Source organism: Oncorhynchus masou, chromosome 16, assembly GCF_036934945.1.
Source record: "Oncorhynchus masou masou isolate Uvic2021 chromosome 16, UVic_Omas_1.1, whole genome shotgun sequence".
Classification (NCBI taxonomy): Eukaryota; Metazoa; Chordata; class Actinopteri; order Salmoniformes; family Salmonidae; genus Oncorhynchus; species Oncorhynchus masou.
Genome location: NC_088227.1, coordinates 275,671 through 347,759, shown reverse-complemented (window position 1 = coordinate 347,759; position 72,089 = coordinate 275,671). Strand labels below are relative to the sequence as shown.

At 44.7% G+C, this 72,089-nt stretch overlaps 2 protein-coding genes across 2 annotated transcripts; both read right to left on the bottom strand.

Annotated features, from left to right (window-relative positions):
* Positions 1–15,307: 15,307 nt before the first annotated feature.
* On the bottom strand, positions 15,308–27,337 carry LOC135557337 (zinc finger protein 180-like). The gene is made up of 2 exons (XM_064990518.1): positions 26,719–27,337; positions 15,308–20,358 (listed from the first exon to the last, which is right to left on the bottom strand). The coding sequence occupies exons 1-2, from the start codon at positions 27,107–27,109 to the stop codon at positions 19,466–19,468; spliced, it is 1,284 nt and encodes a 427-aa protein (XP_064846590.1). The 5' UTR covers positions 27,110–27,337; the 3' UTR covers positions 15,308–19,465.
* Positions 27,338–44,775: 17,438 nt separating this feature from the next.
* Positions 44,776–70,617, bottom strand: LOC135557344 (zinc finger protein 239-like). The gene is made up of 2 exons (XM_064990531.1): positions 69,460–70,617; positions 44,776–47,189 (listed from the first exon to the last, which is right to left on the bottom strand). The coding sequence occupies exons 1-2, from the start codon at positions 69,650–69,652 to the stop codon at positions 46,363–46,365; spliced, it is 1,020 nt and encodes a 339-aa protein (XP_064846603.1). The 5' UTR covers positions 69,653–70,617; the 3' UTR covers positions 44,776–46,362.
* Between the last annotated feature and the right edge of the window lie 1,472 nt (positions 70,618–72,089).

Below are 72,089 nucleotides of genomic sequence, written 5' to 3'. Positions count from 1 at the left end.
CAAGGGCTGTATCTGTTCTTGGTTCTGCATTTTTTGAACGGAGCATGCTTATCTAAAATGGTGAGGAAGTTACTTTTAAAGAATGACCAGGCTCCTCAACTGACGGGATGAGGTCAATGTCCTTCCAGGATACCCGGGCCAGGTCGATTAGGAAGGCCTGCTCACAGAAGTGTTTTAGGGAGCGTTTGACAGTGATGAGGGGTGGTCGTTTGACTGCGGCTCCGTAGCGGATACAGGCAATGAGGCAGTGATCGCTGAGATCCTGGTTGAAGACAGCGGAGGTGTATCTGGAGGGCCAGTTGGTCAGGATGACGTCTATGAGGGTGCCCTTGTTTACAGAGTTAGGGTTGTACCTGGTGGGTTCCTTGATGATTTGTGTGAGATTGAGGGCATCTAGCTTAGATTGTAGGACTGCCGGGGTGTTAAGCATATCCCAGTTTAGGTCACCTAAAAGAACAAACTCTGAAGCTAGATGGGGGGGCGATCAATTCACAAATGGTGTCCAGGGCACAGCTGGGAGCTGAGGGGGGTCGGTAGCAGGCGGCAACATTGAGAGACTTATTTCTGGAGAGAGTAATTTTCAAAATTAGTAGTTCGAACTGTTTGGGTATGGACCTGGAAAGTATGACATTACTTTGCAGGCTTTCTCTGCAGTAGACTGCAACTCCTCCCCCTTTGGCAGTTCTATCTTGACGGAAGATGTTATAGTTGGGTATGGAAATCTCAGAATTTTTGGTGGCCTTCCTGAGCCAGGACTCAGACACGGCAAGGACATCAGGGTTAGCAGAGTGTGTTAAAGCAGTGAGTAAAACAAACTTAGGGAGGAGGCTTCTGATGTTGACATGCATGAAACCAAGGCTTTTTCGATCACAGAAGTCAACAAATGAGGGTGCCTGGGGACATGCAGGGCCTGGGTTTACCTCCACATCACCCGCGGAACAGAGAAGGAGTAGTATGAGGGTGCGGCTAAAGGCTATCAAAACTGGTCGCCTAGAGCATTGGGGACAGAGAATAAGAGGAGCAGGTTTCTGGGCATGGTAGAATATATTCAGGGCATAATGCGCCGACAGGGGTATGGTGGGGTGCGGGTACAGCGGAGGTAAGCCCAGGCACTGGGTGATGATGAGAGAGGTTGTATCTCTGGACATGCTAGTTGTAATGGGTGAGGTCACCGCATCTACACTTCGGTCCGCAGGTAGTATAACTTTTCATTACATTTTCATTACATTTCATTATAGTACAACGGTTTGATTTGTCTAATCTTAGCAATTTCTTCTTAGCTAGCTACATAGCCGTCTTTGTATCAAAGATAATTGCGTAATTATCGTATTTCGTCATCCTAACGTAGTCTACACTGCTATCTGCCCAGCAGCTAGCTAACATCCACCGTCTACTAGCACTGTAGAAACTATTACACTCAACTGAACGACTCGATTAGTGTAGTGTTAGCTAGCTACATAGTTGTCTTTGCTGTCTTCGTATCCAAGATAATTGTGTAGTTTAGAGTGTGTAGACTTAGAGTGATTATCTTAATTAAACCGAGGTTAGCTAGCCAGCTATTTGTCATCCTTAACGTAGGAGATACTGCTAGCTAGCTAGCCAACAGCTAGCCAACGTCTACCGAATTGAACTTCAACAACCCGGTCAACATTCCGCTTCGCTCCACAGGTAGTATCACATTTTCATTTCACTTCATTACAGTACAACGGTTTGATTTGTTTGATCGTAGCTAGCTAGCTACATAGCCGTCTTTGTATCTAAGACAATTGTGTAGTCTAGAGCGATTTTCTAGGTTAGCTAGCCAGCTATTGTCGTTCTTTTAACGTACGTAACGTAATCAACACTGCTAGCTAGCCAGCTAGCCCCCGAATAGCAGCACTGTAGAAACTATTACACTCGACGGAACGACTTGATTAGTGTAGTGTCAACAACGCAGCCACTGCCAGCTAGCCTACAAAGTCAACAACGCAGCCACTGCCAGCTAGCCTACTCCAGCAGTACTGTATCATTTCAATCATTTTAGTCAATAAGATTCTTGCTACGTAAGCTTAACTTTCTGAACATTCGAGACGTGTAGTCCACTTGTCATTCCAATCTCCTTTGCATTAGCGTAGCCTCTTCTGTACCCTGTCAACTATGTGTCTATCTATCCCTGTTCTCTCCTCTCTGCACAGACCATACAAACGCTCCACACCGCGTGGCCGCGGCCACCCTAATCTGGTGGTCCCAGCGCGCACGACCCACGTGGAGTTCCTGGTCTCCGGTAGCCTCTGGAACTGCCGATCTGCGGCCAACAAGGCAGAGTTCATCTCAGCCTATGCCTCCCTCCAGTCCCTCGACTTCCTGGCACTGACGGAAACATGGATCACCACAGATAACACTGCTACTCCTACTGCTCTCTCTTCGTCCGCCCACGTGTTCTCGCACACCCCGAGAGCTTCTGGTCAGCGGGGTGGTGGCACCGGGATCCTCATCTCTCCCAAGTGGTCATTCTCTCTCTCTCCCCTTACCCATCTATCTATCGCCTCCTTTGAATTCCATGCTGTCACAGTTACCAGCCCTTTCAAGCTTAACATCCTTATCATTTATCGCCCTCCAGGTTCCCTCGGAGAGTTCATCAATGAGCTTGATGCCTTGATAAGCTCCTTTCCTGAGGACGCCTCACCTCTCACAGTCCTGGGCGACTTTAACCTCCCCACGTCTACCTTTGACTCATTCCTCTCTGCCTCCTTCTTTCCACTCCTCTCCTCTTTTGACCTCACCCTCTCACCTTCCCCCCCTACTCACAAGGCAGGCAATACGCTCGACCTCATCTTTACTAGATGCTGTTCTTCCACTAACCTCATTGCAACTCCCCTCCAAGTCTCCGACCACTACCTTGTATCCTTTTCCCTCTCGCTCTCATCCAACACTTCCCACACTGCCCCTACTCGGATGGTATCGCGCCGTCCCAACCTTCGCTCTCTCTCCCCCGCTACTCTCTCCTCTTCCATCCTATCATCTCTTCCCTCTGCTCATACCTTCTCCAACCTTTCTCCTGATTCTGCCTCCTCAACCCTCCTCTCTTCCCTTTCTGCATCCTTTGACTCTCTATGTCCCCTATCCTCCAGGCCGGCTCGGTCCTCCCTCCCGCTCCGTGGCTCGATGACTCATTGCGAGCTCACAGAACAGAGCTCCGGGCAGCCGAGCGGAAATGGAGGAAAACTCGCCTCCCTGCGGACCTGGCATCCTTTCACTCCCTCCTCTCTACATTTTCCTCCTCTGTCTCTGCTGCTAAAGCCACTTTCTACTACTCTAAATTCCAAGCATCTGCCTCTAACCCTAGGAAGCTCTTTGCCACCTTCTCCTCCCTCCTGAATCCTCCTCCCCCTCCCCCCCTCCTCCCTCTCTGCAGATGACTTCGTCAACCATTTTGAAAAGAAGGTCGACGACATCCGATCCTCGTTTGCTAAGTCAAACGACACCGCTGGTTCTGCTCACACTGCCCTACCCTGTGCTCTGACCTCTTTCTCCCCTCTCTCTCCAGATGAAATCTCGCTTCTTGTGACGGCCGGCCGCCCAACAACCTGCCCGCTTGACCCTATCCCCTCCTCTCTTCTCCAGACCATTTCCGGAGACATTCTCCCTTACCTCACCTCGCTCATCAACTCATCCCTGACCGCTGGCTACGTCCCTTCCGTCTTCAAGAGAGCGAGAGTTGCACCCCTTCTGAAAAAACCTACTCTCGATCCCTCCGATGTCAACAACTACAGACCAGTATCCCTTCTTTCTTTTCTCTCCAAAACTCTTGAACGTGCCGTCCTTGGCCAGCTCTCCCGCTATCTCTCTCAGAATGACCTTCTTGATCCAAATCAGTCAGGTTTCAAGACTAGTCATTCAACTGAGACTGCTCTTCTCTGTATCACGGAGGCGCTCCGCACTGCTAAAGCTAACTCTCTCTCCTCTGCTCTCATCCTTCTAGACCTATCGGCTGCCTTCGATACTGTGAACCATCAGATCCTCCTCTCCACCCTCTCCGAGTTGGGCATCTCCGGCCCGGCCCACGCTTGGATTGCGTCCTACCTGACAGGTCGCTCCTACCAGGTGGCGTGGCGAGAATCTGTCTCCTCGCCACGCGCTCTCACCACTGGTGTCCCCCAGGGCTCTGTTCTAGGCCCTCTCCTATTCTCGCTATACACCAAGTCACTTGGCTCTGTAATAACCTCACATGGTCTCTCCTATCATTGCTATGCAGACAACACACAATTAATCTTCTCCTTTCCCCCTTCTGATGACCAGGTGGCGAATCGCATCTCTGCATGTCTGGCAGACATATCAGTGTGGATGACGGATCACCACCTCAAGCTGAACCTCGGCAAGACGGAGCTGCTCTTCCTCCCGGGGAAGGACTGCCCGTTCCATGATCTCGCCATCACGGTTGACAACTCCATTGTGTCCTCCTCCCAGAGCACTAAGAACCTTGGTGTGATCCTGGACAACACACTGTCGTTCTCAACCAACATCATGGCGGTGGCCCGTTCCTGTAGGTTCATGCTCTACAACATCCGCAGAGTACGACCCTGCCTCACACAGGAAGCGGCGCAGGTCCTAATCCAGGCACTTGTCATCTCCCGTCTGGATTACTGCAACTCGCTGTTGGCTGGGCTCCCTGCCTGTGCCATTAAACCCCTACAACTCATCCAGAACGCCGCAGCCCGTCTGGTGTTCAACCTTCCCAAGTTCTCTCACGTCACCCCGCTCCTCCGCTCTCTCCACTGGCTTCCAGTTGAAGCTCGCATCCGCTACAAGACCATGGTGCTTGCCTACGGAGCTGTGAGGGGAACGGCACCGCAGTACCTCCAGGCTCTGATCAGGCCCTACACCCAAGCAAGGGCACTGCGTTCATCCACCTCTGGCCTGCTCGCCTCCCTACCATTGAGGAAGTACAGTTCCCGCTCAGCCCAGTCAAAACTGTTCGCTGCTCTGGCCCCCCAATGGTGGAACAAACTCCCTCACGACGCTAGGACAGCGGAGTCAATCACCACCTTCCGGAGACACCTGAAACCCCACCTCTTCAAGGAATACCTAGGATAGGATAAGTAATCCTTCTCACCACCCCCCTTACTGATTTAGATGCACTATTCTAAAGTGGCTGTTCCACTGGATGTCAGAAGGTGAATTCACCAATTTGTAAGTCGCTCTGGATAAGAGCGTCTGCTAAATGACTTAAATGTAAAATGTAAATGTAACATATACTTCAGCTAGAAAACTCCATGTTTAGCAATGCAAGTCATTCTTTAACCATCCGCCTCCCGCATAGCCTGCTGGGAAACGTAGTCTAAATGTTATTAACACATAACACATCTTTCCATTAAAAGAAAACTACTTTTCTATGTAACTTCACGTCACATCACATCTGTTTACTCAACCTGCATAACATGCAATTTTCAATAACACATTTCTTTCCCCAAATTTCTTTCCTTAAAAATAAAATTGTTTTTCAACTACATATAGTCTGTCCAACAATACTCTATTGTGGCTCTATTTCTTTTCACAATAACAAAACATTCAGTCCAGGTTCCCCTTTTTAGATTTTTTTTAAGTAATTCTCCATAAGCCTTTCAGGGGATCTGACAGTCCTTTTTGGTCATTCTGCTGAAGTGCTTCCTGAAACAGTTGGACAGCGTTCATTGTCAGTCAGGGTGTTCTGACTGACTTGTCAATTTCTAAAGGCATTTGACGCTTCAGCAGTATCCTCCTGATGATCCTCAGTCCCTTGAGTGAATGGCTGATGCCTTAGATCCACTCTGTTTCGTCTCAGGCGTTTCAGTAGTCTCTGATCCATGCTCCGCTTGGGATCTCGTGGGATCACGGTGCAACTTCTCTCTGCACACACCCTTGCTGCATCCAGGTTCCTGTAGTGATGTCTCGGTGTCGTACATGATCTCCAGGTTTCAGTTCAGGTAAGTGTCTTGCACTTTTGTTGTGTCGCTGTTTTCGTTTGTCTTTCTGTTTTTCCTTTGCGAGTGACTTTTTGAGCAAGTCCTCATGGATGGGTAGGTTGGTTCTGATGCGACGTCCCATCAACATTTGTGCAGGTGAAAGTCCGTTCTGCAGCGGTGCGCTGCGGTAGATCAGATTTTTTAGGAAATTCTCCTTTCCACCATGTGCCTTTTTCATCAGACCTTTGACAATTTTGTAGTAGGGTCTGTTGGGTACTGGATGATGCATTAGCGGCTCTGCTTGCTGCTTTGGCCTGTAGGTCATCTTGGCCAGTACATTACTTCTCGTGCTCGTCGTTTGCATTTTCTCTCACCCAAGTGGCCCTCGTGTATTTTCTGTAGCATTTCTTTGCATAGTGTCATGGGAATGACAATCTTGTTGCCTTTGAACACTATGTCATCCACAACGGTGAGCTCTGTTCTGCACATCCAGTAATCCTATATTATCCTTGTTTTTCTGGCCATCCTGTCAGTGTAGTTTCTATCAACTCTGTCATTGTTTGGTCAGCTGCGGTCTCTCTTTTGATCTGCTCCATTCTCTCAGAAGACACAGGAAGTGAAGCTACAATCATGTCAACATAGGCCTGAATCTCAGTGTTGTTCTGTGTGTCGAAGCTCTCCTTCTTGTCGACTGCTCGAGAAAGAGTGTCGGCGGCGAACATGAACTTTCCGGGGCTATAGATCATCTTCAAATCATACTTTTGCAGTCTGATCAATATTCTCTGGATTCTCATTGGACAATCATTCAGTGGCTTCGACATAATTGACACCAATGGTTTGTGGTCGGTTTCTACTTCGAAGTCTCGTCCGTAGACGTATTGGTGAAATCTTTCGCAAGCGTATGTGTTTGCCAGTAGTTCTTTATCTATTTGTGTCTCTGCGCCTGTCAAGGCTCTGGACGCATAAGCGACGGGTTGCCATGTGTCATCATGCTGTTGCAGAACAACTGCTCCCAGGCCAAACTGTGACGCGTCTGCAGAAACCCTTGTGCTCTTCTCTGGATCATAGAATCTGAGCACGGGCTCTTCTGTGATTGTCTTTAGGTTTTTGCATCCGTTTTCCTGTACATGGGACCATTCCCATATCTATTTCAGTTCCAGAAGACATCTGAGTGGAGTGGACTGTGCTGACAGTTGAGGTATGAACTTTGCAAGGTAGGTGATCATGACCATGAAGCGACTCACATCGTCCTTGTTCTTCGGGCGCTCCATGTTGTTGATGGCTGATGTTTCCCTTGAGTTTACCGAGTCTGTCGGTACATTTTTGTGATGACGTCCGAGTTCCTCTTTGAGGAAGTGCAAATGGGATTTTTCTGCATGCATGTACAACTGGAGTAATGTCATCAGTACATATGTTTTATTCTCCTGGTAAACATCCAATCCAAGACCCTCAAACACATCATCATACTCAGCCAGTATTGATTCTTGGTCATTTTCAGTCTGTGATGTCACTACATAAGCTCAATTTGTTGAAAAGAGTGTTTCACGTGCAATGATTCCTAGAATAGGCTGTACACTCTTTTCCACAATCAGCAGCTGTGCTCTGAACTGTTTTCCTTTATGCTGTAAAGTTACTATGCAGCTACCTTTAACCTCTTGAATCTATAGGGGTGCTATTTCATTATTGGATAAAAAACGTGCCCGTTTTAAGCGCAATATTTTGTCGCAAAAAGATGCTCGACTATGCATATAATTGACAGCTTTGGAAAGAAAACACTGACGTTTCCAAAACTGCAAAAGATATTATCTGTGAGTGCCCCAGAACTGATGCTACAGGCGAAACCAAGATGAAACTTCAAACAGGAAATGAGCAGGATTTTTGAGGCTCTGTTTTTCATTGTCTCCTTATATGGCTGTGAATGAGCAAGGAATGAGCCTGTCCGATCTATCGTTTCCCCAAGGTGTCTGCAGCATTGTGACGTATTTGTAGGCATATCATTGGAAGATTGACCATAAGAGACTACATTTGCCAGGTGTCCGCCCGGTGTCCTCCGTCGAAATTGGTGCGTCATCTTCAGCTGCAAGTATTTTTCCATGGGATTCAGAGGAGAAAGTAGACTTCCACGAACGATATATCAATGAAGAGATATGTGAAAAACACCTTGAGGATTGATCCTAAACAGCGTTTGCCGTGTTTCAGTCAATATTATGGAGTTAATTTGGAAAAAAGTTTCCCGTTTTGATGACTGAATTTGTTTTTTTTTTGGTAGCCAAATGTGATGTACAAAATGGAGCAATTTCTCCTACACAAAGAATCTTTCAGGAAAAACTGAACATTTGCTATGTAACTGTGAGTCTCCTCATTGAAAACATCCAAAGTTCTTCAAAAGGTAAATTATTTTATTTGAATGCTTTTCTGGTTTTTGTGAAAATGTTGCCCGCTAAATGCTACGCTAGCTATCAATACTCTTACACAAATGCTTGTTTTGCTATGGTTCAAAAGCATATTTTGAAAATCTGAGATGACAGTGTTGTTAAGAAAAGGCTAAGCTTGAGAGATAGCATATTTATTTCATTTCATTTGCGATTTTCATAAATAGTTAACGTTGCGTTATGCTAATGAGCTTGAGGCTATAACTGGATACAGGTTTTTTTCATAGCCAAACGTGAACAAAACGGAGCGATTTGTCCTACACAAATAATATTTTTTGAAAAACTGAACATTTGCTATGTAACTGAGAGTCTCCTCATTGAAAACATCTGAAGTTCTTCAAAGGTAAATGATTTTATTTGAATGCTTTTCTTGTTTTTGTGAAAATGTTGCTGGCTGAATTCTAGGCTTATAGCTATGCTAGCTATCAATACTCTTACACAAATGCTTGTTTAGCTATGGTTGAAAAGCATATTTTGAAAATCTGAGACGACAGTGTTGTTAACAAAATTCTAAGCTTGAGAGCAAATATATTTATTTCATTTCATTTGCGATTTTCATGAATAGTTAACCCTGCATTATGCTAATGAGCTTGAGGCTATAAATAGGATCCCGGATCCGGGATTGCTCGACGCAAGAAGTTACCTGGTACGTTCTCCCCAGTATAACCAGTAACCTTGATTACAGGGTTAACTGTGCTCCAGTATCAATGTAAAGATGTTCTTCTGTTGAAGGAGGAGTGGACCAAAATGCAGCGTGGTGGTTACTCATGTTTATTGATGAAAATAAACTAGACATGAAATAACTGAAATGTACAAAACAGACGGAAACGTGAAAAAACTACCCTGCTAAATAAAACGGGACAGAGGGGCAGCTCGGGACAGAAGGGCTCCTCAGACTCCGGCAGCGGCGCCGGGCAGGCGGGAGACTCCGGCAGCGGCGCCGGGCAGGCGGGAGACTCCAGCAGGAGCGGAGAGGAGGAAGGCTATGGCAGATCCTGGTTGACTGGCGGATCTGGGAGAGTCTGGCTGACTGGCGGATCTGGGAGAGTCTGGCTGACTGGCGGATCTGGGAGAGTCTGGCTGACTGGCGGATCTGGGAGAGTCTGGCTGACTGGCGGATCTGGGAGAGTCTGGCTGACTGGCGGATCTGGGAGAGTCTGGCTGACTGGCGGATCTGGGAGAGTCTGGCTGTCTGGCGGATCTGGGAGAACCTGGCTGTCTGGCGGATCTGGGAGAGTCTGGCTGACTGGCGGATCTGGAAGAACCTGGCTGACTGGCGGATCTGGAAGAACCTGGCTGACTGGCGGATCTGGAAGAGTCTGGCTGACTGGCGGATCTGGAAGAGTCTGGCTGACTGGCGGATCTGGAAGAGTCTGGCGGACCTGGAAGAGTCTGGCGGATCTGGAAGAGTCTGGCTGATTGGCGGATCTGGAAGAGTCTGGCTGACTGGCGGATCCTGGCAGACTGACGGCTCTGGCTGCTCCATGCTGACTGGCAGCTCTGGCTGCTTCTTGCAGACTGGCGGCTCTGGCTGCTCCATGCAGACTGGCAGCTCCTTGCAGACTGGCAGCTCTGGCAGCTCCTTGCAGACTGGCAGCTCTGGCAGCTCCTTGCAGACTGGCAGCTCCTTGCAGACTGGCAGCTCCTTGCAGCCTGGCAGCTCCTTGCAGCCTGGCAGCTCCTTGCAGACTGACAGCTCCGGCTGCGCTAAACAGGCAGGAGACTCCGGCAACGCTGTAGAGGCGGAAGGCTCTGGCAGCGCTAAACAGGCGGGAGACTCCAGCAGCGCAGGAAGGCTCCGGCAGCGCTGGAGAGGCGAGGCGCACTGTAGACCTGATGCGTGGTGCTGGCACTGGTGGTACTGGGCCGAGGACACGCACAGGAAGCCTGGTGTGGGGAGCTGCCATCAGAGGGCTGGTGTGTGGAGGTGGCACGGGATGGGCTATACCGTGAAGGCGTACTGGAGATCTTGAGAGCAGTGCTGGCACAGGACATGCAAGGCTAGGGAGGTGCACAGGAGGCCTGGTGCGTGAGGCTGGCACCAACTTCACCAGCCGACTAGCACGCACCTCAGGAAGAGTATGGAGCGCTGACCCAGGTGCCATCAAATCCCCAACACGCTCCGTCGGCTGAATTCCATATTTAAAGCACCAACAAAGCAACTCCCTCATTACTCTCTCCTCCAATTTCCCCATTAACTCCTTCACAGTCTCTGTTTCGCTCACCTCCAACACCGGCTCTGGTTCTGGTCTCCTCCTTGGCTCCTCACGATAAACAGGGAAAGTGGGCTCAGGTCTGACTCCTGACTCTGCCACACTCTCCCTGAGCCCTCCCCCCAATAATTTTTTTGGGGCTGACTCTCGGGCTTCCATCCGCTTCGCCATGCTGCCTCCTCATTCCGGCGCCTCTCCCCTTTTCCGCCTCCAGTTCTTCCTTGGGACGGCGATATTCTCCAGGCTGAGCCCAGGGTCCTTCTCCGTCTAATTCGTCCTCCCATGTCCATTCCTTCTTTTGTTGCTCCTGCTGTTGCTTTTGACTGTTACCACGCCGCTTGGTCCTGTTGTGGTGGGTGATTCTGTAACGATGTTCTTCTGTTGAAGGAGGAGCGGACCAAAATGCTGCGTGGTGGTTACTCATGTTTATTGATGAAAATAGACTAGACATGAAATAACTGAAATGTACAAAACAGACGGAAACGTGAAAAAACTATACAGCCTATCTGGTGAATATAAACACAGAGACAGGAACAATCACCCACGAAACACTCAAAGAATATGGCTGCCTAAATATGGTTCTCAATCAGAGACAATGATAATCACCTGACTCTGATTGAGAACCGCCTCAGGCAGCCATAGACTATGCTAGACACCCCACAAAACCCCAAGACAAAAACACACCACAATAACCCATGTCACACCCTGGTCTGACCAAATAAATGAAGATAAACATAATATATTTCGACCAGGGCGTGACAATCAAGCTTGAATGGTATTATAGTTTCATTCACAGTCAATGGCACAATCCATTCAGCATTTACTGCATTGCATATTTCCACAGAATCAACAAATAATTATTCCATCTCCTCGACTGTGTGAACCTTTTTCTTTGTAGCCTCAGCTTTGCAGCATTTTGAGAAAATATTATCTTTCCCACAGTTGTTACATGATTTGCCATATGCAGGGCATTTTTTTAGCTTGTGGATAAATCCACATTTTCCACATGTAGTGTTTTGATTTCTCTCTTTTGTTTGTTTTTGTTTTGTAAGGCGTTGTGTGTATTGCTCCTCTCTTTTTATTGCATACACTGACGTCTCATCCCTGCACAGCTCTTTAGCTTGTGCTCTGGTGGTTTCAGCTGCTCGACACATATTCACTGCTTTATCCAAAGTTAAATATTGCTCAAACAGCAATCTCTCCTAGAGTCCATTATCAAGGATGCCACAGACTATCCTGTCTTTCACTAGTGAGTCTTTCAGATATTCAAATTCACACGTTTTGCTCAGTGTGTTCAGCTCAGTCAAATACTGGTCACAACTGACTCCTTGTTTCTGATCATGAGAGAAAAACTTGTATCTCTCAAACGTGACGTTCTGGCTTGGTACAAAGTACTCCTCAAATTTTCCCATTAGCACAGTCAATGTCATGTTTGCCTCGTCTTGCTGAAAGCTATTGTAAATGTCCAATGCATCCTCTCCAATAACATGCAGAAAAATGGACGCTTTCAATTTGTCATCATCTCCACCTGCACCACTGGCTGCTAGGTAGATATTGAATCTCTGCTTGAAACGTTTCCAATTGTCTGCTAAATTACCTGTTAACTGCATAGGAGTAGGAGGACAAAGCCTATCCATGACGGAGAACAGGAACAGTGTCAATTTCTCTTACTTCAGTATGTTACTCATCAGCTTCCTCGTCAACAGATTCCAATGCAGCCTCGCTCTCGCTGCTGCGGCTCGTTGTCTTCGCTCTTGCAAACTAGCATCTTCGACTACTCACGTCACTTGACTTGTGGCAGAATGTTCTATTTTCGTCACGGAAATTTGCAGAGTTACTCCTTTTCTCTGTCTCGTCATAGCGACTACCAATCTGACACCATGTTATGTTTGTTCCTTATATAATGACAAACAGGGGCGTAGGTTTAACTACTTTTAATGAACATATACTTCAGCTAGAAAACTCCATGTTTAGCCATGCAAGGCAGTCTTTAACCATCTCCCGCGCCCACATAGCCTGCTGAGTAACGTAGTCTAAATGTTATTAACACATAACAACACTAACAAAGTTAGTTAACGAAGCTAACGTTAGTTAGTTTGTTCTCACAATAGTGAGAACTGCTCTAGATTGGAAACTTACGTTAATGAGTGTAAAGCCATGCTGGATTTATGGAAACGATATACAATATATGGGAAATAATATAGTTCAGGAAACAACCCAAACCTAGTTCTGCCTAGTTAGGACATAACGTTAGCTAGTTAGCTAACGGTACTGTACTGTAGCTCCTACAACACCTACGGTCAAACCGTGTCTAATATTTACGCTAATTAGCTATAGTAACGTTATGGAAGCTATTCACAGAAAACCATCATTGTCTTCGTTATTCATTATTAGTATGTTATATTATTATATAAATTATTTCGATATATATTCAGAGCCAAACATCAACCCAACTTACCTTTTTAACTGTTGTCGCATCCAAGTTGCCACCGGAGTTTTCAGTTGTAATTGCGAAGTTCCAGGAAGAAGTCCAGCAACAACGGAGGTTCCTCGATGACCCCACCTTCTAACAAGTTCTTTGAAAAAACCTTTGGGCTGTTTTTCATTGACAAGAACCCTACGGTTCTTAGGGGATCTGAGAACAACTCCAGTTGAACCCTTCATTTTTAGAGTGTAGTCGGCTCTATTTACTCTCAGATTCAAATATGCTGATTAGCATCAACAATCAAGTCAGCTGCTGCTGCTCCAATACTGTATGAGGTGAGAAGTTGAACTGCGCAGTCAGTCATTCATTCTGTAGTATGAGTCTGGGCTAACATTGTTACTTCACATTCTGGTGAAAATTGTAAACCATAAGGAGAGACTTTTCTTCAAACAATCAACCTTTTTAATAAGAATTGCAATAATGTTGCTGGCCGAGAGCTCGATGACACACGGAGTTCAGAAGCCTTATATAGTCAAACTATCTTGTGCATATAGAAAACACGTGATCTTGGTGTGTGGAGAACAAGACAGACTAACTGTGAATTGGTAATTTCGTTCTGTAGCAACAGCCAGTTATTCTAGTCTTCTAGTGAGGTATCAAAACAACAGGAAATCACTCTGCACAGTTCCTCTGAAGTAGATCAACGGTTCCCGAATTGGGGCAAGCAAGCGCCTTTGGCCTGTCTGCCCAGAGGATGCGTCTAGAGCTTGTCTGGAGATAAGTCAGATCTCGGCTGAACTGTGTGATGTAGTAGGGAGTTGTAGTTTCCAACAGGACAATATGCGACATAGTTTGTCATATAAAACATAATGAACTACAATGACCATAATCCATTGCGTGCCCACCTGTCTTGTTTCTGTTTATTTTACACCTGCTATGTAAAAGAGAGAAGAATGACCCCAACCGTAACCATTTTAAATGTCAACTTCAATGGGCTCGGGATGTCCCAAGGATATATCTCTTCCTGAAAATACATGATCTAAGTGATTGATAGTTGGTATTCAGCAGTCATAAAGCCTAATTTACTTTAATGAACTACTAAAATAGTGATTTTGTCAGACAGCATAGACAGCAGCTCTACACTTTATTGACTGACTGATCCATTCATCCTTCCTCAGCCTTCCTCTCCTCTGAAGACCCAGTGAGGGTGAAGCTCAGTCAGAGCTGTTGAGGGACTGGTTAGGAAGAACACTTCTACAGCCAGAGAGGTGAGAGGTCACATGGTTTAGATGGTAAATATTTATGTTCGCTTAGCGGTTCATCATGTCAGCAAAAGGGATTATGTTCCAATATCTATGTTCATTTACATTAGTACAAATTGTCCACTGATAGTGGTGTCATTTCTCAACCCTTTTAGCTGCATGAAAGTTAATTTCCCCTCAGGCACACACATTTGTTCTTTCCCGAGCCACTACCTGTTTAGCCCGCTATCATCCAGAAGTCGAGGTCAGGACAGGTGCATCAAAGCTGGGACCGAGAGACAGAAGCTGTTTTTCAATCTCAAGGCCATCAGACTGTTAAATGGCCATCACTAACACAGAGAGGCTGCTGCCTACATACAGACTTGAAATCATTGGCCACTTTAAGGAAGGGAACACGAGTCCCTTTAATAATGTTTACATATCTGGCATTACTCATCTCATATGTCTATACTGTATTCTATCCTATTCTACTGTATCTGTCTATGCCGCTCTGACATTGCTCATCCATATATTTATATATTCTTATTCCATTACTTAGATTTGTATGTATTAGGTATTTGTTATGAAATGGTTAGATATTACTGCACTGTTGGAGCTAGGAACACAAGCATTTCGCTACACCCGCAATAACATTTAATTTATTATGAAGATCACTTGTGTAAAATGTACTTTTTTCCACTCATCTTTTGACATTGCTTATGCATGTTCAGACTGTGTCAAAGGCCCATCCTGGTAGATCTGAACCTAATGCAGTTTGGCGTGATCAGATGACAGAAGGTGCCAGGTGAAACCGAGGCTATTGATGCTCCATATCCATTACATTGAATGTTTTATATAATATAACTAAATGTGTTGCAGGGGCAGTTAAGAAATGGAACAGCAAGGCCAAAGAACATGACATAATCAGAGCTGTGGGAGACCACCTCAAGCCCCTGGTAGAGCCGGGGGTGGTGTTTACCACTTCAGCAGGCTTGAAAAGTGGGATTGATACTGTTTTTCATACTAAAATGGACCAAGAGTCGATTGATCGTTAATTGGATTAATTTGTTTTGCAAAATGTTCAAATCAAACTTTATTTATACAGCACATTTCAGACATGGATGCAACAACGGCTTCACAGGAAAAAACAATGAAAGAGAAATATTTAGTACACAAACAAGAGGATAAAAACAGAATAACAACTGAAAGACTAAAGAGCATTTTAAGGAAATGCCATTGATTAAAATATTAAAAATATGATGCTAAATCCAACCCAAAATATAACTTGTTTTTTAGGAAAGGCTCTGAAAGACACTACGAGACCCACTAAATCTTCCCAAGAAGAGGCAAACAAAAGAAAAACCCACACCAAACTTACAGACAGAAAGTAAACCAAAAAGGTGGAGCAACTAAAGGTGATGACTCTCCACATCTATCAAGACAACTGGAGCACTGGGCCAGACACTCTTAAATATAACCTGGACCAACTCAGGTGAAACACCTTCCCACTAACGAGATGGACAAGCCAGCACAGGTGTAACACATACTGACTAACGAGGTGACACCAGTCAGTGCATCCGACGTGCTAACAAGCTATACGTGCTAAAGTCCTACCTCAAAACATAAATGGAAAAACCAAAGCCTGTAACACCTTAAGAGAACAAATATATCCCATATTTTTCTTGGACAAATTTGCTCACCTCCTACAGAAAACAACATTTCACATTATAATCAACTACAATGCTTCACCAATATAAACATGGTGTCTACTGGCTGCCAACAATTAAAAACAGGAAAAAACACGTCTAAATATATATATTTTTTCTACAATCTTATTTTTTGAAAAACTCACTCGTTTCTAGAACTCTCGTCCCCTTGGAACGAGCCCAAACAAACATCATCTCCAATACGGAAAAACATGCAGTCAAAATAAATTGTGATCACAACACAAATCTTTTTGACTGCCCACCCCAGAGACAATCAGAAACCAAGTTGTCCTTACCACAGACATGTCTGATTTCAAGAGGAAACTCCTGCAATATCTGTAGTAACTTTCTACCTCATTGTGGAGATTCTCTCTCTTTTCAGGGTTCACTCGATAGGCATGTTGTTGGATCTGGTCCCAGTCCCCAATGTCATGCTCTAGTACATTTGGATTTGCACATCTGAGAATGAACCCTGATATTCTAAAAGCAGGGCAACAATGTCAATATAATTGTACCCAAATATTGTCAGTTTGTTGCATAAACAATTATGATTACTAAATGTTACATGAATTGTAAATATGAAACATCAAAACCAAATGTACACCCCTTTGTTAATATGTTTTGGCAATAATTAACTTAATGGTGAGGCATGGAATAATAAAACATGTCTTTTGTCAGGCTGATGTTTGAAATATGAGGTGATTTGAGACATGCTTCTTCAGTAGTAGAATAAAGACAATTTCCACTTGAATGTTGTCAAGAAATAGTGGTGTTGTAAGATTGTTAATACAATTGATAATAGACCAATTTCTTGTACTGCGTCCATGTGTATAGGCTGCAAGTACGTTGAAATTAAGTAGTTTTCAAGTCATTGAAAAAAACGACCAGAAAAACATCTCAATTTTCACTTTCAACTACAACCGAGTATTGGGCATAGTCTTATTTTCAACGTCTTTTCAATTGCATTAAGTGGGGTGTCTAAATCAACAACTAATATGCAGAAACAGTTTGTGATAAATTGAAAACCTAAACATTCAATCTATTATTTACACATATCACCTTTTAAACTGCACAAGCACCAGAAACGCTGTTGTTTTTGACAAGTAGCAACACATCACTGATATCGATTACGGGGGAAATCAGTTCTACATGCTGTTGAAACTAACACAACAAAAACAAAAACACATGGAAATGGGAGATATCTTTTACCTCACTGGTTAGAGGACAACCTGCAGAAGGCAGTCAGCCACATTTTGGAGTGATGCATTTAAATGTAAGGAACGCAACACTTATTTGTCATCATTCATCGAGATCAAGTTTAAATCAATTGCGCGAAAAAGGGGGAGATGAGATTGCACGTCCTGTTAAACCTAACAGCTCAAAAACCACATGAAATCTGGGAATAATGTGTACATCACTGGTAAGAGGACAACTTAGTAGAAAACAGCTTGATACATTTTGAAGTGTTGCATTTTGATTCAAGTGGGTCAGCAACGTGGTAAACAGCTACTGTTGAAGTCGGAAGTTTACATACACTTAGTTTGGAGTCATTAAAACTCGTTTTTCAACCACTCAACACATTTCTTGATAACAAACTATAGTTTTGGCAAGTCAGTTAGGACATCTACTTGGTGCATGACACAAGTTATTTTTCAAAAATTGTTTACAGACAGATTATTTAACTTAATTCACTGTATCACAATTCCAGTGGGTCAGAAGTTTACATACACTAAGTTGACTGTTCCTTTAAACAGCTTGGAAAATACCCGAAAATGATGTCATGGCTTTAGAAGCTTCTGATAGGCTAATTGATATAATTTGAGTCAATTGGAGGTGTGCCTGTGGATGTATTTCAAGACCTACATTCAAACTCAGTGCCTCTGCTTGACATCATTGGTAAATCAAAAGAAAGCAGCCAAGACCTCAGAAAAAAATTGTAGACCTCCACAAGTCTGGTTCATCCTTAGGAGCAATTTCCAAACGCCTGAAGGTACCACGTTCATCTGTACAAACAACAGTACGCAAGTATAAACACCATTGGACTACGCAGCAGTCACACCACTCAGGAAGGAGACACGTTCTGTCTCCTAGAGATGAACGTACTTTGGTGTGAAAAGTGCAAATCAATCCCAAAACAACAGCAAAGGACCTTGTGAAGATTTTGGAGGAAACAGGTACAAAATAATCTATATCCACAGTAAAACGAGTCCTATATTGACATAACTTGAAAGGCCGCTCAGCAAGGAAGAAGCCACTGCTCCTTAAAAAGGCAAGATTACGGTTTGGAACTGCACATGGGAACAAAGATCATACTTTTTGGTCTGATGGAACAAAAATAGAACTGTTTGGTCATAATGACCATCGTTATGTTTGGAGGAAAAAGGGGGAGGCTTGCAAGCCGAAGAACACCATTCCAACCGTGAAGCCCGGGGGTGGCAGTTTCATGTTGTGGGGGTGCTTTGCTGCAGGAGGGACTGGTGCACTTCACAAAATAGATGGCATCGTGAGGAAGGAAAATTTGGTGGCTATATTGAAGCAACAAGACATCAGTCAGGAAGTTAAAACTTGGATAGAGCACCTGCCCAGGACAGAGCTCAAGCTTGGTCGCAAATTGGTCTTCCAAATAGACAATGACCCCAAGCATACTTCCAAAGTTGTGGCAAAATGGCTTAAGGACAACAAAGTCAAGGTATTGGAGTGGCCATCACAAAGCCCTGACCTCAATCCTATAGAAATTCTTTGGGCAGAACTGAAAAAGTGTGTACGCGCAAGGAGGCCCAGAAACCTGACTCAGTTACACCAGCTCTTTGACGTGGAATGGGCCAAAATTCACCCAACTTATTGTGGGCAGCTTGTGAAAGACTACCCAAAACATTTGACCCAGGTTACAACATTTAAGGGCAATGCTACCAAATACTAATTGAGTGTATGTAAACTTCTGACCCACTGGGAATGTGATGAAAGAATTCAAATCTGAAATAAATCATTCTCTCTACTATTTTTCTGACATTTCACATTCTGAAAATAAAGTGGTGATCCTAACTAACCTAAGACAGGGAATTTTAATTAGGATTAAATGTCAGGAATTGTGAAAAACAGAGTTTAAATGTATTTGGCTAAGGTGTATGTAAACTTCCAACTTCAACTGTACATTTTGAAGTGTTGCATTTTGATTCAAGTGGGTCACCAACGTGATAAGTGTAACAACTCTTTTTGTGTTAGTCACTTTTTGTTAAATCATATAAATAATACTCTTTCAATTCAGAGCCTGGATTTTTCCCTGAGGCTAATATCCATATCACGCTGAAATCAATAGAACAGGGAATAAACGTTTAGGTTCTACATTGTGACATTATTAAAACAACTCTTTCATGTATGTATTTTCTGATGTCTGATCAGAGATCTTTTATCAAAGTATCGTTTGTCACATTGATCACAGCTATAAGGGTTCTCTCCTGTGTATGTGTTCTCTAGTGCGATTTTAAATCACTTAAGCTAACAAAACGCTTGTTGCAGTCAGAGCAGTGTTAAGATTTCTCTCCTGTGTGCGTTCTCACGTGTACTTTCAGGCAGCTTGCCTGAATAAAACTCTTCCCACATTGAGTACAACTATACGGTTTCTCTCCTGTGTGTGTGCGCTGGTGTAATATCAGTCCATTTGGCTGAGTAAAACTCTTCCCACATTGATTACAGCTATATGGTTTCTCACCTGTATGTATTCTCTGGTGCATTTGCAGGGAGCTTGACCGAGTAAAACTCTTTCCACATTGGGTACAGCTACAGGGTTTCTCTCCTGTGTGTGTTCTCTTGTGTACCTTCAGAGAGCTAGATGTAGTAAAACTCTTCCCACATTGATTACAGCTAAATGGTTTCTCTCCTGTGTGTGTTCTCTGGTGTACTGTCAGAGAGCTAGATGTAACATAACTCTTATCACATTTATCACAGCTGTAAGATTTCTCTCCTGTGTGTGTTCTCTGGTGTAAAGTCAGATAGCTAGATGTAACATAACTCTTCCCACATTGATCACAGCTATAAGGTTTCTCTGTTGTGTGTGTTTTCTGGTGTTTAGTCAGATTGGAAGATGTAGTAAAACTCTTTCCACATTGAGTACAGCTATAAGATTTCTCTCCTGTGTGAATTAGCAGGTGTGTTTTCAATGAATATGATCTAGAGAAACTCATTCCACAATGAGAGCAGTGGTACGGCTTTTCTCCTGTGTGGATTCTCTGGTGTATTTTAAGTTCTGATGAAGATTTGCAATTCTTCTCACAGTCAGAGCAGCAGTAAGGATTCGTCAATGTGGGTCTCTGCTGATGTTTCTTGAGGTGTTCTGATCTGAAGAGACTCTTCTCTGCCTCTTCAGCATCATGTTGTTGTTGTTGAGACTCCCCAGAGGATCCACGATAGTCCTGTCTCTCTCCTGTGTGAACGACAAAGTCAGACAGATGGTTAACCTGTTGAGTGTAGGGGGCAATATTTTGATGTTTGGATGAAAAACGTACCCAAATGAAACTGCCTATTTCTCAGGCCCAGAATCTAGGATATGCATATAATTGTCAGATTAGGATAGAAAACACTCTAAAGTTTCCAAAACTGTCAAAATATTGTTTGTGAGTATAACAGAATTGATATTGCAGGCGAAAACCAGAGGAAAATACAAAATCCAGGAAATGCCTAAGAGAAACTAATCTCCCTGTTCCATTGCATGCCTCCCCTCCATTTAAAGGGATATCAACCAGATTCCTTTCCCTATGGCTTCCACATGGTGTGAACAGTCTTTAGACATAGTTTCAATATTTTATCCTGAAAAGTGAGCGAGAACGATCACATCGCGTCAGTGGATGGCTGGGTGCCAGCAGAGTTTTGCATGCGCAACAGCTTGGAGCAGACATTTTCTCTCTCTCCTATTGAAAAGGCTACGGTCCGGTTGAAATATTATCAATTATTTATTGTAAAAACAACCCGAGGATTGATTATAAAAAAACGTTTGACATGTTTCTACAAACTTTGCGGATACTATTTGGAATTTTTGTCTGCCCGTCATGACCAGCACAAGCCTGTGGATTTCTGAACAAAACGCGCTAACCAAAATCAAGAAATTATCTCTTTCAAGGACAGTCTCGCAAAAACCAAGCGTTCTTACTACCTGCTATTCAAAGTAGAGGTCGACCGATTATGATTTTTCAACGCCGGTACCGATTATTGGAGGACCAAAAAAGCCGACACCAGCGACTGTCAAGCCAACACCTTATAACTGTTACACCAAGATGTCTAAACTTCTTCACGAGGTCGCCAGGTGTTGGGTTATGGTTAGAGGTCGACCGATTATGATTTTTCAACACCGATACCGATTATTGGAGGACCAAAAAAGCCGATACCGATTAATCGGCCGATTTTTAAAATGTATTTGTAATAATGACAATTACAACAATACTGAATGAACACTTAACTTAATATAATACATCAATAAAATCAATTTAGCCTCAAATAAATAATGAAACATGTTCAATTTGGTTGAAATAATGTGAAAACAAAGTGTTGGAGAAGAAAGTAAAAGTGCAATATGTGCCATGTAAGAAAGCTAACGTTTAAGTTCCTTGCTCAGAACATGAGAACATATGAAAGCTGGTGGTTCCTTTTAACATGAGTCTTCAATATTCCCAGGTAAGAAGTTTTAGGTTGTAGTTATTATAGGAATTATAGGACTATTTCTCTCTATACGATTTGCATTTCATATACCTTTGACTATTGGATGTTCTTATAGGCACTTTAGTATTGCCAGTGTAACAGTATAGCTTCCGTCCCTCTCCTCGCTAATACCTGGGCTCGAACCAGGAACACATCGACAACAGCCACCCTCGAAGCAGCGTTACCCATGCAGAGCAAGGGGAACAACTACTCCACGTCTCAGAGCGAGTGACGTTTCAAACTCTATTAGCACGCATCCCGCTAACTAGCTAGCCATTTCACATCAGTTACACCAGCCTAATTTCGGGAGTTGATAGGCTTGAAGTCATAAACAGCGCAATGCTTGAAGCATTGTGAAGAGCTGCTGGCAAAACACGAACGTGCTGTTTGAATGAATGCTTACAAGCCTGCTGGTGCCAGTCAGACTGTTCTATCAAATCATAGACTTAATTATAACATAATAACACACAGAAATACAAGCCTTAGGTCATTGATATGGTCAAATCCGGAAACTATCATATCGAAAACAAAACGTTTATTCTTTCAGTGAAATACGGAACCACTCCGTAAGTCATCCATAAGTCTAAATATTCCTGTTACATTGCACAACCTTCAATGTTATGTCATAACTACGTAAAATTCTGGCAAATTAGTTCACAAAGAGCCAGGCGGTCCAAACTGTTGTATATACACTGACTCTGCGTGCAATGAACACAAGAGAAGTGACACACTTTCACCTGGTTAATATTGCCTGCTAACCTGGATTTCTTTTAGCTAAATACGCAGGTTTAAAAATATATACTTCTGTGTATTGATTTTGAGAAAGGCATTGATGTTTATGGTTAGGTATGGTTAATAGTGCAACGATTGTGCTTTTTTCGCAAATGCACTTTTGTTAAATCATCCAAGTTTGGCGAAGTTGGCTGTCTTTGTTAGGAAGAAATAGTCTTCACACAGTTCGCAACGAGGCAGGCGGCCCAAACTGCTGCATATACCCTGACTCTGTTGCAAGAGAGGTGACACATTTTCACTAGTTAAAAGAAATTCATGTAGGCAGGCAATATTAACTAAATAGGAAGGTTTAAAAATATATACTTGTGTATTGATTTTAAGAAAGGCATTGATGTAGCCCAGTGGTTAGAGCATTGGACTAGTAACCGAAAGGTTGCAAGTTCAAATCCCCGAGCTGACAAGGTACAAAATCTGTCGTTCTGCCCCTGAACAGGCAGTTAATCCACTGTTCCTAGGCCGTCATTGAAAATAAGAATTTGTTCTTAACTGACTTGCCTTGTTAAACAAAGGTAAAATAAAAAAATAAAAAATTATGGTTGGAGCAACGACAGTCCTTTTTCGCGAATGTACACCGCATCGATTATATGCAACGCAGGACACGCTAGATAAACTAGTAATATCATCAACCATGTGTAGTTAACTAGTGATTATGATTGATTGTTTTTTACAAGATAAGTTTAATGCTAGCTTGCAACTTACCTTTGCTTCTTACTGCATTCGCATAACAGGCAGGCTCCTCGTGGAGTGCAATGTAAGGCAGGTGGTTAGAGCGTTGGACGAGTTAACCATAAGGTTGCAAGATTGAATCCCCAAGCTGACAAGGTAAAAATCTGTCGTTCTGCCCCGAGTTAACCCACCGTTCCTAGGCCGTCATTAAAAATATGAATGTGTTCTTAACTGACTTGCCTTGTTAAACAAAGGCACTAAAAATATATATTCTTTTTTTCTTTTTCTTTTTTAATCGGCCAAATCAGTGTCCAAAAATACCGATTTCCGATTGTTATAAAAACTCGAAATCGGCCCTAATTAAATCGGCCATTCCGATTAATCTGTCGACCTCTAATTTAAAGTGCTGTGAACAAATTCAGGGAATCGTTCACAAACATTGGCACATAAGATACGATAACAGTATCGGTAATGTGTTTTCAGACCCTCCCTTCGTCGTATTTCGTATTACAAGTGTAATGGCTGCGCTGAATGCAATGGCACTTACAAATATAGATCCTCCAAAAACACCCCCAAACAGGGAAACAGATCCCAATCAAAGGTGTTATCACATGCACCACTAAGGCAGTTATTTATCTTATAACATTTTGGAAGCGAACCCCTTGATTTCGTTCCTACATTATATCGGCATCGAACACATCACCCCCTCTAGGAGAGGAGGTGACCTCGACAATTTATTGTTAAAACGAGAGGTTGCCTGGATCTTTAATTTAAAGAGCCTTGCTCCTGTCGGTCTCAACCTAGCCATTATTGTAATATTGCTATTCATTGTAAATGTATGTAGGTCTATGTAGCCAAATTGTATCTATGACTGTATGCTATCCATTTATGTTTTTACACGTTCTACTTATATCTGCAAATTGACCAATGATATCAGGCCACATTCGGACATGATTACAGACACCTGTGTGTGTCCTTTGACACAATATAAACCAGTTACCTGCAGTGTTGGTCAATATACCCTGATGAAGACAGCTTGTCTGTGAAAACGTTGGTTATTAGGTTATTAAATTATTGCATCTGAGCTCCTAGAGTGTGAGGATCTACATTTATTTTTCAGGCCACCGCGGTCTGACAACTTGGATGGAAAATTACTGAGGATAATAGCAGACGACATTGCCACTCCTATTTGCCACATCTTCAATATAAGCCTACTGGAAAGTGAGAAAACCCTACCTTGTCACAACACAACTGATTGGCTCAAACGCATTAAGGAAAGAAATTCCACAAATTAACTTTTAATTGTGAATTTTCTGTGACAAATGGTGAATTAGTTATTGATTTATACCGCTTTTAAATGGCACTTTATAGATTTTATGTATTTATGTATTATGTATTTATGAATTTTTATTCAAAACAAAAGTTGTAAATGTATGCTAGACATTTATAGAATTAATGATACCCAGTTTGATGTTTCTGTGACAATCAGTGAATTAGTTATTGATTTATACCATTTTAAATGGCTTTTGGCCAATGTCTGTTGAACTTCTGAATGTGTGACTATAAATCCAACTTTATCTCAGTCTTAACTTTCATTGTCTAGGTCTCATTTTTAGCCATCTTACTCATTGCTATAGCCAGGACATTGTTTTTGATTAGGAAACTATGAGAACCACACAAAGTCCAGGGGTTGATCACGCTCTACCACTAAGGGTAAGTTTAGTTGGAGCAACTTAAGACCGTCTCATGTTCCAATTGTTTGTTTTAGTAGTATGAATTGTTCCTGTTCACACCGAGGTGAAGAGCGGAATAATTGAAGGAATGAATCTGAGCCTGACGCTCATCACTTGTGGAATGTGGGACTTCCAGCCAGGCACGGATTTCATTGGCCTTTTCAGGTGTGATTTTAGATCCTTCAACCGAAGTCACGACTCCCCCATAGTATGTTGTACCAAAGTTGACTGACCCTTAAGGGAACTACACTGCCATAATTACAAGGAAAGTCAGGTAGTGTTACATAAAAAAATATATACAAATCCGGCAAGGCACCAACATTGAGAATGGTTGAAAACAAAGGTTTCAAACAATTCATAAATGTTATTGAATGTAGGTATTTTTCGCCTTTAATGTAATGGCATTGAAAAAAGGCAAATAGCTGTGATTGAATACCCATGCTAACATACTGTAACTACATACTTAATGAGTATATACTACATACTATTAGTTAATTGTAGTATACTGTAACTACATACTTAATGAATATACACTACATATTATTAGTTAATTGTAGTAATTTGTAAATTAACCGTATCCTTTCAGTTGAGCACTCTTCTCCTATCTACCTGAAGTTTATGCTGTTGCTATGCAACCTCTTGCTAGCTAGTTAGCATAACACATTACTAGTTCGACATATGACTTCGGGTGTGTTTTTAAATTCAATCTTGAATGCCAGAGTGCTTCATAAATTCAGAGCGTTGTCAGATTGTCTGTTTGTAAATTCAGCCCGTTTCGCTATCGGAGCCACTGGACGCTTCGGCCGAGGAGTTGGGTTGATTTGACCGTTCTGACCTTAGCTTGCTAGCTACTTCCACTTTTGGCATACTAACTACATCATACTATGACCAATAAGCCTACTATATACTCTAATAACATAACAAATAGTACAGTTTGTATGCGTATTCTAACACAGCTAATGACTTATCAACAGCTCTAACAATTTGACCCACACAGGAAATCTACCCTGGCAGTTATAGAAACACCCATTTACTATATAATCATTGATTCTTGAAGAATATAACTTATAAATGCATCAAACATAAGCTCTTATAACACCAATGTTTGTAAACAAGCACTGTATAGCCTTGAAATCTTATTAAAATGATAATTTTGACCTCATGGATGGCCAGTCCTTGTATTCATAAGTGTAGTGTATTCAGGGGGTAGCCCTGAGCTGGACTGAAACCTGGGTCCAGCGACTGTCAAGCCAACAACTTATAACTGTTACGCCAAGATGTCTGAACTTCTTGACGAGGTCACTAGGTTCTGGGTTAACGTTGCCACAACCGCTTTCTCTATGAATTTGAGAGTGGTTACATTTCTCCTGCCCCAATCCTTCAGCTGTTTACCAAATCATGTCTCTGGGCAGCCATTTTGTTGCTGTTAACATCCTGGGTTGTCCCTTTAAAAAAGGCCACAATCTGCAGTTGAAACAATAACAGAGCTGTAATTCCACCACTGTTTTGGTAATAAGATGATGAATGGGACTGGAGAAATGTAACTAGTCTCAAATTCATAAACAGACATACGGATGCAAGGACTGACCATCTATGATACCAACATTATAGTTTTAACCATGTTTTGACGCTTTACAGTGTTGATTTACATTGTTTCTAAACATTGGAGTAAAAAACGCTTATTAGAGTAATAAAAAAGAAGAAGCTTATTTTCGGTTCTGGTGTGGTAGGGCAGTTGAACTAAGCTCATGAGGCGTGTTATATTCTTCAAGAATCAATGGCTATAAATAAACACATTAAAGTCTAAATATGGATGTAGCTATTGCATATTTCCTCTTTAACACCACACATCAGCTCAACAACTGCAGAGTTTGTGCCTCTGTTTTTAAGACAGTACTTACTAGTATTAATCAGGGCCCGTTCAACTTTAGAACCATTGGATGAGTTAACATTCCTTTGGGAAACCGAGCCCAAATATCCAGTTTCCTCCTCCTTTTTCAATGTCACAGTCATCTCCCCCTCCTCCTCTTTCACTCGAAAACATGCATCATCCTCTTCCTCCTCTTCTTTTACTGTAACTTCCTCTTTCACTCTGAACGCATCTTCCTCTTCTTTTACTGAAACGTCATTCTCTTCTTCTTTCACTGTAACAGCCTCACCCTCCACTTGTTTTTGTATTGTGACATCCTCCTCTGCCTCCTCTTTCACAACAACGTTCAGCCACAGCCCCTCTTTTTCCGTCCAGCAGACCTCCTCGTTTTCATCAGGAGGGGAGAACCTTTGTGAGCTCATGGTCGGGAATGTTAGCTAGCGAGGCTAATGCTAACTTAACCAGCCCGCTAACTGACTAATAACAACAACACCGTAAATATGATATTAAATCGGATAACTAACTAGACGAAGGAAGTGGGTTTAAAACACAGTGGTTAATATACACTAAAGCGTCTAAATAGATTTATTGGTTCTGCTATTTTGTCTAGCAAGCTAACGTGGTGGCTGACTAACTGTTGCTGCTGTTGAAAGAAGAGTTCCGTCCAATAGATTATACGTCACGCTATCAGCATTGTAACACTATCACCAGTGTAACACAGAGTGGTTTAGGACTTAGTTGTAACTTGTAACTTAGTTGTAGTCACGATCTGGTTACCTATAAGTACAAGCAGTTATGTTTTTGAATTATTACATATTTCTTAATTTATTTCTGAATATCTTCTAAACTACCCACAATGCACTATTTCTCAACGTCATATGGATGATCTACTCTGTGCTGCGGAGTTTGTATGCTGGTTTAGTATCAAGCTCAAGCTTGCAAACGTAGCCACACCTCATGCTTTTCATGGACTGTGTGGTTGTGTTATCTAGTGGGAACTCGTTAGCACGGTAGGCTCTGGTGCCTTCTTGCCATGGGCTCAAAATGAAAGGTAGAATCATACCTGCTTGTTTTATAACCGTGGCTTACTGCTAGCGTGTCATTCTGTATGTCTGCTCTTTTGAATGCACTTTCAGTAGCCGAGTGTTGGACTAGTAACCGAAAGGTTCCTGGATCGAGTCCCCGAGCTGACAAGGTTAAAATATGTTCTGCCCCTGAACAGGGCACTTAACCCACTGTTCCCAGGCCATCATTGAAAATAAGAATGTGTTCTTAACTGACTTGCCTGGTTAAATAAAGGTAAAATAAATAAAAATAAAAAAATAGGGGGGGATAGCAGTGCAGGCGCCATCACCAGGCTAATGGCTTGCCATGGTCTGGTTGATGGTGGCCTGCACACTACTCCGAAAATGGGCGGTCCTACATGGCGCAACTCCAGGGGGGTTGCGCGGAGGCTCAACTATATTTTTGTACCCAGGTCTTTGGGTAAGTTGTCTGGGCGGCTGTTGCCTGTTTTCTTTTCGGATCACGACGGGGTGCTCCTGCAGGTGGGGTCGCCAGTCTGCCTCTTTGGTAGGGGGTACTGGAAGCTAGATCGGGATGTGCTGGAGGAGCAGGCTTTTGTTGACGGGTTTTATGGTTTCTTTAGGAGGCTTGAGGGCCTCCTGTCCATGTGCGAGGGGGTGTTAGAGTGGTGGGAATTAGTTAAGGTGAGGATTAGGGCTTTTATAATAGGGTATTGCAAGAGGAGAGGAGGGAGGTGGATCCTATCCAAAGGTTAATTGAACTTGAATATGAGGCAGGCAACCTCGGCAGGTCGTTTGACTGGGAGAGATCCGCAACCCTAAAGGCGCAGCTCAGGGAGTTGCAGGAGCGGAAGGCTCGAGCTTTCCTGGAGCGTGCGCATAGTGGCTTTCTAGAACATAATGAGACTTGTTCTGCTATGTTCTTTAAGTTGGTTAGGGCAAGACAGAGTAGGAAGGTAATGCATGGTGTTAGGGAAGAAAATGGTAGTATAGTTAGAGAACCAGGATATGGTTAGGGTGATAACTGATCATTTCCAAGGTTTATGTAAGGAAAGGGAAATAGATGTAGAGCAGAGAAATGTGTTTTTAGAACACTTGTCCAGGCGGTTGCCAGAGGACATTAGAGAAGTGATGGAGGCCCAGATCTCACTAGAAGAGGTTGAGAGCGCTCTTAGGAGGATGGGAAAAGGGAAGGTGCCTGGGATGGATGGGCTGCCGGCTGAGTTTTATCTCAAGTTTTGGGGTATACTTGGACCAGTGGTCCTCGAAGTCTTGAAGGCCATCCTTGAGACGGGGGTCCCGGGGGGATCAATGGCTGTTGGTGTGCTGTCACTTTTATATAAGAAGGGGGAAGTAACAGACCTTGGCAACTGGCGGCCGTTGACCATGCTGTGTGTAGATTACAAGCTACTTGCAAAGGTTTTAGCAGACCGGTTGCGCACAGCCCTTCCCTACGTTGTTCATGAGGATCAGACGTGCGGGGTAGAGGGCCGCTCTATTAGATGGAACCTACAGTTAATCAGGGACTCCATCGCTTGGGTTGAAGATAGAGGACTGCCTTTTATGGTAGCAGCGCTAGATCAGGCGAAAGCCTTTGATCGCGTGAATAGATCCTTTTTATTCAGAGTTTTAGGTCGATTAGGATTTGGGGAGAAGTTTATAGGATGGATTCGTACATTATATGTCGGAGCGGGGTGCCGAGTTAGTGTAAATAGTCACTTGGGTGACGTTTTTGACCTCTCGTCTGGGGTCAGGCAGGGGTGCCCACTCTCGGCTCTCCTCTTCGTTCTGTACATGGAGCCTCTGGGGGCTGCCATTAGGGCAGACACAGGGGTGGAAGGCTTGCTGATCCCTGGAAGTGGTGGGCTGCATGTTAAGATGACGCAGTACGCCGACGACACTTCCTTGCTGCTATGCAAGGACTCGTGCCTTACAAGGTCCCTTGCCATCTTTGGGGATTTCACCCGAGCGTCGGGAGCGGTTCTGAACCATGCAAAGTCTTCCATCAAGTTTTTCGGAAGATGGCGCGGTAGAACGGATGTGCCCGGGGGGTTATCTCTCTGTGAGGGGCCCTGAGGATCCTCGGGGTCCATTTTGAGACCTCCGGCTCAGCGACGCTAAACTGGAACATGCGTATCGCAGTGGTACAGAGGAAGCTAGCAATGTGGAAGGCTAGGTATTTGTCATTTATGGGCAAAGTCCTGGTCCTTAAGGTGGATGTGTTGCCGTCTCTTTTGTATTTGGCATACATCTACCCATTGCCGGCTTGTCTGAGGAGGCCTCTAGTGAGGCTTGTGTTTCAGTTCATGTGGAGTGGCAGGTGCGAGTGGGTCGCCAGGGCACGCATGCTCTGTCCCATCGGGGACGGGGGTAGGGGGGTATCACATTTCCCCCTCAAGCTGGACGCAATTTTTGTTTCTTTCTTGTTAACGGAGCTTGCTCATCCAGTGATACATCCGTCCGGTTACCTCCTGCGGGTGTTCTTCTCGTATCAGGCGAGAAGCGTAATGGTGTGGTCTAACATGGGTCCTCAGGCGGAACAGCTGCCGTGGCACTTTGGTCATGCGGCCAAGTGGCTGCGTGCGCACCCTGAGGTTGAAGTTGCCCGAGTAGGTTTAGATCACAGGCACCTGTACGAGGAGGTCAGAAAGGCAGGGAGTCCGGCGCCTGTAGTGGGCATCTCGGAAGTGGTCTGGGAGGGGGTGCAGGTGCGGGGTCTGGACAACAGGCTCAAGGACCTGAATTGGTTGAGCCTCCATAAGTGCTTGCCGGTACGTTCCATCATGTACCGGTATAGTTTGGTGCAATCCCCCACCTGTCCAAGATCCTCTTGTGGCAGGGAGGAGACTGTGCGCCATGTTTTTTGGGACTGTGCCTTTGCCGGAGTAGTATGGGCTAGGGCACGGGTGTTGTTAGGTTTGGTAAGGGGGGATTTTGTATTGACGTGGGCCAGGTTAGAGAGAGGTGTAGGGAGAGCGAGAGGGACGGATAGGGACAGGTTTCTGCTCTGGCTTGTCATGAGTCTCTTTAAACGGGGGCTGTGGGAATCCAGGCAGAACATGGTGAAGACAGGGAGAGATTGGGGGGTGGAAGGGATAGTGAGGAGGGTGGAAGGAGATTTGAGGGGGAGGATGAAGAGGGAGGAGAAGAAGTGGGGGCAGCATGCTGCTCGGGAGAGGTGGAAGGGGGGTTTAGGGCTGGGTGTTATTTAGATTTGTAAGGGGATAGATTAGGGACTGGGAGATAGGGAAAGGTAGTTTGTAGGGTGATGGGGAGGGAAGATGCTCCCTGAGGTTTTGTTTGGGGTTGTTGTTTAGTTAAATTAAAATACTATTATTGGAGTATGTATGAAAATTATGAGTTGTAAAGAATGAATGGTATTGAAGGTAATAAATTATTTTTTATTTAAAAAAAAGCTAGGACTTTTTTTTTTCACGGTTCTTGTTTTGTAGATTGTTCTACTTTCATCTTTATTAAAGATGTACAAAACTAACCACGCTGCATTTTGGTCCGCCTCATTTCACCAGAAGAAAGCCGTTACAGAAATACAGATGTGGAGTAGATGTAGAGTTTGTTTTAAAGTCTCGTAAAAAAACTGAACTAATCAAACAACACTTGTTGCTCTTTGTACGTGTTGATATAATATTCATATTTCATGGTGTGAAAAAACGTTTCCCTAAACTGCTTTATAATATAATTCAATGGAAAAAAAATCCCTCAACTGCGTTTACTCCCTCCAGACAGCAGATGGCGATGTGTCTTTCAGGCGATGTTTCTATTGTGTCGTATAATCTAGTGGACGGAACACTTCAACAACTGCAACCACCTCCGTAGCTCGCTAGCCAACAAAGTCGGAACATTCATGTTCTTTAGACAATTTCGTGGTTTATTTGCCACTATGCTTTACACGTACCTTTGTGGAAACAACTAGCTATCCCATTTAATTTAATATTTACGTTGTAAGTCAACGAGCTGGCTGGTTAAGTAGAACTAGAACTAGTCGATAATGATCATTTGCCATTATTCACGACCACGAGGTCACTAAACTCCTCTCCTCCTGCTAAAGAAGAGGCGCTCTGCTGGACGGAGAAAGAGGAGGTTGTTGCAATACAACAACAAGTAGAGGATGGAATTATTTTTTAGAATTTTACCCCTTTTTTTCTCCCAATCCAATTGTTAGTAGCTACTATCTTGTCTCATCGCTACAACCTGTACGGGCTCGGGAGAGACGAAGGTTGAAAGTCATGTGTCCTCCGATACACAACCCAACCAAGCCGCACCGCTTCTTAACACAGCATCCAACCCGACCAATGTGTTGGAGGAAACACCGTGCACCTGGCAACCTTGGTTAGTGCGCACTGCGCCCGGCCCGCCACAGGAGTCGCTGGTGCGTGATGAGACCGGGCAAAACCTCCCTAACCCGGACGACGCTAGGCTAATTGTGCATCGCCCCACAGACGGTCGCGGCCGGTTACGACAGCCTGGGCACGAACCCAGAGTTTCTGGTGGCACAGCTGGCGCTGCAGTACAGCGCCCTTAACCACTGCGCCACCTGGGAGGCCAAATTAGCGTGGAATTAAAATTATCTGGTGATCAGGTTATGAAATGTCACAATAAAGACATTTTAGTTTCCATGTTTCACCAGGAAATATTAAATGATTTATAGACCTAGGTCTATGTTGTTGTTAGGTGGGCCAATTTGTGTACACTTAGTTTACAAACATTACATTTACATTTAAGTCATTTAGCAGACGCTCTTATCCAGAGCGACTTACAAATTGGTGAATTCACCTTCTGACATCAGTGGAACAGCCACTTTACAATAGTGCATCTAAATCATTTAAGGGGGGTGAGAAGGATTGCTTTATCCTATCCTAGGTATTCCTTGAAGAGGTGGGGTTTCAGGTGTCTCCGGAAGGTGGTGATTGACACGCTCATTGACAGACTGGTAGCAAAGCTAGCCAAAGGGCATTTTACTGGTTAGTGTTTTTTAACTATAAAGCAGTTGATTTGCGACAACACAAACATTATATTAAGCAGGACATTCAAACGAGCCTTAAAATTTTAATCCAAAGTAGTGTGAAATGCACTCATAATCAAACTGGAAATAGAGGCTATTTTTGCTGTCAGCCTATGAGAACTCCCCTGAGTTTTCCCCGATGGTGGACAATTAGTGAATAGACACAGAGCTTAATGTGAGTTTCCTTGAGTAGCACTCCTGATCTTGCGCTGTAATATTCAGAATATATTGTGAAAAACTACAATCTTCGCTCACCATTTTTGCTCCAGGCAGATATACTACATCGATAACTAGTGGTTTCCTCATTAGCAGGGAGGAGTTTCTGCAATCAAATTGTGTGTGCATTGCCCTCGTGGCGCAATTTTACTAAACACAGAAGGGGCCTATATTGGAGACCAAAAGTCGTCTGGTACAGTGCTTAGGATTTCAACAACTTGAATAACATATTTCTAGCCTACAATCATCAATGTTACTACTAATGTGAAGACAAAATTAGACTATTCTTTCTCATTTTAACATTCATTACAGATGTCAATTGTTCTACAACATCATGGCTACGCTTTTGGTATCAACTTTTACAGTGTATTTCTGCTGTTGTGGGCCTTTAACCATCTGTATGACTTTGTTGTTGACACAGGAGAGAGACGTGACTATTGTGGATCCTCTGGGGAGCCTCAACAACCTCATGATGCTGAAGAGGCAGAGAAGAGTCTCTCCAGATCAGAACACCTCAGGAAACACCAGCAGAGACCCACAGGGAAGAGAACTCACTGCTGCTCTGACTGTGGGAAGAGATTCACCTCCTCATCAGGCATTAAAATTCATCAGAGAATCCACACAGGAGAGAAATATTTTAGCTGCTCTGACTGTGGGAAGAGTTTTATTTTCTCAGGACAATTAAAACTCACCAGAGAACACACACAGGAGAGAAATCCTGGAGCTGTGATGAATGTGGGAAGAGTTATACTACATTAAGCAATCTGACTGTACACCAGAGAACACACACAGGAGTGAAACCTTATTGCTGTGATCAATGTGGGAAGAGTTTTGCTCAGCCACCCATCCTGATATCACACCAGAGAACACACACAGGAGAGAAATCTTATAGCTGTAATCAATACGGGATGAGTTTTACTCAGCCACACACCCTGATATCACACCACAGAACACACACAGGAGAGAAATCTTATAGCTGTGATCAATGTGACAAGATCTCTGATAAAATATATCTGATTTATAAACATCAGAAAATATATGCATGAAAGAGTTGTTTCATTACATCAGTTAAATAATGTCACAATGTAGAATGTTTTAACATTGTAGAATGAGTATTTGGGTGCTAATTGTCTCACTGGTGGGCAGTCAACAAGTTTTGTGTTTTGTATTTAGCCAGTGCATTGCCATGGATCACAATTTATTTTGACTGCAAGTTTTTCTGTTTTGGTGATGAGCTTTGTTTGGCTCGTTCCAAGGGGACGAGAGGTCTAGAAGCTAGTTCGTTTTAGGAAGAAGTTTATCAGAACTATTTTTAGGATTCTATAGAAAGAAAAGGGAGAAAAAAATTAAACTATTGTATATTATTATTTAGAAATACGTGTTTTTGTTTTTAATTGTTGATAGCCAGTAGACACCATGTTTATATTGTAGAAAGTGAAGCATTGTAGTCAATTATAATGTGAAATGGAAGTTGTTTTCTGTTGGCGGTGAGCAAACTTGTCCAACAAAAATATAGGATATATTTGTTGTCTTAAGGGGGAAGGTAGTTACAGGCTTTGGTTTTTTCATTTATGTTTTGAGGTTGGACTTTAGCACGTAGGCCGCACTCATTGGTGTCACCTTAGTCAGAATGTGTTACACCTGTGCTCGCTTGTCCATCTCATTGAATATTGCATCCAATTCTTAATATTTTAATCAATGGATTTTCCTTAGGATGCTCAGTTGTTATTCTTCTTTTTTTATCTTCTTATGTTTGTTGAAGTAAATATTTGTTCATTTTCATTGTTTATTATTTGTTTTTTCCTGTGAAGCCGTTGTGTTGCATCCATGTCTCACATGTGCTTTATAAATAAAACTTTATTTGAACAAATTGCAAAACAAATTAACTCAATGACTGACCAATCAACAGACTCTTGCTAAACCAATGAACAAATATGTGCAAAAGCAACATGTATCTTCGTCCATCTTAGTATGAAAAACAGTATAAATTCAGTATATCCTCCACTATGTCAAAATAGTGCATGGTATGTAAGTTCCGTATCACTTTTCAACCAACCCAGTGCATTTGTTTAAAATGAAAAATGTTGAAATCAACAATACGTCAAAGGAATCAACTACTGAAAACTGAAACAAACAATTGGATCAAACAGATCAATCCCACTGGACATTGGGTTTGATTCAGACCGTGCCAGCATGGCCAGAGATGTAACTTATAACCACGGAACCAACACAGACCTTTCATGCATGACTAAAAACACCTAAGTATTAGATTTACTGCCATGGTCTAGTATAAAATCAAATTGATTTATATAGCCCTTCTTTCATCAGCTGAAAGTGCTGTACAGAAATACAGTCTAAAACCCCAAACAGCAAGCAATGCAGGTGTAGAAGCACGGTGGCTAGGAAAAACTCCCTAGAAAGACCAAAACTTAGGAAGAAACCTAGAGAGGAACCAGGCTATGAGGGGTGGCCAGTCCTCTTCTGGCTGTGCCGGGTGGAGATTATAACAGAACATGGCCAAGATGTTCAAATATTCATAAATGACCAGCATGGTCAAATAATAGTAATCACAGTAGTTGTCGAGGGTGCAACAAGTCAGCACCTCAGGAGTAAATGTCAGTTGGCTTTTCATAGCCGATCATTAAGAGTATCTCTACCACTCCTGCTGAGTTGAAAACAGCAGGTTTGGGACAGGTAGCACGTCCGGTGAACAGGTCAGGGTTCCATAGCCGCAGGCAGAACAGTTGAAACTGGAGCAGCAGCATGGCCAGGTGGACTGGGGACAGCAAGGAGTCATCATGCCAGGTAGTCCTGAGGCTTGGTCCTAGGGCTAAGGACCTCCGAGAGAGAGAAAGAAAAAGATAATTAGAGAGAGCATATTTAAATTCACACAGGACACCAGGTATAAGACAGGAGAAGTACTCCAGATATAACAGACTGACCCTAGGCCCCCGACACATAAACTATTGCAGCATAAATACTGGAGGCTGAGACAGGAGGGGTCAGGAGACACTGTGGCCCCATCCAATGATACCCCCGGACAGGACCAAACAGGCAGGATATAACCCCACCCACTTTGCCAAAGCACAGCGCCCACACCACTAGAGGGATATCTTCAACCACCAACTTACCATCCTGAGACAAGGCCGAGTATAGCCCACAAAGATCTCCGCCACGGCACAACGCAAGGGGGGGCGCCAGCCCAGACAAGAAGACCACGTCAGTGACTCAACCCACTCAAGTGACGCACCCCTCCTAGGGACGGCATGGAAGAGCACCAGTAAGCCAGTGACAGCCTCTGTAATAGGGTTAGAGGCAGAGAATCCCAGTGGAGAGAGGGGAACCAGCCAGGCAGAGACAGCAAGGGCGGTTCGTTGCTCCAGAGCCTTTTCGTTCACTTTCACACTCCTGGGCCAGACGACACTACACAGTGTAATCATATGACCTACTGAAGAGATGAGTCTTCAGTAAAGACTTAAAGGTTGAGACCGAGACTGTGTCTCTCACATGGGTAGGCAGACCATTCCATATAAATGGAGCTCTATAAGAGAAAGCCTGGCTTCCAGCTGTTTGCTTAGAAATTCTAAGGACAATTAGGAGGCCTGCGTCTTGTGACCGTAGCGTATGTGTAGGTATGTATTGCAGGACCAAATCGGAAAGATAGGTAGGAGCAAGCCCATGTAATGCTTTGTAGGTTAGCAGTAAAACCTTGAAATCAGCCCTTGCCTTAACAGGAAGCCAGTGTAGGGAGGCTTGCACTGGAGTAATATGATACATTTTTGGGGTTCTAGTCAGGATTCCAGCAGCAGTATTTAGCACTAACTGAAGTTTATTTAGTGCTTTATCTGGGTAGCCGGAAAGTAGAGCATTGCAGTACTCTAACCTAGAAGTAATAAAAGCATGGATTAATTTTTCTGCATCATTTTTGGACTGAAAGTTTCTGATTTTTTGCAATGTTACATAGATGGAATAAAGCTGTCCATGAAACAGTCTTGATATGTTCGTCAAAAGTGAGATCAAGGTCCAGAGTAACGCCAAGGTCCTTCACAGGTTTAGAGGCCATGATTATTTTCATCATTGTGTCAAGAGATATAGTACTAAAACTTTGGAGGAATACGCAGATTTATGGAGAGGAGATTTTTTTTAAAGTAGGAAATAATATGTCATGTTTTACTCGTACCTCAGCCAGCATTGTGAATGGTTAGGAAATAATGTCATGTTTTACTTGTACCTCAGCCAGCATTGTGAATGGTATCTGATGCAGTGACATACAGTGATCCTCTCCTTATTTCCGGGTCACAACTTGCAGACTTGTTTACGTGTTGCTGTGCATTTTGTTGCCAACCTTACTTTGCTACCTGACAACTTTACGGTATTTACTTTTTAATTACGTTTATATTTTTAGTTTTTCCCTCACTCAACTTTTTTTTCAGTCAACTTTTTCACTCCGGACGCTTTATCTGGACATGGTTTGTCAGGACCTCCAACAGCCGAAGCTAAGTAGTAACATTAACATGATGCCTTCTAATTGCAGTCGCTGTGCTCATAATATACAGGAGAATGATCGCCTTATGACAAGGATAGCTGTGCTGCAAGCCCAGCTTCAGACGCAATCGTTAGGCAAGGGTAATTTCAGTGTCGGAAAGGATGAAACAGCGTCTGCCACCAGTAAGTACAGATAGTAACGCTAGTATAACGCACGGTCCCAGCAGCCGGACAACTTTCTCATAGCTTCTGGGGGAAATGCTGTAGGAATGCTAAACCGGTGTCGCTTATTCAGCCGACAGAAACTTTCAAAAGGTTTCCCCCCCTCTTACAGCTACCCCCCTACTTTTTTCAATTTCCTCCTGAAGACACACCCAAATCTAACTGCCTGTAGCTCAGGCCCAGAACCAAGGATGTGCATATTCTTGGTTTCATTTGAAAGAATACACTCTGAAGTTTGTGTAAATGTGAATTGAATGTAGGAGAATATAACACAATAAATCTGGTTTAGATAATACAGTGAAAAAAACACGTTTTTTCTTTTTATTGTTGTATCATCATCTTTAAAATGAACAAGACAAAACAAACATTCAGATAGGATGATGGGTACAATTTCAGTGAAAAACATAAGAGGGCAACAGTACAGTGCAAAGTTTCAGAATAACTTCCTAAATGAGTGTGTTACATGACATTTATCATGAAGTCACCCAGGTGTCCCACACAATTAGCCTAAATGTACCCAAGTGGCCAAATTGGTGAAGTTATACATTTTGAATGGAATATCTATATACAAAATACCAAAATTGTATTCTAACACACATCCCCCCAAAATGGAGAAAAAACATGAAATATATATATATATACATTTACAAAATCCTCTACACAATATTGTGCTGATGGTGCCAGGTGCCATAGCAGTCTCTTTATGCTGTAAAGCAGAGGGTCACCAAGCATGTGGTGCAGGTGATGGGGGACTTCATTTTGCAAAGAACACAGCGACGCCTCCATGCTGTGCCCATTTGGCCCTGAGGCACATCCATGCCTGCAGAAATACATTTGGGCAGATGAACACCACTTGTGGCAGGAGCAGAAGGGACAGAGGTAGAGGGGCCAGAACGTGGTGCAGTGGTGCTGTAGCCAGCAAGCTCCTTGATGAGCAGTTCTCTGAAGGCTGGCTGTGAGATGGGGGGCTTTCCACAGCTCTTGGCCATTTCCTTGTGTAGGATGAATGCATTCACCACAGCAATGTCGATGAAATGATAGAAGAAGGTCTTGTACCATTTCATCGTCTTATGGAGAACATTGTAATAGCCTATCAGCGCATCTGACAGGTCCACACCTCCCATCCTCTTGTTGTAGTCCTTTATTGCAGTTGGAATGGAGACATTTTTTGCGGTCCATGCCCCAGTAGCGCTGAGACAACAGGTGTCCAGCTGGATGAACCAGCTTCAGAATGGACACTTTGGCACTGGGGGCTCCCATTCGGAGTCAGTGTCACTGTGAAAGAAAATGTTCAGTTAGAATAGTTTTACATATGAGCCCTGTATCATCAGGTATAATAAACATATATATATATATATATATATATATATATATATATATATATATATATATATATATATATATATATGAGTACAGGGAACATAAGGTTGAATATATTATTATAGACCTGCTAGATCTACTGTCTGACACGCATCTCGGCCATGCTCCCGCTAATCCACAATATGTACTGTATATATACAAACACAAACAATTTTCAGCAATTTGCAACCATGAAATAAAGAATTAACCACGATGCAACATTGAAATACAGAAATAAACACTTCCATAAATAAGGTATTTCTGTTTTTTATATTTAATAAATGTGACATTTTTTCTCCAAACCCATTTTCTCTTTGTCATCATGGGGTATTGTGTGTAGACTGATGAGGATTGTTATTTATTTAATCCATTATAGAATAAGGCTGTAACGTTACAAAATGTGGAAAGACTTAAGTGGCAAAATAAGGGGTTAAAGACATGTATCTCGCAGATATTTGACAGACACTTCAGAACAAACTTCCGTTAGGTGTTTGGGGGGACTGTTGTTCCATGTTGTGAATGTTATGCAATGTGTTAGTATGGGTTATAGCAGTATGGCCAAATAATGTTTTAAATAAAATAACTTTGAAATATTTCTTTATTGATACTTCCATGTGTCTTACAGTTGAAAATTATCCTTGGTATAACCTTCTTAAAACAGTTCCACATAGCTTAGACTGTAAAACTATCTTTTGATCTTATGAGCGGTGGGACAAGGACATCCAACCCGGTCAAACCCTCCCCTATTCTGGACGATGCTGGGCAAATTGTATGCCGCCTCATGAGTCTCCCGGTTGCGGCCTGCTGCGACACAGTCGGGGATCAAACGCGGATCTGTAGTGCGATGCAGAGCTGCGCCACTCAGGAGACTGTTGATACCTAGCACTACCTATCATGCTTGCTAGCGCCACTCGGGAGCCTGTTGATACCTAGCACTACCTATCATGCTTGCTAGCGACACTCGGGAGCCTGTTGATACCTAGCACTACCTATCATGCTTGCTAGCACCACATGAGAGGCTGTTGATACATAGCACTACCTATCATGCTTGCTAGCACCACTCGGGAGCCTGTTGATACCTAGCACTACCTATCATGCTTGCTAGCACCACTCGGGAGCCTGTTGATACCTAGCACTACCTATCATGCTTGCTAGCACCACTCGGGAGCCTGTTGATACCTAGCACTACCTATCATGCTTGCTAGCGCCACTCGGGAGCCTGTTGATACCTAGCACTACCTATCATGCTTGCTAGCACCACATGAGAGGCTGTTGATACATAGCACTACCTATCATGCTTGCTAGCACCACTCGGGAGCCTGTTGATACCTAGCACTACCTATCATGCTTTCGGGAGCCTGTTGATACCTAGCACTACCTATCATGCTTGCTAGCGCCACTCGGGAGCCTGTTGATACCTAGCACTACCTATCATGCTTGCTAGCACCACATGAGAGGCTGTTGATACATAGCACTACCTATCATGCTTGCTAGCACCACTCGGGAGCCTGTTGATACCTAGCACTACCTATCATGCTTGCTAGCACCACATGAGAGGCTGTTGATACATAGCACTACCTATCATGCTTGCTAGCACCACTCGGGAGCCTGTTGATACCTAGCACTACCTATCATGCTTGCTAGCACCGCACGAGAGGCTGTTGATACATAGCACTACCTATCATGCTTGCTAGCGCCACTCGGGAGCCTGTTGATACCTAGCACTACCTATCATGCTTGCTAGCACCACATGAGAGGCTGTTGATACATAGCACTACCTATCATGCTTGCTAGCACCACTCGGGAGCCTGTTGATACCTAGCACTACCTATCATGCTTGCTAGCACCACATGAGAGGCTGTTGATACATTGCACTACCTATCATGCTTGCTAGCGCCACTCGGGAGCCTGTTGATACCTAGCACTACCTATCATGCTTGCTAGCACCACATGAGAGGCTGTTGATACATAGCACTACCTATCATGCTTGCTAGCACCACTCGGGAGCCTGTTGATACCTAGCACTACCTATCATGCTTGCTAGCACCACATGAGAGGCTGTTGATACATAGCACTACCTATCATGCTTGCTAGCACCACTCGGGAGCCTGTTGATACCTAGCACTACCTATCATGCTTGCTAGCACCGCACGAGAGGCTGTTGATACATAGCACTACCTATTATGCTTGCTAGCACCGCACGAGAGGCTGTTGATACATAGCACTACCTATTATGCTTGCTAGCGCCACTCGGGAGACTGTTGATACCTAGCACTACCTATTATGCTTGCTAGCACCGCACGAAAGGCTGTTGATACATAGCACTACCTATTATGCTTGCTAGCGCCACTCGGGAGACTGTTGATACCTAGCACTACCTATTATGCTTGCTAGCACCACATGAGAGGCTGTTGATACCTAGCACTACCTATTATAATTGCTAGCACCACTCGGGAGGCTGTTGATACCTACTAACACTACCTATTATGGTGGGTGGGTTGGCCATTCTACTGCCAATGTTAATCTCTGGAGATTGCATGGCTGTGTGCTCGATTTTATACACCTGTCAGCAACAGATGTGGCTGAAATAGCCGAATGTAAACTTAAGCTAACAACAAAATGTATTGGTTCTGCAATGTTGAAAATCCTATAAGGTATGGAGACAATCAATTTAAACTTATTTTAGAAGAAATAGGTCATTATTTAAGAAAAGTGAAACGGTGCCAATATGTTTATCTGCAACTGTATCCAATCAAATTAATTTAGCAATATCCAAATCATATATCAAATCCAATTCAAGCGGCAGTTTGGTACTCGGTCGAAAGCCTTGGCCAGGTCGATGAAGACGGCTGCACAGTACTGTCTTTTATCAATGACGGTTATGAAATCGTTTAGGACCTTGAGCTGAGGCGCACCCATGACCAGTTTGGAAACCAGATTGCATAGCGAAGAAGGTACAGTGGGATTCAAAATGGTCGGTGATCGGTTTGTTCACTTGGCTTACGAAGATTTTAGAAAGGCAGGGCAGGATGGATATAGGTATGTAACAGTTTGGGTCTAGAGTGTCACCCCCTTTGAAGAGGGGGATGACCGCAACAGCTTTCCAATCTTTGGGGATCTCAGACGATACAAAAGAGGTTGAACAGGCTAGTAATAGGCTAGTAATAGGGGTTGCAACAATTGCTGCAGATAATTTTAGAAAGAGAGGGTCATGATTGTCTAGCCCAGCTGATTTGTAGGGTCCAGATTTTGCAGCTCTTTCAGAATATCAGCTATCTGGAATTGGATGAAGGGGAAGCCGGGGGGGGACGACGACGACGACTTGGGCAAGTTGCTGCAGGGGGTGCAGAGCTGTTGACCGGGGTAGGGGTAGCCAGGTGGAAAGCAAGCTCAGCCTTAGAAAAATGCTTATTGAAATTCTCAATAATTGTAGATTTATCAGTGGTGGCAGTGTTTCCTAGCCTCAGTGCAGTGGGCAGCTGGGAGGAGGTGCTCTTATTCTCCATGGACTTTACAGTGTCCCAGAACCTTTTGGAGTTTGTCCTACAGGATGTAAATTTCAGTTTGAAAAAGCTTGACTTTGCTTTCCTAACTGCCAGTGTATATTTGTTCCTAACTTCCCTGAAAAGTTGCATATTGCGGGTTCTATTCGATGCTAATGCAGTACGCCACAGGATGTTTTTGTGCTTTTCAAGGGCAGTCAGGTCTGGAGTGAACCAAGGATTTTTTGAATGGGGCATGCTTATTTAAGATGGTGAGGAAAACACTTTTAAAGAATAACCAGGCATCCTCTACTGACGGAATGAGGTCAATATCTTTCTAGGATACCCAGGCCAGGACGAATAGAAAGGCCTGCTCGCTAAAGTGTTTTAGGGAGCGTTTGACTGTGATGAGGGGTGGTCGTTTGACCGCGGACCCATTACTGATGCAGGCAATGAGGCAGTGATCGCTGAGATCCTGGTTGAAGACAGCAGAGGTGTATTTAGAGGACAGCTTGGTCAGGATGATATCTATGAGGGTGCCCGAGTTTACGGATTTGGGGTTGGTCGGTTCCATGATAATTTGGGTGAGATTGAGGGCATCTATTTTAGATTGTAGGACGGCCGGGGTGTTAAGCATATCCCAGTTTAGGTCACCTAACATTACAAACTCTGAAGATAAATGGGGGGCAATTAATTCACATATGGTGTTCAGGGCGCAGCTGAGGTCTGAGGGGGTTCTGTACCAAGCGGCAACAGTGAGAGGCTTATTTCTGGAAAGGTGAATTTTTAAAAGTAGAAGCTCGAACTGTTTGGGCACAGATCTGGACAGCAAGACAGAACTCTGCAGGCTGTCTCTGCAGTAGACTGCAACTCCACCCCCTTTGGCAGTTCTGTCTTGGCGGAAAATGTTATAGTTCGGGATGGAAACACATACATAAAGGCACTTTTCAGCTATGATTTTATCACTCAGAATCCAGAATGGATGTGACAATGGGGCCAACACAGGATGTAATACACAATTACAACAATCTACATTTTGTTCTTCTTGACTTGTTATCTGGTAAACAGCTACTATGTGTAAAGAAAATAGCCCCAATTAGGGGTTAGCTTACTCCAGTAAAAAAGTGCTGGTTTAGATTAAAAACTATTGCCCTGTGTCCACGTTCATAGGGGAATGAGAGACTAGTCAGTGGTAGAATTGAGTTGCCACTTTTTTGGCCCAAACACCTATAGACCCACAAGGTTGAGGTTACTCATGGACAGTAATTAGTAATACATTATTTTTTGCATTGATGCATTGTGTCTTCTAACTATTGAAGAATAGGATCCGAAGTGTTAGGAAATATCTGTTCCCATATATACAAAGGAGGATGTCTCCTCATACCTCTGGCACTTTAGTCAGACTGCCAGACTGTTCACCACAGAGCCAATCAGGAGAGAATACATACAGGTCAACGGTGCCAATTGAACGTCAAGGGGTGTGTCTGTGCCTTTTGGATTACTCTCTCTTTACAGAGAACCGCTGTGGTTCAAGTCTGCTCTGGATTATACTCACAAAAGACGTAGGAATTTATTTTCCCAGTTAGAAATAGTAGGAATTTATTTTCCCAGTTAGAAATAGTAGGCCATGCATCAAATAACTATTTTCATCAGAAAAATGAACCCTCAAATGCAATATTGCATTTTGTAAGTTGTCTGCAGGTGGCTTGTTGTGAATGCACTCAAATATCAAGTCATTATCAGGTTATGTAAACTGAGTTCTAATACACAATGTAGAAGGATTTGCCTTAATGTACAGTATATGAAAGTGATGCGATGAAAAGGATTCCATCATGATATCAAGCTCACTGTGACTGACAAATCACTGCCTATTACTATGATTAAAAAGAGGCCTACCTGTTCGCCTTCCTTTAAGCACCTCTGTTCGAACACCTCTCCTGTCCTTGATACATACCACATACAGCCATTTGCGGATCTTTTCAGTGTCCATGTGAAAGATAGTTATTGCGAGGATGGAACATTTGTTTGCTTAAAAAATTATAATTTAACACCCATGTAAAATGAAGGCCTGCAAAGCTTACAGATTTAAGTCTAATAGCATGATATGAATCAGAGTGTGAATTATGAAGGTATAGTCAGTGGACATTCTGAACCTTGTTTGAGGTCAGTAGGTCACATGACCAAGGAAATTCTTTATTGAAATTCTACATTTTGAAAAATTTATGTAAAACCATGTGAGATAAAAATGGACAAACTAAAGGGTGTGCAATGTGCGTCTATGCCATCCGGTTAGCTACAAGCAGTTTTGAAAGTGTTTGGAGTAATGGTTAAAAAGCTATTGAAATTTGAACATTTTTATTTGTCACTATGTTGACAGTTCCTAACTGCAGTTGGTGGATGTCAGGAAAACGAAAGGCGAATATCCGTCAAATATCCAACCTGAAACTGTCTTTACCTCGGTTCTACTGAGGTGGCGATTAGCTGTTACTGTTGAAGAAGGGTCCCGTTCACGAGATCATACGTCACACTCAGGCAGCATCGCCTGAAAAATGCACATCGCCATCTGCTGACTGGAGTGGGTAATGCAGTTCAGGGAAAAAAGTTTCACTTTCAACCATTGTTTTCATTTAATGAATATTATATAACATTATATTAAACGTACATAGAGGGAAACATACATTGATTAAAGCAAATTCAAAGTGATAATTTGAAACATTTAAAGTTTACAAACCAATTACAAGCACATACACACACCAGTCCACTATGTGTGCTGAGTAGAAGGATTTGACTAAAGCAACATCATTTAATCCATTTTAGAATAAGGCTGTAAGTAACAAAATGTGAAAAAATTCAAGGGGTCTGAATACTTTCCAAAGGCACTGTATCAACTGTTTATTAACTATTTATTTTTGAACTGTATTTATGAAATGTATTTATTTATGTATGAACGGTATCCTTGACCAGGGCATACCCCCAACATGTAGCGTCCTCCGACCAGTGCATACCACCAACACGTAGCGTCCTCCGACCAGGGCATAGCACCAACACATAGCGTACTCTGACCAGGGCATACCACCAACATGTAGTGTCCTCCGACCAGGGCATGCCACCAACACGTAGTGTCCTCCGACCAGGGCATACCACCAACACGTAGTGTCCTCCGACCAGTGCATACCACCAACATACAGTGTCCTCCGACCAGGGCATACCATCGACATGTAGCGTCGTCCGACCAGGACATACCACCAACACGTAGCGTCCTCCGACCAGGACCCGTTGGCAGGCATACTATAACGTCTGGTAAAATATCTTAGTCTGGGGAGGATGGATGGGATGTACTGTAATGGGTCTGTCATGTAGCTTCAAAAATTTGATCATAAACTAGGTTAAATTAACTGAAGGGGGGGCATGATAAATACAAAGAAACAAACAGGAAACTAGCCACAATCAACCAGAATATCAGAATTCACCAACTCATCAAGACAGTCATATTTGTCATCAGAAGTTCTGAGAAACACGTCCATTCCTCTGTGACCAGGTATCTCACCAAATCCCTGAAGTGACCAAAAGACACCAGGGAGTGTAATTTGAGAGGATTCTGACATTCATTCCATGTGGTGAGGAAAAACTAAAGATTAAAATAAAGTTGACTTCAATCAGGAAAGAAAATGAGTGTGAATAACAACCCCTCCAACACAAACACACTTTTTTCTAAATGTCCAATATAGAATGCTCTGCGCAAGTACTATATAAAAACCTCACGATGCAGTGTTCTACTACCCAGGTCTGGTGTTGGAGGTCATTCCACAATCTGTTTTCTACTACCCAGGACTGGTGTTGGCAGTCATTCCACAATCTATGTTCTACTACCCAGGACTGGTGTTGGCAATCATTCCACAATCTGGATGTATGTTATTATGTTTATTCAGATCTCTTAAATCAGAATATCTCTTCCCACACTGATCACAGCTATAAGGCTTCTCTCCTGTGTGGGTTCTCTGGTGTGATTTCAGGTGACCTGATTGAGTAAAGCTTTTCCCACACCGATCACAGGTATAGGGCTTCTGTCCTGTGTGTGTTCTCTGGTGTGATATCAGGTTGTTTGACTGAGTAAAACTCTTCCCACATTGATCACAGCTATAAGGTTGCTCTCCTGTGTGTGTTCTCTGGTGTAGGAGTAGTTCCCTTGAAGTGATAAAGCTCATTCCGCAGTCAGAGCAGTGGTAAGGCTTCTCTCCTGTGTGTATTCTCTTGTGTGCAGTCAGGTTAGCTGAGGTAGCAAAACTTTTCCCACATTGATCACAGCCATATGGTTTCTCTCCTGTGTGAATTCTTAGGTGTGATTTCAATGAATATGATCGAGAGAAACTCATTCCACACTGAGAGCAGCTATAAGGTTTCTCTCCTGTATGGATTCTCTGGTGTATTGTAAGTTCTGATGAAGAAGAGCATCTCTTTCCACATTGATCACAGTTGTAAGATTTCTCTCCTGTGTGAATTCTCTGGTGTACTTTTAGTGAATCAGATCTTGAGTAAGTCTTCCCACAGTCAGAGCAGCAGTGAGGTTTCTTCCCCGTGGGTTTCAGCTGGTGTTCCTTGAGGTGTTCTGATCTGGAGAGACTCGTCTCTGCGTCGTCAGCATCATGATGTTGTTGAGGCTCCCCAGAAGATCCACGATAGTCAAGTCTCTCTCCTGTGTGAAAATCAACGTCAGATAGTCAATAGAGTGAATGTTAAATGTTTTTACACACTTTGACAATCGTCTTCTAAGTCTGTTTTTGGTCCACCAGCCAATGCGGCAGGTAGATGAAAACCCCCCACAAAAGACGAATAAGCTTTGTAATGTTTCTAAACCCAGAAATGTATTAGAAGTAAGAAGTAATGTGGGATATTTGCTCCATATAATGTTTTTTTTGACCCGTCTCTTTTATCCAATGTGTTAAGATAATTAATTTAGATACAATAGTAATGATGAACAGTGGTTCAACTGAACATCAACAATCACCAAAGTGCCTCCATAACACATCACTACACACTACACTGTCCTGACAGATAAACTGCTGATCACTACCCACCACACTGTACTGGCAGATAAACTGCTGATCACTACCCACCACACTGTCCCACTACCCACCACAATGTCCTGACAGATAAACTGCTGATCACTACCCACCACACTGTCCTGGCAGATAAACTGCTGATAACTACCCACCACACTGTCCTGACAAATAAACTGCTGATCACTACCCACCACACTGATCACTAAACTGCTGATCACTACCCACCACACTGTCCTGACAGTCCTGACAGATCTGCTGATCACTACCCACCACACTGTCCACACTGATCACTACCCACCACACTGTCCTGACAGATAAACTGCTGATCACTACCCACCACACACTACCCACCACACTGTCCCACCCACCACACTGTCCTGACAGATAAACTGCTGATCACTACCCACCACACTGTCCTGACAGATAAACTGCTGATCACTACCCACTACCACCACACTGTCCTGACAGATAAACTGCTGATACCCACCACACTGTCCCACTACCCACCACACTGTCCTGACAGATAAACTGCTGATCACTACCCACCACACTGTCCTGACAGATAAACTGCTGATCACTACCCACCACACTGTCCTGACAGATAAACTGCTGATCACTACCCACCACACTGTCCTGACAGATAAACTGCTGATCACTACCCACCACACTGTCCTGACAGATAAACTGCTGATCACTACCCACCACACTGTCCTGACAGATAAACTGCTGATCACTACCCACCACACTGTCCCACTACCCACCACACTGTCCTGACAGATAAACTGCTGATCACTACCCACCACACTGTCCTGACAGATAAACTGCTGATCACTACCCACCACACTGTCCTGACAGATAAACTGCTGATCACTACCCACCACACTGTCCTGACAGACCACACTGTCCTGATCACTACCCACCACACTGTCCTGACAGATAAACTGCTGATCACTACCCACCACACTGTCCTGACAGATAAACTGCTGATCACTACCCACCACACTGTCCCACTTCCCACCACACTGTCCTGACAGATAAACTGCTGATCACTACCCACCACACTGTCCTGACCCATAAACTGTCCTGATAAACTACCCACCACACTGTCCTGACAAATAAACTGCTGATCACTACCCACCACACTGTCCTGACAGATAAACTGCTGATCACTACCCACCACACTGTCCTGACAGATAAACTGCTGATCATTACCCACCACACTGTCCCACTACCCACCACACTGTCCTGACAGATAAACTGCTGATCACTACCCACCACACTGTCCTGACAGATAAACTGCTGATCACTACCCACCACACTGTCCTGACAGATAAACTGCTGATCACTACCCACCACACTGTCCTGACAGATAAACTGCTGATCACTACCCACCACACTGTCCTGACAGATAAACTGCTGATCACTACCCACCACACTGTCCTGACAGATAAACTGCTGATCACTACCCACCACACTGTCCTGACAGATAAACTGCTGATCACTACCCACCACACTGACAGATAAACTGCCACTACCCACCACACTGTCCTGACAGATAAACTGCTGATCACTACCCACCACACTGTCCTGACAGATAAACTGCTGATCACTACCCACCACACTGTCCTGCTGATCACTACCCACCACACTGTCCTGACAGATAAACTGCTGTCACTACCCACCACACTGTCCTGACAGATAAACTGCTGATCACTACCCACCACACTGTCCTGACAGATAAACTGCTGATCACTACCCACCACACTGTCCTGACAGATAAACTGCTGATCACTACCCACCACACTGTCCTGACAGATAAACTGCTGATCACTACCCACCACACTGTCCCACTACCCACCACACTGTCCTGACAGATAAACTGCTGATCACTACCCACCACACTGTCCTGACAGATAAACTGCTGATCACTACCCACCACACTGTCCTGACAGATAAACTGCTGATCACTACCCACCACACTGTCCCCACCCACTGTCCTGACAGATACACTGTCCTGACAGATAAACTGCTGATCACTACCCACCACACTGTCCTGACAGATAAACTGTCCTGACAGATGATCACTACCCACCACACTGTCCCACTACCCACCACACTGTCCTGACAGATAAACTGCTGATCACTACCCACCACACTGTCCCACTACCCACCACACTGTCCTGACAGATAAACTGCTGATCACTACCCACCACAATGTCCTGACAGATAAACTGCCACTACCCACCACACTGTCCCCTACCCACCACACTGTCCTGACAGATAAACTGCTGATCACTACCCACCACACTGTCCTGACAGATAAACTGCTGATCACTACCCACCACACTGTCCTGACAGATAAACTGCTGATCACACCACCCACCACACCCACCACACTGTCCTGACAGATAAACTGCTGATCACTACCCACCACACTGTCCTGACAAATAAACTGCTGATCACTACCCACCACACTGTCCTGACAGATAAACTGCTGATCACTACCCACCACACTGTCCTGACAGATAAACTGCTGACACTACCCACCACACTGTCCTGACAGATAAACTGCTGATCACTACCCACCACACTGTCCCACTACCCACCACACTGTCCTGACAGATAAACTGCTGATCACTACCCACCACACTGTCCTGATAGATAAACTGCTGATCACTACCCACCACACTGTCCTGACAGATAAACTGCTGATCACTACCCACCACACTGTCACTACCCACCACACTGTCCTGACAGATAAACTGCTGATCACTACCCACCACACTGTCCTGACAGATAAACTGCTGATCACTACCCACCACACTGTCCTGACAGATAAACTGCTGATCATTACCCACCACACTGTCCTGACAGATAAACTGCTGATCACTACCCACCACACTGTCCTGACAGATAAACTGCTGATCACTACCCACCACACTGTCCTGACAGATAAACTGCTGATCACTACCCACCACACTGTCCTGACAGATAAACTGCTGATCATTCACTACCCACCACACTGTCCTGACAGATAAACTGCTGATCACTACCCACCACACTGTCCTGACAGATAAACTGCTGATCACTACCCACCACACTGTCCTGACAGATAAACTGCTGATCACTACCCACCACACTGTCCTGACAGATAAACTGCTGATCACTACCCACCACACTGTCCCACTACCCACCACACTGTCCCACTACCCACCACACTGTCCTGACAGATAAACTGCTGATCACTACCCACCACACTGTCCTGACAGATAAACTGCTGATCACTACCCACCACACTGTCCTGACAGATAAACTGCTGATCATTACCCACCACACTGTCCTGACAGATAAACTGCTGATCACTACCCACCACACTGTCCTGACAGATAAACTGCTGATACCCACCACACTGTCCCACTACCCACCACACTGTCCTGACAGATAAACTGCTGATCACTACCCACCACACTGTCCTGATAGATAAACCTGATCACTACCCACCACACTGTCCTGACAGATAAACTGCTGATCACTACCCACCACACTGTCACTCCCACTTCCCACCACACTGTCCTGACAGATAAACTGCTGATCACTACTGATCCTACCACACTGTCCTGACAGATAAACTGCTGATCACTACCCACCACACTGTCCTGACAGATAAACTGCTGATCATTACCCACCACACTGTCCCACTACCCACCACACTGTCCTGACAGATAAACTGCTGATCACTACCCACCACACTGTCCTGACAGATAAACTGCTGATCACTACCCACCACACTGTCCTGACAGATAAACTGCCACTACCCACCACACTGTCCTGACAGATAAACTGCTGATCACTACCCACCACACTGTCCTGACAGATAAACTGCTGATCACTACCCACCACACTGTCCCTGATCACTACCCACCACACTGTCCTGACAGATAAACTGCTGATCACTACCCACCACACTGTCACTACCCACCACACTGTCCTGACAGATAAACTGCTGATCACTACCCACCACACTGTCCTGACAGATAAACTGCTGATCACTACCCACCACCTACCCACCACACTGTCCTGACAGATAAACTGCTGATCACTACCCACCACACTGTCCTGACAGATAAACTGCTGATCACTACCCACCACACTGTCCTGACAGATAAACTGCTGATCACTACCCACCACACTGTCCTGACAGATAAACTGCTGATCACTACCCACCACACTGTCCTGACAGATAAACTGCTGATCACTACCCACCACACTGATCATTACCCACCACATAGTCCCACTACCCACCACACTGTCCTGACAGATAAACTGCTGATCACTACCCACCACACTGTCCTGACAGATAAACTGCTGATCACTACCCACCACACTGTCCTGACAGATAAACTGCTGATACCCAACTGCTGATCACTACCCACCACACTGTCCCACTACCCACCACACTGTCCTGACAGATAAACTGCTGATCACTACCCACCACACTGTCCTGACAGATAAACTGCTGATCACTACCCACCACACTGTCCTGACAGATAAACTGCTGATCACTACCCACCACACTGTCCCACTACCCACCACACTGTCCTGACAGATAAACTGCTGATCACTACCCACCACACTGTCCTGACAGATAAACTGTCCTGATAAACTGCTGATCACTACCCACCCACCACAGATAAACTGCTGATCCCACTACCCACCACACTGTCCTGACAGATAAACTGCTGATCACTACCCACCACACTGTCCTGACAGATAAACTGCTGATCACTACCCACCACACTGTCCCACTACCCACACTGTCCTGACAGATAACACTGTCCTGACAGATAAACTGCTGATCACTACCCACCACACTGTCCTGATAGATAAACTGCTGATCACTACCCACCACACTGTCCTGACAGATAAACTGCTGATCACTACCCACCACACTGTCCTGACAGATAAACTGCTGATCACTACCCACCACACTGTCCTGACAGATAAACTGCTGATCACTACCCACCACACTGTCCTGACAGATAAACTGCTGATCACTACCCACCACACTGTACTGACAGATAAACTGCTGATCACTACCCACCACACTGTAACACTACCCACCACACTGTCCTGACAGATAAACTGCTGATCACTACCCACCACACTGTCCTGACAGATAAACTGCTGATCACTACCCACCACACTGTCCTGACAGATACACTGTCCCACTACCCACCACACTGTCCTGACAGATAAACTGCTGATCACTACCCACCACACTGTCCTGACAGATAAACTGCTGATCACTACCCACCACACTGTCCTGACAGATAAACTGCTGATCATTACCCACCACACAGTCCCACTACCCACCACACTGTCCTGACAGATAAACTGCTGATCACTACCCACCACACTGTCCTGACAGATAAACTGCTGATCACTACCCACCACACAGTCCCACTACCCACCACACTGTCCTGACAGATAAACTGCTGATCACTACCCACCACACTGTCCTGGCAGATAAACTGCTGATCACTACCCACCACACTGTCCCACTACCCACCACACTTTCCTGACAGATAAACTGCTGATCACTACCCACCACACTGTCCTGACAGATAAACTGCTGATCACTACCCACCACACTGTCCTGACAGATAAACTGCTGATCACTACCCACCACATAAACTGCTGATCACTACCCACCACACTACCCACCACACTGTCCTGACAGATAAACTGCTGATCACTACCCACCACACTGTCCCACAGATACCCACCACACTGATCCCACTACCCACCACACTGTCCTGACAGATAAACTGCTGATCACTACCCACCACACTGTCCTGACAGATAAACTGCTGATCATCACTGTCCCACTACCCACCACACTGTCCCACTACCCACCACACTGTCCTGACAGATAAACTGCTGATCACTACCCACCACACTGTCCTGACAGATAAACTGCTGATAAACTGCTGATCACTACCCACCACACTGTCCTGACAGATAAACTGCTGATCATTACCCACCACACAGTCCCACTACCCACCACACTGTCCTGACAGATAAACTGCTGATCACTACCCACCACACTGTCCTGACAGATAAACTGCTGATCACTACCCACCACACTGTCCTGACAGATAAACTGCTGATCACTACCCACCACACTGTCCTGACAGATAAACTGCTGATCACTACCCACCACACTGTCCCACTACCCACCACACTGTCCTGACAGATAAACTGCTGATCACTACCCACCACACTGTCCCACTACCCACCACACTGTCCCACTTCCCACCACACTGTCCTGACAGATAAACTGCTGATCACTACCCACCACACTGATCACTACCCACCACACTGTCCTGACAGATAAACTGCTGATCATTACCCACCACACTGTACCCACCACACTGTCCTGACAGATAAACTGCTGATCACTACCCACCACACTGTCCTGACAGATAAACTGCTGATCATTACTACCCACCCACCACACTGTCCTGACAGATAAACTGCTGATCACTACCCACCACACTGTCCTGACAGATAAACTGCCACTACCCACCACACTGTCCTGACAGATAAACTGCTGATCACTACCCACCACACTGTCCTGACAGATAAACTGCTGATCACTACCCACCACACTGTCCTGACAGATAAACTGCTGATCACTACCCACCACACTGTCCTGACAGATAAACTGCTGATCACTACCCACCACACTGTCCTGACAGATAAACTGCTGATCACTACCCACCACACTGTCCTGACAGATAAACTGCTGATCACTACCCACCACACTGTCCTGACAGATAAACTGCTGATCATTACCCACCACACTGTCCCACTACCCACCACACTGTCCTGACAGATAAACTGCTGATCACTACCCACCACACTGTCCTGACAGATAAACTGCTGATCACTACCCACCACACTGTCCTGACAGATAAACTGCTGATCATTACCCACCACACTGTCCCACTACCCACCACACTGTCCTGACAGATAAACTGCTGATCACTACCCACCACACTGTCCTGACAGATAAACTGCTGATCACTACCCACCACACTGTCCTGACAGATAAACTGCTGATCACTACCCACCACACTGTCCCACTACCCACCACACTGTCCTGACAGATAAACTGCTGATCACTATACCACACTGTCCTGACAGATAAACTGCTGATCACTACCCACCACACTGTCCTGACAGATAAACTGCTGATCACTACCCACCACACTGTCCTGACAGATAAACTGCTGATCACTACCCACCACACTGTCCTGACAGATAAACTGCTGATCACTACCCACCACACTGTCCAGCTACCCACCACACTGTCCTGACAGATAAACTGCTGATCACTACCCACCACACTGTCCTGACAGATAAACTGCTGATCACTACCCACCACACTGTCCTGACAGATAAACTGCTGATCACTACCCACCACACTGTCCTGACAGATAAACTGCTGATCACTACCCACCACACTGTCCCACTACCCACCACACTGTCCTGACAGATAAACTGCTGATCACTACCCACCACACTGTCCTGACAGATAAACTGCTGATCACTACCCACCACACTGTCCTGACAGATAAACTGCTGATCACTACCCACCACACTGTCCTGACAGATAAACTGCTGATCACTACCCACCACACTGTCCTGACAGATAAACTGCTGATCATTACCCACCACACTGTCCCACTACCCACCACACTGTCCTGACAGATAAACTGCTGATCACTACCCACCACACTGTCCTGACAGATAAACTGCTGATCACTACCCACCACACTGTCCTGACAGATAAACTGCTGATCACTACCCACCACACTGTCCTGACAGATAAACTGCTGATCACTACCCACCACACTGTCCCACTACCACCACACTGTCCTGACAGATAAACTGCTGATCACTACCCACCACACTGTCCTGACAGATAAACTGCTGATCACTACCCACCACACTGTCCTGACAGATAAACTGCTGATCACTACCCACCACACTGTCCTGACAGATAAACTGCTGATCATTACCCACCACACTGTCCCACTACCCACCACACTGTCCTGACAGATAAACTGCTGATCACTACCCACCACACTGTCCTGACAGATAAACTGCTGATCACTACCCACCACACTGTCCTGACAGATAAACTGCTGATCACTACCCACCACACTGTCCTGACAGATAAACTGCTGATCACTACCCACCACACTGTCCTGACAGATAAACTGCTGATCACTACCCACCACACTGTCCACTACCCACCACACTGTCCTGACAGATAAACTGCTGATCACTACCCACCACACTGTCCTGACAGATAAACTGCTGATCACTACCCACCACACTGTCCTGACAGATAAACTGCTGATCACTACCCACCACACTGTCCCACTACCCACCACACTGTCCTGACAGATAAACTGCTGATCACTACCCACCACACTGTCCTGACAGATAAACTGCTGATCACTACCCACCACACTGTCCCACTACCCACCACACTGTCCTGACAGATAAACTGCTGATCACTACCCACCACACTGTCCTGACAGATAAACTGCTGATCACTACCCACCACACTGTAAACTGCTGATCACTACCCATACACTGTCCCACTACCCACCACACTGTCCTGACAGATAAACTGCTGATCACTACCCACCACACTGTAAACTGCTGATCATTAACCACCTGACAGATCACTGCTGATCACTACCCACCACACTGTCCTGACAGATAAACTGCTGATACCCACCACACTGTCCTGACAGATAAACTGATCACCCACCACACTGTCCTGACAGATAAACTGCTGATAACTACCCACCACACTGTCCCACTACCCACCACACTGTCCTGACAGATAAACTGCTGATCACTACCCACCACACTGTCCTGACAGATAAACTGCTGATCACTACCCACCACACTGTCCTGACAGATAAACTGCTGATCACTACCCACCACACTGTCCTGACAGATAAACTGCTGATCACTACCCACCACACTGTCCCACTACCCACCACACTGTCCTGACAGATAAACTGCTGATCACTACCCACCACACTGTCCTGACAGATAAACTGCTGATCACTACCCACCACACTGTCCTGACAGATAAACTGCTGATCACTACCCACCACACTGTCCTGACAGATAAACTGCTGATCACTACCCACCACACTGTCCCACTACCCACCACACTGTCCTGACAGATAAACTGCTGACCACACTACCCACCACACTGTCCTGACAGATAAACTGCTGATCACTACCCACCACACTGTCCTGACAGATAAACTGCTGATCACTACCCACCACACTGTCCTGACAGATAAACTGCTGATCACTACCCACCACACTGTCCTGACAGATAAACTGCTGATCACTACCCACCACACTGTCCCACTACCCACCACACTGTCCTGACAGATAAACTGCTGATCACCCACCACACTGTCCTGACAGATAAACTGCTGATCACTACCCACCACACTGTCCTGACAGATAAACTGCTGATCACTACCCACCACACTGTCCTGACAGATAAACTGCTGATCACTACCCACCACACTGTCCTGACAGATAAACTGCTGATCACTACCCACCACACTGTCCTGACAGATAAACTGCTGATCACTACCCACCACACTGTCCTGACAGATAAACTGCTGATCACTACCCACCACACTGTCCTGACAGATAACTGTCCTGAGATCACTACCCACCACACTGTCCTGACAGATAAACTGCTGATCACTACCCACCACACTGTCCTGACAGATAAACTGCTGATCACTACCCACCACACTGTCCTGACAGATAAACTGCTGATCACTACCCACCACACTGTCCCACTACCCACCACACTGTCCCACTACCCACCACACTGTCCTGACAGATAAACTGCTGATCACTACCCACCACACTGTCCTGACAGATAAACTGCTGATCACTACCCACCACACTGTCCTGACAGATAAACTGCTGATCATTACCCACCACACTGTCCCACTACCCACCACACTGTCCTGACAGATAAACTGCTGATCACTACCCACCACACTGTCCTGACAGATAAACTGCTGATCACTACCCACCACACTGTCCTGACAGATAAACTGCTGATCATTACCCACCACACAGTCCCACTACCCACCACACTGTCCTGACAGATAAACTGATCACTACCCACCACACTGTCCTGACAGATAAACTGCTGATCACTACCCACCACACTGTCCTGACAGATAAACTGCTGATCACTACCCACCACACTGTCCCACTACCCACCACACTGTCCTGACAGATAAACTGCTGATCACTACCCACCACACTGTCCTGACAGATAAACTGCTGATCACTACCCACCACACTGTCCTGACAGATAAACTGCTGATCACTACCCACCACACTGTCCTGACAGATAAACTGCTGATCACTACCCACCACACTGTCCTGACAGATAAACTGCTGATCACTACCCACCACACTGTCCCACTACCCACCACACTGTCCTGACAGATAAACTGCTGATCACTACCCACCACACTGTCCTGATAGATAAACTGCTGATCACTACCCACCACACTGTCCTGACAGATAAACTGCTGATCACTACCCACCACACTGTCCCACTACCCACCACACTGTCCCACTACCCACCACACTGTCCTGACAGATAAACTGCTGATCACTACCCACCACACTGTCCTGACAGATAAACTGCTGATCATTACCCACCACACTGTCCCACTACCCACCACACTGTCCTGACAGATAAACTGCTGATCACTACCCACCACACTGTCCTGACAGATAAACTGCTGATCACTACCCACCACACTGTCCTGACAGATAAACTGCTGATCACTACCCACCACACTGTCCTGACAGATAAACTGCTGATCATTACCCACCACACTGTCCCACTACCCACCACACTGTCCTGACAGATAAACTGCTGATCACTACCCACCACACTGTCCTGACAGATAAACTGCTGATCACTACCCACCACACTGTCCTGACAGATAAACTGCTGATCACTACCCACCACACTGTCCTGACAGATAAACTGCTGATCACTACCCACCACACTGTCCTGACACTGATCCCACCACACTGTCCTGACAGATAAACTGCTGATCACTACCCACCACACTGTCCTGACAGATAAACTGCTGATCACTACCCACCACACTGTCCCCTGACAGATAAACTGCTGATCACTACCCACCACACTGTCCCAGATAAACTGCTGATCACCACCACCACTGTCCTGACAGATAAACTGCTGATCACTACCCACCACACTGTCCTGACAGATAAACTGCTGATCATTACCCACCACACTGTCCTGACAGATAAACTGCTGATCACTACCCACCACACTGTCCCACTACCCACCACACTGTCCTGACAGATAAACTGCTGATCACTACCCACCACACTGTCCCACTACCCACCACACTGATAAACCTGATCACTACCCACCACACTGTCCTGACAGATAAACTGCTGATCACTACCCACCACACTGTCCTGACAGATAAACTGCTGATCATTACCCACCACACTGTCCCACCACACTGTCCTGACAGATAAACTGCTGATCACTACCCACCACACTGTCCTGACAGATAAACTGCTGATCACTACCCACCACACAGTCCCACTACCCACCACACTGTCCTGACAGATAAACTGCTGATCACTACCCACCACACTGTCCTGACAGATAAACTGCTGATCACTACCCACCACACTGTCCTGACAGATAAACTGCTGATCACTACCCACCACACTGTCCTGACAGATAAACTGCTGATCACTACCCACCACACTGTCCTGACAGATAAACTGCTGATCACTACCCACCACACTGTCCCACTACCCACCACACTGTCCTGACAGATAAACTGCTGATCACTACCCACCACACTGTCCTGACAGATAAACTGCTGATCACTACCCACCACACTGTCCTGACAGATAAACTGCTGATCACTACCCACCACACTGTCCTGACAGATAAACTGCTGATCAGTACCCACCACACTGTCCCACTACCCACCACACTGTCCTGACAGATAAACTGCTGATCACTACCCACCACACTGTCCCAATAGATAAACTGCTGATCACTACCCACCACACTGTCCTGACAAATAAACTGCTGATCACTACCCACCACACTGTCCCACGACCCACCACACTGTCCCACTACCCACCACACTGTCCTGACAGATAAACTGCTGATCACTACCCACCACACTGTCCTGACAGATAAACTGCTGATCACTACCCACCACACTGTCCTGACAGATAAACTGCTGATCACTACCCACCACACTGTCCTGACAGAAAAACTGCTGATCATTACCCACCACACTGTCCTGACAGATAAACTGCTGATACCCACCACTACCCACCACACTGTCCTGACAGATAAACTGCTGATCACTACCCACCACACTGTCCTGACCCATACACTGTCCCACTTCCCACCACACTGTCCTGACAGATAAACTGCTGATCACTACCCACCACACTGTCCTGACAGATAAACTGCTGATCATTACCCACCACACTGTCCCACTACCCACCACACTGTCCCACTTCCCACCACACTGTCCTGACAGATAAACTGCTGATCACTACCCACCACACTGTCCTGACAGATAAACTGCTGATCATTACCCACCACACTGTCCTGACAGATAAACTGCTGATCACTACCCACCACACTGTCCTGACAGATAAACTGCTGATCACTACCCACCACACTGTCCCACTACCCACCACACTGTCCTGACAGATAAACTGCTGATCACTACCCACCACACTGTCCTGACAGATAAACTGCTGATCACTACCCACCACACTGTCCTGACAAATAAACTGCTGATCACTACCCACCACACTGTCCTGACAGATAAACTGCTGATCACTACCCACCACACTGTCCTGACAGATAAACTGCTGATCATTACCCACCACACAGTCCCACTACCCACCACACTGTCCTGACAGATAAACTGCTGATCACTACCCACCACACTGTCCTGACAGATAAACTGCTGATCACTACCCACCACACTGTCCCACTACCCACCACACCCACACTGTCACACTGCTCCCACTACCCACCACACTGTCCTGACAGATAAACTGCTGATCACTACCCACCACACTGTCCTGACAGATAAACTGCTGATCACTACCCACCACACTGTCCTGACAGATAAACTGTACCCACCACACTGTCCCACTACCCACCACACTGTCCTGACAGATAAACTGCTGATCACTACCCACCACACTGTCCTGACAGATAAACTGCTGATCACTACCCACCACACTGTCCTGACAAATAAACTGCTGATCACTACCCACCACACTGTCCTGAAACAAAAAAATCTGTACACTACCCACCACACTGTCCTGACAGATAAACTGCTGATCACTACCCACCACACTGTCCTGACAGATAAACTGCTGATCATTACCCACCACACTGTCCCACTACCCACCACACTGTCCTGACAGATAAACTGCTGATCACTACCCACCACACTGTCCTGACAGATAAACTGCTGATCACTACCCACCACACTGTCCTGACAGATAAACTGCTGATCACTACCCACCACACTGTCCTGACAGATAAACTGCTGATCACTACCCACCACACTGTCCCACTACCAGATAAACTGATCACTACCCACCACACTGTCCTGACAGATAAACTGCTGATCACTACCCACCACACTGTCCTGACAGATAAACTGCTGATCACTACCCACCACACTGTCCTGACAGATAAACTGCTGATAACTACCCACCACACTGTCCTGACAGATAAACTGCTGATCACTACCCACCACACTGTCCTGACAGATAAACTGCTGATCATTACCCACCACACAGTCCCACTACCCACCACACTGTCCTGACAGATAAACTGCTGATCACTACCCACCACACTGTCCTGACAGATAAACTGCTGATCACTACCCACCACACTGTCCTGACAGATAAACTGCTGATAACTACCCACCACACTGTCCTGACAGATAAACTGCTGATCACTACCCACCACACTGTCCTGACAGATAAACTGCTGATCACTACCCACCACACTGTCCTGACAGATAAACTGCTGATAACTACCCACCACACTGTCCCACTACCCACCACACTGTCCTGACAGATAAACTGCTGATCACTACCCACCACACTGTCCTGACAGATAAACTGCTGATCACTACCCACCACACTGTCCTGGCAGATAAACTGCTGATCACCCACCACACTGTCCTGACAGATAAACTGCTGATCACTACCCACCACACTGTCCTGACAGATAAACTGCTGATCACTACCCACCACACTGTCCTGACAGATAAACTGCTGATCACTACCCACCACACTGTCCTGACAGATAAACTGCTGATCACTACCCACCACACTGTCCTGACAGATAAACTGCTGATCACTACCCACCACCCACTACCCACTGTCCTGACAGATAAACTGATGATCACTACCCACCACACTGTCCTGACAGATAAACTGCTGATCACTACCCACCACACTGTCCTGACAAATAAACTGCTGATCACTACCCACCACACTGTCCCACTACCCACCACACTGTCCCACTTCCCACCACACTGTCCTGACAGATAAACTGCTGATCACTACCCACCACACTGTCCTGACAGATAAACTGCTGATCATTACCCACCACACTGTCCCACTACCCACCACACTGTCCTGACAGATAAACTGCTGATCACTACCCACCACACTGTCCTGACAGATAAACTGCTGATCATTACCCACCACACTGTCCTGACAGATAAACTGCTGATCACTACCCACCACACTGTCCTGACAGATAAACTGCTGATCACTACCCACCACACTGTCCCACTACCCACCACACTGTCCTGACAGATAAACTGCTGATCACTACCCACCACACTGTCCTGATAGATAAACTGCTGATCACTACCCACCACACTGTCCTGACAGATAAACTGCTGATCACTACCCACCACACTGTCCCACTACCCACCACACTGTCCCACTTCCCACCACACTGTCCTGACAGATAAACTGCTGATCACTACCCACCACACTGTCCTGACAGATAAACTGCTGATCACTACCCACCACACTGTCCTGACAGATAAACTGCTGATCACTACCCACCACACAGTCCCACTACCCACCACACTGTCCTGACAGATAAACTGCTGATCACTACCCACCACACTGTCCTGACAGATAAACTGCTGATAACTACCCACCACACTGTCCCACTACCCACCACACTGTCCTGACAGATAAACTGCTGATCACTACCCACCACACTGTCCTGACAGATAAACTGCTGATCACTACCCACCACACTGTCCTGGCAGATAAACTGCTGATCACTACCCACCACACTGTCCCACTACCCACCACACTTTCCTGACAGATAAACTGCTGATCACTACCCACCACACTGTCCTGACAGATAAACTGCTGATCATTACCCACCACACTGTCCTGACAGATAAACTGCTGATCACTACCCACCACACTGTCCTGACAGATAAACTGCTGATCACTACCCACCACACTGTCCCACTACCCACCACACTGTCCCACTTCCCACCACACTGTCCTGACAGATAAACTGCTGATCACTACCCACCACACTGTCCTGACAGATAAACTGCTGATCACTACCCACCACACTGTCCAGATAAACTGCTGATCACTACCCACCACACTGTCCTGACAGATAAACTGCTGATCACTACCCACCACACTGTCCTGACAGATAAACTGCTGATCATTACCCACCACACAGTCCCACTACCCACCACACTGTCCTGACAGATAAACTGCTGATCACTACCCACCACACTGTCCTGGCAGATAAACTGCTGATCACTACCCACCACACTGTCCTGACAGATAAACTGCTGATCACTACCCACCACACTGTCCTGACAGATAAACTGCTGATAACTACCCACCACACTGTCCTGACAGATAAACTGCTGATCACTACCCACCACACTGTCCCACTACCCACCACACTGTCCTGACAGATAAACTGCTGATCACTACCCACCACACTGTCCTGACAGATAAACTGCTGATCATTACCCACCACACTGTCCTGACAGATAAACTGCTGATCACTACCCACCACACTGTCCTGACAGATAAACTGCTGATCACTACCCACCACACTGTCCCACTACCCACCACACTGTCCTGACAGATAAACTGCTGATCACTACCCACCACACTGTCCTGACAGATAAACTGCTGATCACTACCCACCACACTGTCCTGACAAATAAACTGCTGATCACTACCCACCACACTGTCCCACTACCCACCACACTGTCCCACTTCCCACCACACTGTCCTGACAGATAAACTGCTGATCACTACCTACCACACTGTCCTGACAGATAAACTGCTGATCACTACCCACCACACTGTCCTGACAGATAAACTGCTGATCACTACCCACAACACTGTCCTGACAGATAAACTGCTGATCACTACCCACCACACTGTCCTGACAGATAAACTGCTGATCACTACCCACCACACTGTCCCACTACCCACCACACTGTCGTGACAGATGAACTGCTGATCACTACCCACCACACTCTCCTGACAGATAAACTGCTGATCACTACCCACTACACTGTCCTGACAAATAAACTGCTGATCACTACCCACCACACTGTCCCACTACCCACCACACTGTCCCACTTCCCACCACACTGTCCTGACAGATAAACTGCTGATCACTACCCACCACACTGTCCCACTACCCACCACACTGTCCTGACAGATAAACTGCTGATCACTACCCACCACACTGTCCTGACAGATAAACTGCTGATCACTACCCACAACACTGTCCTGACAGATAAACTGCTGATCACTACCCACCACACTGTCCTGACAGATAAACTGCTGATCACTACCCACCACACTGTCCTGACAGATAAACTGCTGATCACTACCCACCACACTGTCCCACTGCTGATCACTATCCACCACACTGTCCTGACAGATAAACTGCTGATCACTACCCACCACACTGTCCTGACAGATAAACTGCTGATCACTACCCACAACACTGTCCTGACAGATAAACTGCTGATCACTACCCACCACACTGTCCTGGCAGATAAACTGCTGATCACTACCCACCACACTGTCCCACTACCCACCACACTGTCGTGACAGATGAACTGCTGATCACTACCCACCACACTCTCCTGACAGATAAACTGCTGATCACTACCCACTAAACTGTCCTGACAAATAAACTGCTGATCACTACCCACCACACTGTCCCACTACCCACCACACTGTCCCACTTCCGACCACACTGTCCTGACAGATAAACTGCTGATCACTACCCACCACACTGTCCCACTACCCACCACACTGTCCTGACAGATAAACTTCTGATCACTACCCAACACACTGTCCTGACAGATAAACTGCTGATCACTACCCACAACACTGTCCTGACAGATAAACTGCTGATCACTACCCACCACACTGTCCTGACAGATAAAATGCTGATCACTACCCACCACACTGTCCTGACAGATAAACTGCTGATCACTACCCACCACACTGTCCCACTGCTGATCACTATCCACCACACTGTCCTGACAGATAAACTGCTGATCACTACCCACTAAACTGTCCTGACAAATAAACTGCTGATCACTACCCACAACACTGTCCTGACAGATAAACTGCTGATCACTACCCACCACACTGTCCTGGCAGATAAACTGCTGATCACTACCCACCACACTGTCCCACTACCCACCACACTGTCGTGACAGATGAACTGCTGATCACTACCCACCACACTCTCCTGACAGATAAACTGCTGATCACTACCCACTAAACTGTCCTGACAAATAAACTGCTGATCACTACCCACCACACTGTCCCACTACCCAGATACACTGTCCCACTACCGACCACACTGTCCTGACAGATAAACTGCTGATCACTACCCACCACACTGTCCCACTACCCACCACACTGTCCTGACAGATAAACTTCTGATCACTACCCAACACACTGTCCTGACAGATAAACTGCTGATCACTACCCACAACACTGTCCTGACAGATAAACTGCTGATCACTACCCACCACACTGTCCCACTGCTGATCACTATCCACCACACTGTCCTGACAGATAAACTGCTGATCACTACCCACTAAACTGTCCTGACAAATAAACTGCTGATCACTACCCACCACACTGTCCCACTTCCGACCACACTGTCCTGACAGATAAACTGCTGATCACTACCCACCACACTGTCCTGACAGATAAACTGCTGAGTTTATGGCTCTACACTGACATTTATTACAAGGAGTACATGTGCTCCTATGTTTATATTCAGGAGCACATTAATATATTCATTACAAGGAGTAAATGTGCTCCTAAGTTAAGAACGCACAAATACATTTAGGAGCACAAGTATTGGAGTCTCTTAGAGGGTTTTGTGAGTGTTCCATGTTCAATGAAAGTATTGGAGCCAGTAGGGCCGTTACCGTGGTAACAGGGCGCTGGGTGTCTGTGATGTGTTATTTTGATTTCCCACTGGTCTTCTGGGCAAAACACGCCCACTGAAGCTGAAGTGCTGCGATTGGTTACTCACCGCTAGTCTTGATAATACTCCTGATTGGCTTGCTGAAGAGAGCACCAGGCTCCATGATATAGCTTGCTTGCTTGGTGCGTTAATGCCATAGAGAATGATAAAGGCCTCTAGTGGCCAAAAGAGCTTATTAGCATGGGCAGAGCCATTGAGGGCTTCCACCATTTTAATGTCGGCAACTGGGTGGGACTTCCAACTTCAATGGCTGATACCTCCTAGTAGACCCTGTTGGAGTCATGTCCTACCATCAGGAGGGATCAGCCAATCATGATGAAGAAAATTGACTAGTTTAAAATGGATATTGTCCATGCGGTCACAGACTCTATAATGGCACAGATATAAAGATGAGTCCTCTATCCATCTCTATGGTTGCAGCCTTCCTACTCGAGACCACTAATAAACTCAGAGGGGTCAGGCAGACTGATTTATTTTCTCCTTGCCGACAGATACAACATGTCTATTATAATAAGCATTCTGCCTATGAAATACTTACTTTGGAGAGCAATGCGTTTTATAGCTTTCTTCCCCCTTAACAATAAACACACAGATCAACACCTCCGCTGGCTCAGATGGTTTATACGAGTCCTAAAATGCAGTTCCTTCCAACACTTATGGAAGCCAAACATCCCATCTTTCTAAGGAAAAATGTCTACCTTGAAGTTGCACACAACAGTGGCAGAATATAGTAGCAAATGCAGTAGGCCCTGTTACATTCTGTCCACCAATACCACCGCCATTCATTGACTGATCTGAGACAGCAATGCCACTCATACAACAAACACATTTTTCATTTAACATGTAAATTATATATATAAATTATATCAAACTAACAAAGCATTGACACATTGACATTTAAAAACGTAATTGGATCAATTTATTTTGCAATGTCACATGAATCATGAAATACATACTGTACATTCATTATGTGGATCAATCAACTGTACAATGTTCCATTAGTGCCGAAATAAATACTTAGAGGTATTTACACAGACTCTGCTCCCACAGGGTTCTGGAATCCCTGGCTATCTCAACTCTGACCCTAAATAAACTAATCTGGGAGCTTCTGGTAGAAGTGCAGCATTGGTCCGTTGGGAGTGGGTCTTTTCTGTGGGGTCGGGGGTTTCGTCTTTCATCTTGGGAAAACAAGTTAGACAAAACAGACCACTTTTGAACAACTTTTAAATGGAAGAAAAATAATATGGTGACGTCAACATGACATGGATCTGAATAAATAGCCTCATATATTCATGTCAAACACGTTTAGCCTACAACTACCATGATGCTCTAGGGCCTTTATTTAGGATTTTGGGAGACTTTAGTCACTACCACAGTGTGCCAGGCTGTCAAGGACTTTACTCACTACCACAGTGTGCCAGGTTGTCAAGGGCTTTACTCACTACCACAGTGTGCCAGGTTGTCAAGGGCTTTAGTCCGACTTTCTTCTGCTGTCTACGATGTATATCCTCCAGGTTCATGTTTTCTATGTAGATCAGGTGAGGACCAGTTCTCTAGGTACATGTCTACTATGTAGATCAGGTGAGGACCAGTTCTCTAGGTACATGTCTACTATGTAGATCAGGTGAGGACCAGTCCTCCAGGTTCATGTCTACTATGTAGATCAGGTTAGGATCAGCTCTCCAGGTACATGTCTACTATGTAGATCAGGTGAGGTCTTCACTTCAAAACACAAGTCATCCATCCGTGAAGCATTGAATAGCTAGCGACTCATTCACTCTGTAACCTAGCGTTGAATAAAAAATACCTAGCTAGTGCCTAGCGTTGACTAACAAATACCTAGCTAGCTAGCTAGCTAGCTAGCGACTCATTCACTCTATAACCTACCATTGACTAAGAAATACCTAGCTAGCTAGTGACTCATTCACTCTGTAACCTAGTGTTGAATAACAAATAGCTAACTAGTGACTCATTCACTCTGTAACCTAGTGTTGAATAACTAATTCCTAGCTAGCTAGCTATCTGGTGAATCATTCACTCTGTAACCTAGTGTTGAATAACAGCTGGTAACTCGTTTACCAAAACAGAAAATAGGACTCAGAGGATATATCAACATTATGACATTGTCTGTGTCCTATCTGAGTCCTCCATCTTCACCAGCTGATGGGGAAACCATCTGAAGTCAGTCTGGTCAGTTTCACGCTCTGATTTCAGGGGCAGCAGGCAAAGTGCTCGAAGGCAGTCTGGCAGGGCTAGCGACCAGCAGCCAATCACAGCACTTCTTCTTCAGTGGGGGCGTGTCTTGTCCAGAATACAAGAGGAAATCAAATTAAGCGTCTGTGATTGAAAGACGAGAATCTGACGTCTCTTCACCAGCAGCAGACAGCGAGAGCAAACTCCAACATTGAAAAACAACAATGATAGCACTTCATGTAGCTCGTCCCCCCATTTGGAGAAGTCATACGTCTTTGGAAAAATAGTCAAACCTTAAGCTTGTGAATACAAACATGTTGCATGCACTTGCAGGTTGTGTTTTGCCCATAGGAACTGAATGAACGGTCATTTTGAAGTTACTTTTATTTTCAGTCAGAATAGAATATGTTTTTGAACACTACCATGATGCTTATGGATAATCATGAATTAATTCATGATCAGTGACAAAGTTAGATGCACAAAGATCAAACACCCCCAGCTTTCTCACTCATCATTCATGGTTTTTCTTAGTCATGGGGCGATTCCACGACAGGACAGCCATGCTTTTTACATTTAAATCAGAATCAATGTTGACCGAAGTGGGCAACCCACAACCGTTTCGCTAATAGGATGAGGGATGTGGCTGGAGAAACGTAACCACTGTGGATCCAAGGACCGACCATCCATCCAACATTATAGTTTTACTCTGTTTTTAGGATATAGGCTACAGTGTTTTTCCCACATTGTTTACAAACATAGGAGTAAAACACCCTATTTTGGATTTGATGGGGGGTGCGACAGTTGAATTTAGCATTTATAAGTTACTTTGTTCAACAATACATGGCATTGGTATATATAAATGAATGTAGGAAGTGCATAATGCCGTTTTAAAACTACACATCAGTTCAACAACTGCAGAGTTTGTGCCCGTTATTGAGATTAGTATGTAATGGTGTTTATCTGACCTCTCTCCTCCTCTTCTTCCTCCTCTTTCAATATGACAGTTATCGCTCCCTCCTCCTCACTCTCTACTTCTATTTTTACTGTGACATCCTCCTCTTCTTTCTCCTCTTTCACGACAATGTTCAGCCCCAGAGCTTCTTTCTCCGTCCAGCAGACCTCCTCTTCTTTAACGAGTGAGTAGTTTAGGAAGCTCATGGTCGGGATGCTAGCTAGCCTGAATTAGCGGCTAGTGCTAAATTAACGAGACAGCTGATGTAGCTGACTACCAACAACAACGTAAATATTAAATCAAATGGGGCAACTGGTAGATACGAAAGAAGTGGGCTTAAAACACGGTGACTAATGTCAACCAAAACAGTCTAAAGAGCTTGAATCGTTCGGCTATATTGGTTCACTAGCTGCTGAGGTGTCGGACGAGCTGTTATTGTTGAAGTGTCCCGTCCACTAGATTATACGTCACACGCTGGCTGCACCGCCTAAAAAAACAAAAACAATTATGAATTGGTGATCCACAGTTGCTACATCATTTTTTTCCACTCATAAATTCATTATATGTACCCATTGATTATTGAAGAATATAACTTGTCTCATGAGTTTAGTTCAACTGTCGTACCTCGTCAGAACCCAAACTATAAACTACTCGGTCGGGGCGTTGGATTTGAGCCTGAAGGTAGAGAGTGGCAGTTCACCTTTCTGCTCCGTAGGCAAACACCTTGTAGGTCTATAATATGTCATGTTTTACTCGTACCTCAGCCAGCATTGTGAATGGTTAGGAAATAATATGTAATGATTTACTCGTACCTCATCCAGCATTGTGAATGGTCTCTGAGACGGTGACATACACGGTGATATACTAGACCATGGCAGTAAATCTAATACTTAGGTATTTTTAGTCATGCATGAAAGGTCTAGGTGTGGTTCTGTGGTTATAAGTTACTGACCTTGGAATACATTTCTGCCCATGCTGGCAGGGTCTGAATCAAACCCAATGTCCACCTGGTACACTGGCAGGGTCTGAATCAAACCCAATGTCCTCCAGGCACACTGGCAGGGTGTGAATCAAACCCAATTTGAATGAATTGTCAATGAAGCAGTATTTGTGCCACACTCAAAACAACTGTTAACTCGGAACTATGAAAACTTGACTTCAGTGAGTTCAAGACAACTGGGAACTCGGGGAAAAAACAAGTTCTGACTGGGAAAATACGTTTTGAACAGTCATCCAACTCGGAATTGTACATCCGGAACTCGGGCCTCTTTCTAGAGCTACAAACTGAAGATCACTGACATCATCAGGATCCAACCTTGTTTTTTAACCCCAAGTTCCCAGTTGTCTTGAAATCACCATAAATCCAGAAAATGACAGATGTTGATGACAACATTTGCCCACGAAGGACAACTTCCTGTTCAAGTGAGCAGAGAACAACACAGTGAATCCAAAAATATCTTGCATGCTGCTGCATAAGTTATGTAATATGCCAGGGAGATATGTATACTGTAGCTAAGAAAGTAATACTAAGTGAATCTTTTGTAGTAAGCTATTAGTAGCCCATGTTTCTCACCATAATAATTCTGTCTATTTTCCCCTCTTAATTTCACCTACTGTTCTGACTTGGTGGTGCACATGTAGCCTATAACCTGTTTTAGAGAAATGTAATCATTGAATATTGCAGAAACCAACATACAGAAACAGTTTGTGATGAATTGAAAACCTAAACATAAAATGTACTATTTATCATATTACTTGTATTTGTTTAAACAAGCTCCTTATAAAATGCATAACCACCAAAAATGCTGTTGTTTTGACAAGTAGAAATAAATCACTGATATCGATTAGGGGGGAAATCAGGTTGTACGTGCTGTTGAAACTAACACAACTAAAAAAAACACATGGAAATGTGAGATATCTTTTACCTCGACTGATGAGAGGACAACCTGCAGAAGACAGTCGTTAGCACGCATTTGGAGTGATGCATTTAAATGTAGGGTTGGCTAAACAAAGGAACGGAACACTTATTTGTCATCACTCATCGATATCACGTTGAAATCAATTGAGCGAAAAGGGGGGAGATGAGGTTGTAGGTACTGTTAAACTAACAGCTCAAAAACCACACGAAATCTGGGAATAATGTAAACATCACTATGTAAACATCACTGGTTAGAGGAACCTTTGTAGAAAACAGATCGCTACATTTTGAAGTGTTGCATTTTGATTCAAGTAGGTTGCCAACGTGGTAAGTGTAACACAACTCTTTATTTTTTGTCACTTTTTGTTAAATCACATAAATAGTACTCTTTCAATTCAGAGCCTGGATTTTCCCCCTGAGGCTAATATCCATATCATGTTGAAATCAATAGAACAGGGGGCAAACGTTTAGGGTTCTACTACATTGTGATATTCATAAAAATACTCCTACTACAATGTTAAAACATTCGACATTGTTAGAGCCGATTTGGACATATTTGTATAAAAGAGTGAACATACGGAGCTCCATGTATATTTGTGTAAATATATTAAATATTAATGTACATGATGAAATATTAGGTATGTACCTTTTATGATTTATATTTACCCGATTTGAGATATGTTAATTTGTTAGTGTAACTCCGTTTTTGCCCCCCCCCCCTCTTG

What these genes read in the sequence shown, in the direction of transcription:
- LOC135557337 (XM_064990518.1), bottom strand. Translation starts at nt 27,109, where the DNA reads ATGAGCTCACAAAGGTTCTCCCCTCCTGATGAAAACGAGGAGGTCTGC. An exon ending in ACGGGCCCTGATTAATACTA is followed by an intron (nt 20,359 to 26,718) that starts GTAAGTACTGTC and finishes TCGTTCACACAG; the next exon opens with GAGAGAGACAGGACTATCGT.
- LOC135557344 (XM_064990531.1), bottom strand. Translation starts at nt 69,652, where the DNA reads ATGAGCTTCCTAAACTACTCACTCGTTAAAGAAGAGGAGGTCTGCTGG. An exon ending in GGAAGAAGAGGAGGAGAGAG is followed by an intron (nt 47,190 to 69,459) that starts GTCAGATAAACA and finishes ATTTTCACACAG; the next exon opens with GAGAGAGACTTGACTATCGT.